The sequence below is a fragment of the Cajanus cajan genome, chromosome 7 (genome assembly GCF_000230855.2).
Source record: "Cajanus cajan strain Asha chromosome 7, NIPB_CcT2T_4, whole genome shotgun sequence".
NCBI classification, from domain to species: Eukaryota; Viridiplantae; Streptophyta; class Magnoliopsida; order Fabales; family Fabaceae; genus Cajanus; species Cajanus cajan.
This window is the reverse complement of record NC_138523.1, coordinates 50,703,268-50,775,356: the sequence shown is the minus strand read 5'-3', so window position 1 is coordinate 50,775,356 and position 72,089 is coordinate 50,703,268. Positions and strand designations below refer to the sequence as shown.

The 72,089-nt window shown below is 30.1% G+C and overlaps 6 protein-coding genes across 8 annotated transcripts; 5 read left to right on the top strand and 1 right to left on the bottom strand.

Annotated features, from left to right (window-relative positions):
* The first annotated feature begins 9,316 nt into the window (after positions 1-9,316).
* On the top strand, positions 9,317-17,215 carry LOC109815987 (serine carboxypeptidase-like 27). Its single transcript, XM_020380831.3, has 9 exons — positions 9,317-10,188; positions 10,289-10,384; positions 10,540-10,632; positions 10,719-10,804; positions 10,908-11,168; positions 11,533-11,660; positions 11,750-11,845; positions 16,533-16,638; positions 16,737-17,215. Exons 1-9 carry the CDS (start codon positions 9,825-9,827, stop codon positions 16,881-16,883), a joined length of 1,377 nt encoding a protein of 458 aa, XP_020236420.1. The 5' UTR covers positions 9,317-9,824; the 3' UTR covers positions 16,884-17,215.
* A 4,115-nt stretch (positions 17,216-21,330) lies between these two features.
* Positions 21,331-23,733, top strand: LOC109794463 (tetraspanin-6). Its single transcript, XM_020353912.3, has 3 exons — positions 21,331-22,040; positions 22,700-23,019; positions 23,527-23,733. The coding sequence occupies exons 1-3, from the start codon at positions 21,549-21,551 to the stop codon at positions 23,564-23,566; spliced, it is 852 nt and encodes a 283-aa protein (XP_020209501.2). The 5' UTR covers positions 21,331-21,548; the 3' UTR covers positions 23,567-23,733.
* Positions 23,734-31,672: 7,939 nt separating this feature from the next.
* Positions 31,673-36,834, top strand: LOC109787665 (MLO-like protein 12). Its single transcript, XM_020346207.3, has 15 exons — positions 31,673-31,905; positions 31,992-32,049; positions 32,148-32,308; positions 32,428-32,544; positions 32,724-32,784; positions 33,867-33,955; positions 34,102-34,176; positions 34,267-34,361; positions 34,441-34,490; positions 34,758-34,798; positions 34,886-35,059; positions 35,169-35,204; positions 35,510-35,583; positions 35,743-35,803; positions 36,116-36,834. Exons 1-15 carry the CDS (start codon positions 31,777-31,779, stop codon positions 36,545-36,547), a joined length of 1,653 nt encoding a protein of 550 aa, XP_020201796.1. The 5' UTR covers positions 31,673-31,776; the 3' UTR covers positions 36,548-36,834.
* Positions 36,835-37,403: 569 nt separating this feature from the next.
* LOC109817827 (uncharacterized) lies at positions 37,404-39,892 on the top strand. 3 transcript variants are annotated; one of them, XM_020383169.3, is made up of 6 exons: positions 37,407-37,711; positions 37,988-38,015; positions 38,772-39,002; positions 39,114-39,177; positions 39,253-39,312; positions 39,550-39,892. In XM_020383169.3, the coding sequence occupies exons 1-6, from the start codon at positions 37,590-37,592 to the stop codon at positions 39,603-39,605; spliced, it is 561 nt and encodes a 186-aa protein (XP_020238758.1). In that variant the 5' UTR covers positions 37,407-37,589; the 3' UTR covers positions 39,606-39,892. The 3 variants fall into 3 exon arrangements, with proteins under 3 accessions (XP_020238754.1, XP_020238765.1, XP_020238758.1); XM_020383165.2 differs by having other exon boundaries at positions 37,404-37,711; positions 39,253-39,892; XM_020383176.3 differs by lacking the exon at positions 39,253-39,312 and having other exon boundaries at positions 37,405-37,711.
* A 1,779-nt stretch (positions 39,893-41,671) lies between these two features.
* ATATH8 (Protein kinase superfamily protein) lies at positions 41,672-51,288 on the bottom strand. Its single transcript, XM_083059996.1, has 16 exons — positions 50,844-51,288; positions 50,594-50,769; positions 49,570-49,735; positions 49,334-49,386; positions 48,766-48,909; positions 48,522-48,626; positions 48,303-48,428; positions 47,903-48,103; positions 47,356-47,462; positions 47,093-47,255; positions 46,896-46,961; positions 44,473-44,566; positions 43,864-43,976; positions 43,346-43,416; positions 42,873-43,023; positions 41,672-42,366 (listed from the first exon to the last, which is right to left on the bottom strand). Exons 1-16 carry the CDS (start codon positions 51,139-51,141, stop codon positions 41,929-41,931), a joined length of 2,472 nt encoding a protein of 823 aa, XP_082916122.1. The 5' UTR covers positions 51,142-51,288; the 3' UTR covers positions 41,672-41,928.
* Positions 51,289-56,784: 5,496 nt separating this feature from the next.
* On the top strand, positions 56,785-60,931 carry LOC109791183 (pentatricopeptide repeat-containing protein At2g03880, mitochondrial). Its single transcript, XM_020350451.3, has 2 exons — positions 56,785-59,936; positions 60,595-60,931. The coding sequence occupies exon 1, from the start codon at positions 56,916-56,918 to the stop codon at positions 59,814-59,816; it is 2,901 nt and encodes a 966-aa protein (XP_020206040.1). The 5' UTR covers positions 56,785-56,915; the 3' UTR covers positions 59,817-59,936; positions 60,595-60,931.
* Positions 60,932-72,089: the final 11,158 nt, after the last annotated feature.

Below are 72,089 nucleotides of genomic sequence, written 5' to 3'. Positions count from 1 at the left end.
AAAAATATTTTTAAAATTGTTAAACATTATTCAATATTAATTGTTAAAATTATTAAATATTATCTAATATTAATTTTTAAAATTAATAAATATTTAAAAATGGATTAGTATTTATTTTTATAAAATTTAATTTAAAAATCTCAACATATAAATATATTTTTAAAATCAATTTTACTATGATGGAATAAAATTATCATATTCAACCTAACAATTTAAAATTTAAGAAATTTGAATTAACTCATCCAAACAAAATATTTTAAGAATAATAGAAATTGAAATCAAAGTAATTCAAATACCAAGAATTTAAAATTCCTTGAATTTGTAAAATTCATCATCCAAACACACTATTACTATTTTAAGTTTCACCAACTTTTTCCCTTCAAATATTAATTAACGTGATGTGATGCGATAAGAATATTACATAAATAATTAAAAGCAAAAACCTTTTATTAAAAGGTCTTATATATATATATATATATAAAGACTTACTAATATACTTTTATTATGATTTTCAACACGCTTTTGGCATAATTTTAACATTTTTTTATTTATTAACTAAAATTGTTAAAAATTTCGTATATATAATTATTATTTTTGTCTTAAATTAGCATAATTAATTATTTGAAATTTTTAATATAAAAAATAAAAGTATTCAAGTTGGATGTAGTCATGTATATATATACATTTTTTTTATTGGAATTGATAGTGATAAAATATCCTTCATGTCTTGTCATATTTCATCCCAACCTCTTTTGTCTCATCTTATTTTATTTATTAAAGTGGGTTAAAAAATCCAATCCATCTCATTTATAAAATATTTAATAAGATGTGTGATTTTTTCAATAGCATGAATTTTTTTTTTCATTTTTTAAAAATAACTTATCTTAAATTTAAATATTTATAATTTTAAAATGTGAAATGATAAATAATTTTATTATTATTTTTTAATTTGAATTAATGAAATAAAATATTAAATAATTTTTAATTTACAATTTGATCTATGCTCTGAGAATTTTAAATTTAACAAATAAATCGTTAAAATTTAATATAGAATATGAGTTATTAAACAGAGTAAGTCTAGGTAGACTTACTTCTAGAGTAAATGAATCTCTCCTTATATATATATATATGTATATATTCTATGATGACGTTTTTTATAAGATGTTATATTGAATTTTTTTTTTACTAGTTTATCCCATATTTTTCTTGTGGTTGAAATTGCAATGATCATGTTTGGTACGATAATATAATAAGATTAGCAAGGTAGTTTGTGTAGTTGGAGGTAGCTAGTTTTACTTGTTATTGGTTACTCTTATGTGGTTAGATTTTGTATAGAGACTAACCAGAGATTATATTTATTTTACTTTTAGTACTATATTTTGTATATGACTTTTATGTACAAGATATTAGTTGCTTACATTGTTATAAACTCTTATTTTGTTGCATTTTGTTTAGTCTTCTACTATATAATAGTTGTTTAATAGTACATATAATGACTTATCGAATGGTTATATGTCTTACATTTTTTTATCCTTTTTCATTCATCCTGTCTCACCTAGTAAAGTAAGTTTAAAAATTCTTCATGCCTTGTTTATTAAATATTTATAAAAATTTAAGATTTTTTTTTACAATGTGAAAAGTCAAGTTTCAATTTAAAAGAATTTGACTTATTTTAAATTTAAATATATTTTAATTTTAAATTATGAAATCATAAATGTATTTAACTATTTTAAAACATATTATGAATAAAAAATTATTATATATATTTTTATTTTATAAATAATATATTTGAATATTTTCTATATATTAATAACAAGTTATTGGAAGTAAAAGTGACAAAATATCTCGATCCAATTTATCATTTCTAATTAGAATTAATTATTGTCCTTCTATAATAGTGAAATATTAGTTAATTATTGACATATTATTTAAGATGTTTATGAATTTTTTTATGTTTTTTTTAAAAAAACTTGACAAATAATATCATAATTTTAATAATTTTAAGATATGTATATTAGTGATTTTTATTTTTATTTTAAAATAAATATAGATAAAATTAACAGGATATAAGATTAAAATAAATTTTAAATAAATTGTAAAATTACATAGTTTAAAGATAACGACGATATAAATGATTTATTTTCTTCCTAATGTGAAATATAGATAATAATATTATAGTTTTAAGTACCATTTTTTAATAATTTCAAATATTTTTAAGTTATAATTTTAAGTACAGTTAATTACATATTGTAATAAATAAAATTAGTATAAAAGTTAAAATTAAAATCAGAATCAGAATCAAAATGAAAATGAAAATCATACTTACACTTTGCATAAGAATCCATAAAATAAAAGTACTAAATTTTTCAAACAATTTATTGTATTTTTAAGAGTATTTCAAGAAATAAATAAAAATAAAAAATAAATTTAATTTAATTTATCCAGAATGTAGTTTTTTGAATCTGTAAAATATGTAATAATACTTTTTTATTGAAATAAATATTATTATATTTATGTTTTTATAAATAAAAAATACTGTGATACAATATAGTCTTAAAACAGTTACATTTTATTATTAATTAATTACTTTTTTAATTAATTATTATTTTTGATTAATTAATAATTCATTTATTTAATTAATTCTACAAATACTATTATATTTATAATTTTATCAATAAAAAATAATATGATAAAATATATTCTTAAAACATTTTTATCTTTTTTATAAATTCTTTCTGGTATTAATTATTTTTTGTACTAATTATTTTGTATTAATTAATTTTTTATTTTATTTTATTATTTATATTTTTGTATTAATTATTTTTTTTGCATAATTTTTTGTATTAATTATTTTTGTATTACTTATTTTTCATATTAATTATTTTCATATTAATTATTTTTTGTATTAATTTATTTTTGTTGTATTAACTATTTTATTATTAATAGTTTTCAATTTTTTTATATTATTTTTCAATTAATTATTTTTATAAATTATTTGTTTATTGAATACTTTAGTATAAATTAGAAAAAGAAAGATGAATGAAAGTAAAAATAAATTGGATTAGATTTGAGCGAGAATATTTTTTTCCTATTGAGCGACACGTGTACCTGCACAATCCTTCTTTTATTATGTGTTGGATTAATTATTTTGCATTAATTACTTTTTTATTAATTATTTTTTGTATTAATTTATTTTGTTGTATTAATTATTTTATTATTAATTAATTTTCAATTAATTTTTCTATTATTTTTTAATTAATTATTTTTTTATATAAATTATTTGTTTACGGAACACTTTAGTATAAATTAGAAAAAGAAAGATGAATGAAAGTAAAAATAAATTGGATTAGGTTTGAGCGAAAATATTTTTTTGCTGATGAGCAACACGTGTACATGCAGAATCCTTCTTTTATTATATGTTGTATGTAACGACCCGGCTAGTCACTACACACAGCACAACACACCAGAAATATCAGGCAGAAAAGAACAAGTATATAAATATAAGATCTAGAATATATGTATATACATGGTCCCAATCCAACTAGAGTTAGAGTGTACAAAAATATAATACATCCAGCACAGTGCTAACAAAGTGGCTAAATACATCAAAAGACTAAACTCCTTCTGCTAACGGCAGACTCTTCTCAGCAAACACTAACCTAACCTTGTCCTGCTCCCACACAACAGGATGATCATTGCAGCCCAAATACATGGAAACAACAAAGGATAAGCTAGTGAAAAGAATTTAACGTACATATATAAAATATGAATGATAAACAACCACAACTATCAGCACATCAACCAGCTCAGCATATCACAACATTCAGCAACAACAGCACCGACATAGCGGCTATAACAGCACCACAATAGTGGCTAATAACAGCACCAACATAGCGACTATAACAACACCACAATAGTGACTAATAACAGCACCAACATAGCGACTATAACAACACCACAATAGTGGCTAATAACAGCATCGACATAGCAACTATAACAGCACCACAATAGTGGCTAATAACAGCACCGACATAGCGACTATAACAGCACCACAATAGTGGCTAATAACAGCACCGACATAGCGGCTATAACAACACATAATTTCAGCACAGCACAACAATATCATCAAATACAGCTTAAATCAACATATAGCACAGCTGAGCTTAACCTTCTTACTCAGCAATTTCAGCAAAGTTTAACAGTTATCAGCATATCAAGACAACCTCATCATACGCGCCTGGCGCACTCATGGTCGCGCCCAGCGTGGCTCAACCAGAAAGCACCAGGGGCCAGCGCGCCCGACGCAGGAGTGCTCGCCCCTGGCGTGACCTAACCAAAGAGCCCAAGGCTCTCACGCGCCCAGCGTGGCCTTACCCGCGCCCAGCGTGGGGAAGGCAGAGATCTACCAAGGTCTCGCGCCTGACGCAATTTGTATTACGCCCAGCGCCCTCTTGGCAGAGACTCCCAGGGAGCCTCCGCGCCCAGCGCGACAATGGTGGCGCCCAACGCAGCACCAGAAAACCCAAAACATGGCACAACTGATATCGCGCCCGGCGCGGTCTAGGTCATGCCCAGCGTGGGCCATCAAGAGGCTCCCATTCTCAAGCTCGCCCGGCGCACTCACCTTTGCGCCCAGCGGGCTTGCCTAAATGGAGCCCCCTGATGGTCACGCGCCCGGTGCGAAGAACAACGCCCAGCGCGAAGCTCAGCAGCAACTTCCCCAAGTTCGAAAAACTTCACCAAATCCTGCAAAACAACTAGAAAATCCAACATGCAATCCATCCAAAGCAGTGACGGATCTATAAATTTTAGATAGTGGGGGCAATACTTATTTATATATTTATAGTATTAAAAATTTTGCATATAACTTTTAAAAGTATAAATATATAATTATAATTATTTTTTACAAGTTTTCTAAGATTACAATTAAGGATGAAAATAAACTAGGACACACTATGTTATATTATAATTTAGTAGATTTGAACCTAATTTTTTTAAAAAAAAATACATGTTCTAAATATGACTTATTTATCTATCATAAACTTTTTTAAAATGTTTAGTTAGAACTACAATCCTAAAAATATACTTTATAATAATTTAATACTAATAAAAACATAAAATTAAATATGTTAAATTGTATAAAAATCAAGTTTAATTTATTTATGATATAAACATGTTTTTAATATCTAATATAATTTTTTAGATAATAATTTATTTTAAATTGTATTTTATAATAAAAATTCTAAATAGAACATAAATCTTTCAATTTTTTCTATTTTAATTTTTTTTAATGAACATATACAATCGTATGATCTTTACCTTTTTTTTTTAATCAATGTATATATAAATAGAAAACACAAAAGGTAAACATATATATTGCAAATTTTATTTTATCAAAAATTAAACTTTTTAAAAAATTATTTCATTATTAAGGAGTATTATTTATTACATATGAGAACTAATCTCCTTTAAAAGTTTAATAAATATCAAATAAATGAACAACTTTTTTAAATTTATATTTTATACATACAATAATTTAAATATATGTTTATTTTATAAAAATATAACTTTTATTTTTAAAAATATAGTTTTTTGGAATATATATATAATGATAGTGGGGGCAAGTGCCCCCACTCTTCACCGCCTACATCCGTCCCTGATCCAAAACACTACATTTTCAACCAAAAACTCAAAAACACCACCTTTTTACACATGCAACAACAAATCAAGAAAAATCCCCAATTTTCTTCAAGAACCCCGAAACCCCGACAACTCAATTTCAACAATCTCAGCTCAAATCATCAATCATCAACAATTAAATGAGTTCCTAGACTCATTTCCAGCCAAAACGCAACAAAACCTAACTTCCCTTATCTCGGTGCAAGAATCCGAGCTTCCGGGAAAGAGACGATCTAGAACGGGGAAGAACAGAGAAGAGCTTGAACAAACGACGAAAGCTTGAGTTGCTACGGAGGAGAAGAAGAAGTCTGATTCACCTACTCAGCAGCAACACCTAAGGTTCCAATGGCAAGAGTGAGGAGAGTGAAGAAAGAAATGAGGAAGAGAGTTGGAGGAGAAAGTGATTCAGCCAAGTGAGTGAGAGTAAAATGGGAAAAGAAGGCAGGGGTCTCACATTGTATTAATTATTTCAGTGTTAATTATTTTTTGTATTAATTAGTTTTTTATTATTTATTTTTGTATTAATTATTTTTCATATTAATTCTTTACTCATAATTATTTTTTATATTAATTAATTTTATCAATTATTCTTTTATTGACACGTGTATCATTAGAATGCTTCTTTTATTAAATGTTATTGATTGATATACATTCTTTTATTATATGTTATAGTTCTTCTGAAAACACTTAGGTAGTGTTTGTTTCCATGGATTTACTGTTCACGAGCAAAGAAAGGCGAAGAAACTTGTTGTTCGTTTCCGGTGATTTGTGACGACGAAAAGGCGAAGAAAAGGGGGGAGAAGCGTGATTCTCGTCCTCGCACAAAAGCGAAGAAAGCAGAAGAAAGCCACGTAGGATTTATAAAAACCCGAAAATGCCCCTTCGCATGCATGCGTAGTGTGCCATGCAGTAGAGGAAGCATATACAAAGGAAACATAATCGATTATGCAAGGTTACATAATCGATTATGCAAGGCCATAATCGATTATGTAGTCTTGCATAATCGATTATGCTTGGCCACATAATCGATTATGCTGTATATATATACACAGCATAATCAGCATAATCGATTATGCTGTGTATATATACACGGCATAATCGATTATGTTATATGTATAACATATAACATAATCGATTATGTTATGTATAACATATAACATAATCGATTGTTATATGTTATACATATAACATAATCGTATATATATATAAAATATTAATATTTAATATATAATATATATATTAAATATTATTATTTTATATATATATATATATATATATGTTAAATATTTAATATATATATATATTTAATATTTAATATTTAATTTATATATATATTTTTTAAATATTTAATATATATATATATATTTAATATTTAATATTTAATTTATATATATAAATTAAATATTAATATTTTTATTTTTTCACTTTTATATATATTAAAGTTTGTTTATTTATATTATACAATTTTTTTATATTAAGAAAATCCTATTATTTAAATATTAATATCAAAAAGTAAAAATATAAAAAAATAATACCTGTTTATAAAATTAAAATAATAATATTTTTTATTTTTATTAATATTAATATTATTTATTATAATTAGCATCATTATTATTTATTATGATTCTTATTATTTTTTTAATATTTATTTTTATTCTTATCATTATTTATTATTTTTTTAAAAATTATACTTATTAATATAATTTTATTGTAATTATTATTATTTATAATAAATAATATTATACTCATTTTAATCTAAGGGTAAAAGTATAAATCATATTTATTTATTAAATTTTTAATTTTTATCTATTATTAAATTTAAAGTAAATATTTAAATTAAATTATTTTTAATATTTTATAATTTTTTAAATTAAAATTTATATATTTATTTTTTAATTATAATAATTATAAACTTTTTTAACTTAAGGGTAAAATAGTAATCTTACACAATTATTAATTAAAAAATTTATTTTTATTTATCACCTCAATCAATTCACTCACAAACTTTCACAAACTTTCTCTACACTTTCCACTCACTTTCCCTTAATCCAAATAACCTCACTTTCCACTCATTTTCCCTTCAAATCTTTCCTTTTCCACTCTCCCTTTTCCATCTTCAAATCCAAACAAAGCCTTATTAATAAGAGTTTGTTTTTTTAACCTACTGAACAATACATTTATGATTTATTACTTGTTAGCTGTTACTATCAAAGTATGTAGTAGTGACGTTATATGAGAGAGATGTGTTCAGTCTAGTCACTCTAGTGACATGTATAATTTTGTATTACTATTAAATACAACCGCTCTTAAAATTTAAATTTCACACCGGTTAAGCTTAAAATTTAGTTGTGTGTCGGTTTAATAATACTACTAATAATAATAAATTTATGTTTCATTGGTCACTAATTTATCTTTCTAAGTTTATTTTTAGAAAAAATTATGCTCATCTTTTCTCATATTTATTTACATGATACACATCTTTTCTTTAAATTTTAAGAATTATTTACCTCTATTGCAGTAACGTGTTAAAATAAAATAAAAATTAATTTATATTCTTTCAATCATATTAATATCTATCTTTTATTTATGAATTATAGATAATACATTGCCTTTTTTGTAAATTTTTTTATTGTTCTATTAATTTTAAAAATAATAATTTAAAATTATTATATTTAAATTCTAACACTTATGATATTTAAAATATAACTTAAAAATTAAAATTGAGTAAAAAGTTAAATTTTATTTAATTATTGACACTTGTATTTATAGTTTTTTATTTTTTAATAATGTATAAATAATATAATTTTATATAAAGAATTATATTTATCACTTAAATAAATAAATAAATAACAGGAGAGGTATACCTTAACGAGATCAGTATAATTTTTTTAATGTATTTAAAAAAATTATTAAATTATTTTAGATCTGGTCATTAGGTTCAAACTTGCATGGCACATCCAGATCAGACCAAGGAGCAGAAGGAATAATTAAGTTAGGCCCACAAAAATTACACTTAGTTTTTCTTCTTCTCAGATTTACCCTTCTTGAACCGATATTTGTAGATATGATCATATGAATATTTACCTGTTTTCGTTCTTGGATCTACTCTCACAATCACACCATTATTTCCCAATAATCAAATCCTATACAGCACGTTCATACACACCATTTACAATTTCCACTTCTTTTGTAAGAATCGATTACTTAAATATGTCTCAATTTTTTTCTTTTCAAAACCATGTTTAACATTAATAAAACCTCAACCCACCAATTACGTCTTGAATTAAGACATATATAACCTTAATGAAAGATATTTTCTGTTAAAAAAAAATTAATACGATAAACATTTTAAATTAATTCTTTTAAAAAATAAACAGTACTTAAAAAAATCAAACAACTTAAAGAGTTCTACTAGACAGAGTATTTATTACATCTATGGAAAATACATTCAGTCGCAAATCGAAACTACCATCAATGGTGACAGTGATAATTTCATAGTCACGTTGAATAAGACAATTTATTCAGCGATGAGTTATTAAAACCTCCTTAAAGAGATGTTACACTTCCCAAAAAAAATAATAAAAAAATAAAAAGCGTGTATCTCAGCCTCAAAGATGGAAACTCCCATGTGCGCATTCAACCTTCGGTCAACTTGTGTTGCAGTGCATAAGCAGTAAACAGAGAGAGCGAAGAAAATTCAAAGCATTGATGATTAAGTTGACGACCGAATGCATGGTGCTAAATTAATTGCTACAACTCATTATTACAATCATTGGAACTCCCTTATAAATACATTGCCAGCTTTATACAATGTGTTTCTCTTTCTCTATCTCTCTCTTTGTTGTTTTCTTCTGTCCTTCAAATGACACCACTATATCTCTCTCTCTTCATCTAAATCTGATTTTGGACCAGTAGATGCTCTTCTGCACCTGGCTTTGGTTGAGTGAACGCCTTCAAATCTTGGCATTGAAGTCTAGATCTTTTCTATCACTGTGTTGGGATTTGTGTTTTGACTTTGACTCTTTGTAGCATTGGTTCTGTCATTATTCTTTTATATGGTTTTGGAGTAAGCATCTAAAAAGGGTAGGCAACCCAGAATTATTTTAGTACCTTTACTCGGTTTATATCTCGGGTTTGACAGAATCATGATGGGTTATTCTCCAAGATTCTGTCTTGTTTTGCTTTTGTCCATTTGTGGGGCGGTTTCTTTGGCTTCCCCCGTTGAGGATCAAAGGAGAGATAGAATCACTCAGCTGCCAGGACAGCCTAAGAATGTGGGGTTTGCTCAGTATTCTGGCTATGTGAATGTGAATGGTGGGAGAGCACTGTTTTACTGGTTGGTTGAGGCACCAGTGAGGCGTGGACCAAGGTCAAGACCATTAGTGTTGTGGCTTAATGGTGGCCCCGGATGTTCCTCTATTGCTTATGGTGCTTCCGAGGAAATTGGCCCTTTTCACATTAGGCCTGATGGCAAGTCACTTTACTTGAATCCTTATGCTTGGAACAATTGTAAGTCAAATTATTCCCATCCCCAATTGTTGTTGCTGTTGTTGAGTTGTTATTTTTTCACACGTTTTTATCTTTATTTGTTTGTTTTGGGGTATTGCAGTGGCAAATATACTATTCCTTGATTCTCCTGCTGGTGTTGGTTTTTCATATGCCAATAAAACAACCGATCTATATACATTTGGTGACCAGAAAACAGGTAATGTTGTTGTAACATTTGTGAGGGTAGTGTACTTTCTGATGCAGGGTTTCCTCTTAATGACAGTTTTGTTTGGTTTAGCCTTAGCAACAATGGTTTGGTTTGTGAATTGCGATTTTGACATGCTTATGAGTATCCGGGATCTGAATTTGCAGCTGAAGATGCATACACTTTTCTTGTTAATTGGTTTGAAAGGTTTCCTCAGTATAAGCATAGAGAATTCTACATTGCTGGAGAAAGTTATGCAGGTGATTCTATGTTTAATATGTTAGTTTTCTTACTAAGGATTTTGGTAGCGGAATCATCGATTGAATTTCCTTGAAATATTTTTCAGGTCACTATGTTCCTCAGTTGGCTCAAATTGTTCACCAGAAAAATAAGGGAATCAAGAATCCGGTTATAAATTTTAAGGGATTTATGGTGAGACTGTAAGATTCATGAAATAGTTGTGAATTTTTTAATCTTTTACTACTACCTTGTTAAAATCATATAATGGATTTGATTTTTCTCTGATTGCTATAAGGTTGGGAATGCTGTTACCGATGATTATCATGATTATGTTGGCACATTTGAATATTGGTGGACCCATGGTTTGGTTTCAGATTCCACTTATAAGATGCTAAAAACTGCCTGCGATTTTGGGTCCTCCCTGCATCCACCAGTGCAATGCATGCAGGCTCTCAAAGTTGCAGTTGATGAGCAGGGAAACATTGATCCATATAGCATCTATACACAGCCTTGTAACAATACAGCATCACTCAGACGCGGTTTGAAGGGTCGCTATGTGAGCTTCTGTTGCCACTTGTTCAATTTACCATGTCTAATTGCAAGCCCTTCCATTGCATTGTAGTTGTCAAACTAGAATAGTGTACTTTCAATTGAAAAATTAGCTTCAATTTCTTTTACTTATATTGCTTCTTGAGAAGTTTCTATCAATATTATCTCCTCAAGAATGTTATTGAAGAGGTTAACAAGCTTCTGAAATCTTCTTGAGGTAAAAGTTCGGAAGGTGAAAATGAATGTGAGAATACTATGGAGTTTTCTGATTACAAAATCAATAGTATTTCCTTGACTGGTATTCATGCATATTTCATTGATTTTTTTTTCTTGGTTTTTCTTTCCCTCTTGTGTTTGGCTTCCAAACTCAGCCATGGATGTCTCGAGCATATGATCCATGTACTGAAAGGTATTCTGATGTGTATTTCAACCGTCCAGAAGTTCAGAAGGCACTTCATGCCAATGTAACTGGGATTCCTTATGCATGGAAGGCATGCAGGTATTATTTTTATGCAATTTTTGAGATGTTTTCTTGAGTCCTATTCTATTATCTATTATAATTTTGATTTAAAATGTTTTTCTCAACAGTGATATTGTCGGGAACTATTGGACTGATTCTCCATTATCTATGCTTCCTATATATCAAGAACTTATTAATGCTAGCCTCCGAATATGGGTTTACAGGTACCTGCATTTTCTTTTTATCTCCCCTTGCTACTATTATTGTGTGAGGTGAAGTGTTTCAGTTATTTGGCTATTCTGATGTTACTAATGGATTTTGCATAGTTAAAAATTAATAGGAAAGCATTCTATTATATATCTTATTGAGTGAAATCTACTTAAAGTTTACAAAGAGATAAATAATATAGGTGCCAGTTCTAGAAAATTTTGGTATGTCTTCTACATATTCGGCTATACTGTTGGCGGTGAATGCTGAGTTTTAAGGACACTACATGAGAGAAAGGTGAGAGTAGGAAAAATTTAGAATGATAAGATGATATGTAGTCACACAAGAAGGGATATAATACAAAATGATTATATATTAAAAAAAAATTGGTATAGCACCGATTAAGGAAAAAATAACAAAAAAAATAAAATTGGTTAAGGTGATTTGGACACATACAAAGAAGGCCACAAGAGATGCTAGTAGCTTTTTAGTCTTGGGAAAAGGTAGATTGGGAGATAAGGACTTTGGAGAAAGTCATTAAAGAAAATCTTATGATAAATAATATTCCTAAAGCTTTGATTTTTAACCCGTTGAAATGTATCGTGTAATTTCTATAGCTAACCTCACTGACGGGGAAAGTGTAACATAATAATAACAACTCAATAAAAAAAAGTAATAACGTGTAGATATTAAATCTCCTTATTTGCAAGAAGCAACAAAGAGTACTAACAAAATAAAGCAAAGATAAATAACACAAATGCACAAGAGACAAAAAAACTTATAACTTGAAAATTTTCTTAAGGTAAGGGTAAATTACAAGTTGTTTGGAGCAAAGAAAAATTCACAATGATTAACAAATGGTACAAGAGAGTCTCCAAAGAATGCATCAAATAGTGCTTATAATTAGTCATAACAAACCAAACACAATTGTTCACAAATGAGAAATAAGAAGATGAAAAATCTAAAAAGAACACTGTTATCATGAAACATGATTCTCCTTCTCCAGACCTTTTTTCGATTATTCAACTGTTGAATACGAAATGTCACATTGTACGAGCTTGTTGTAAAAAATATTAGTCTGATTTAACAGTGAGTGAATCTCCAATTGCAATTTAATAAATGTTATCTGGTGGACATGTGACTTGAGCAATGAAACTTTCTTTTTTCTTTTCCCTCTATATTTTATTGTTGTTTTCTTTGAAAATAAGTCGCTCTCTCTACCCTGATCTGACCCCTTTCCACTTGTTTAAGTGATACATATAAATTTACACAATTTGGGCCTATTTCACATAGGAAGGGAGCTCAAAATCCAACAAATATTCCCGTCACAATTGTGTGGAGATAATCGCCAAACCAATAATTTCATTAGAATCAACAGCTTTTCATTGACTAAAACCTTTTACCACTAATCTAACTTAATACCTTGGAGATGTAAAATTACTTTCATGTTTCACTCTAAGGATCCAGCTATTATCCAAGACTCTTTTATTACCCTTAGGAAACTTCACCAAATAAAAGTGTGATTATCGTGCAAGGATTTCATCTCGTTATTCATAGCATCCAACCACTTTTGTTTGTCTTCACTTTTCATTGCCTCTCCAAAGCACTTAGGTTCTCCTTCATCTGTCATGATCTATACTCATAAAAGAAGTACCATATAGACAAATGTCTTTGCCTAGTAGACCTCCTAACTTGGATTAGTGATGACTCAGGTGTATCACCAAGACTTTCATCCTATGACATCTCATGTTCATCTTCTTCAACATCATCAATAGGAACATTTACCTCATCTCCAAATCGTTGCTCACCAACATAGTCATGTAGTTCACCATTCTGAACATCAGTATTCAGATTATGAATAGGCAATCAATTAGATCAACATTAGGCACACCATTATCTCCCTTGGGTGTAGACCTTTCCACCTTATCTATGTCTTTAATGGTTTGGTCTTCCACAAATTTCACATCATGACTTCTAATAAGCTTCTTCTCAACAAGATCATAAAATTTGTAACCAAACTCATCCTCAACATAGCCAACGAAGATACATTGTCTCATTTTTGCATCCAACTTGGATCTCTTATCCTTTAGAACATGCACAAATGCCTTACAATAAAAAACTCTCAAGTGATCATACTTGACATTCTTGCCAAACCAAATTTTATTTGGCACTTCACTAATCAAAGCAACAACAGGATTGAGATCCTTAACATGCACCTATGTGTATAGTGCTTCACCCCAAAAATCACTGGGTCTTTTGTCTTCAAAGTATAGACCCAAAGTTTCTTGGAACATTCATTAATAAAAGTAACAAAATAAAGTGCACCGCCAAAAGATTTTATCTTCAAAAGACTACAAATATTTGAATGCACAATTCAAGCAACTCAAATTTCCTAGAAGGAGGATGCTTCTTGAAGGATACTCTAATATGCTTACCAACCATGCAATGAAAACATTTCTCCAATTTTGCATTCTTCAATCCCTTAGGTACATCTTTTTTAGCTAAACAATTTAGCTCCTTTTCAATGATATGACCAAGCCTTCAATGCCACAAAGATGCCTCCATATATACAACATTCGCACTATGTTTAGCAACCAATGCTTTTGTCCAGTAAAGCTTATAATTTCTCTCCTCTTTGGCCACGATCAAGTTACCTTTGGTAAGTCTCCATTTTCTAGAACCAAAGTGATTATCATAACCATTATCATCAAGCACCTACACAAAAGTCAAATCAAAATGAACATTTGGAGCATGCTTAACTTCTCTAAGCAACAACTACATTTCCATGTTGGTTTGTAAGCAAACATCACAAACACTAATCATTTTGGACACACCATCATTATCCATCTTCAAAACACCAAAATGCCTAGAGTTTAAGATGTGAAGAACTTCTTCATGCCTGTAACATGTAGTCTAGCACCACTTGCTCTCATTGAATACAAGATTAATTGTATCAAAATAACATAGAATAACACGATTATCACTGGTAGCGGAGGTAACACGATCACTATCATCATGATCTCTCTCTACTTACTCTTATCTTTATTCTCCTTCCACCAATTCCTCTATATATGGCCTAGTTTGTCACAAAAGTGATACTCAACATTCTTGTATCAAAACCTAGACTTACTCCTACTTTTGTGTCTACAATTAGTCAAAACAAACCAAATACAATTGCTTAAAAATGAGAAATAAGAAGATGAAAAATCTAAAAAATAGAGTTGTTACTGCAAAACACATTCCTCTCACTCCATACCACCTTTCAACAATTCAACCGTTGAATACAAAACGCCATGTTGTATGAACTTGCTGTCTAAAAATCAATCTGATCCAACGGTGAACGAATCTCTAGTTGCAATTCAACAAACGCTGTTTGATGGATATGTGACCTGAACAATGAAACTTTCTCTCTTCTCTTATCTTTGTATTTTGTTGTTGTTTTCTCTCAAAACGAGTCACTCTCTCTATCTTGACTTGACTTCTCTCCACTTGGTTAAGTGAACACAATGAACTTACACAATTGGAGCCTATTCTCCATATTGAAAGGAAGTCCAAAATCTAACACTCACTTAATGATAAAGCTTTGTTGTTGTTGTTGCTTCTTGAACGACACTACACAATATCTTAGAGGAAATTATAAAGGAATACGACAGCAATCACAACCAAGTTAGGAATCTAGTGCAAGGGAAAGATGCACCTTATTAAGAAAGAATGGAAAAACTAAGGACCATATAAATGGAAAACCCATGAACTTAAAACCTTGTTATTGTAGTTCTCTACTTATTTCATTGAAGAATAGTCTAGTCCATGATGAACATCTCTCCAATGTTATCCAACAAGGGTTGAGTCGTTTGACTGTTTGCAATATAAAGAGGTTCCTCTAGCATATGGGAACTCGAAAAGGGACAAGACTTGTAGTATTGATATTTGTTATTCAATCAAAATTAAAATCGGTATTTTATCTTGGTAACTTAACAACTGCTTTTATTTCAGTATCTAAAATCAACAATAGTTAATGGTTAAATTCCAATTTCTATTAAAAACAATACTAACAGTACAGTCAGTATTTTGTTTAAGTTCTGTCTTTTGAGACATGTCTAGAATAACAATGATTTTTTTTAGGCCTTTATATATTTTAAAATCTAACTGATTAAAATAATCTTTGAAGTATTTTTTTTTATACTCAAGATTTTATTTTTTTCCTTCACAACAATCCTTTAATAATACAACTACGGATTAGGCATGTCATGTTGTGGGTGAAGTTTTTGAAGATTCTGCTGTGTACGCAATTAGTGATGGCAAGGTAGATTTAACAAGGAGTAGCTGCCTCAGGCTTGTGGAAGATAATTCATGTCAGACAACATGACATACCCGTTAATTTTTCAAAAAACGTGATTTTGTGATACAAATTCTTTATTAGATTTTTTTTCATAGCCTAAACTTTTTAGAAAATAATCTATGCATCAATAGAGTAATTTTTTATTATACTATGGTTCAATCAGAAATCATTATATATAATAAATTTATTGTTTTTTTATCAAACTACTTGAAAGTCTTACATATCATAATATGTGATTACTTGATAATGGTCAGTGTATAATCATTAAAGTCAATTTTTTGTATTGTTTGTTCATTTTTAACCTTACATAAAAATAAAAATATTAAATTCTGCCATATTTTTTTGGTCTGAACCTTTGGCTGCAGTGGGGACACTGATGCTGTGGTTCCAGTGACTGCTACTCGATATTCAATTGACGCCTTGAAGCTACCTACCATCACCAATTGGTACCCTTGGTATGATAATGGCAAGGTTGGTGCTACTTTCACTTTGATATGAGTAAAAAACATGTGATAATTTTTTTCTGTCATGGTATTACATGTTAGCTAAGATTTTGTTCTCGTGTGAAGGTTGGTGGGTGGAGTCAAGTTTATAATGGGTTGACATTGGTTACTGTAAGAGGAGCTGGACATGAGGTTCCTCTTCATAGGCCTCGTCAAGCATTTATTCTTTTTAGGTCATTCTTGGAGAACAAGTCCATGCCATCGTCAACTTAATTAGACATTTGTTCTTTCAAGTACAGGTAGAACCATAAGTACCACAATTCTTGCACCAAGGCTAAGAATAATTGCCATTCATATACACATGGAACAGGCCGAGACAAAATAAGGAATTCAACCCTCATGAGTTCACTCTTGGTTCTCAGCCTGCAAAATTGATAAATTTTCCAATAGTAATTCTTCTATTTCTATTTGTTAATGGAAATGTGATTATTTCATATTTGTATGAAGTTCTATTCTTTATATGGTTTCCATTGTGCAAGACAAATGTCATATCTTGTATATTCAAAGGATCCTGGCTTCCAAGTAATGGAGACTTCTTATATCTATGTATAATAAGATCACTGCTAGTTAATCACTACGGATAAACTTCAACATCAAATCAACAATACTAACTAATTGGGGCATTGCATTCTGAATTAGAAAAAAGAGATTGAAAGCGACATAGTGTGACGAAGCATTCAATGCTGTCAAATGCTTTTGGGTTCAGTAATACATTGGTTTTGCTGTAGTTTAACGGCCAAAGATGCATTTGAACACTGACACATTAAAGAGAAAAAAGAGAGAGAAATATAAATATAATAATATAATGTGATAAAAAGAAAAGTAGAAAAAAATTGTCAGATGGGTGTTTGTGATGTATAAGTGGATCAAAATCTCCTGTCTCTAACTCCTGTCCTCAAACCCAGTCTCTCCAATCACAAAATGTCACATCATTATTTTTAATTTTAATTTTGATTTTTAAAAAATGTAGCCAGTTACGATTTGTTGTTGGAATGTTGGGCAGTTCAACATGACTTTTTTCCATGACCTTCACCACCATCATGCTTTAGTGGAGTGTTGTTGAGTTTGGTGGGGTCATAAAGGGTGAGTTGTAGAATGCAAGAGAAGTCATTCGTTGGGCCACAAATTATCTTCTCAAAGCCACTGCACATCATACACCATTTATGTTCAAGTTACTCTTCTCTTCCTAGTAGTTCCATTTCTTCTGTCATTCTTGTGTTATGTTAAAAGACATATTATTACGGAGGTGTTATTAATGGGTGCGTATTTTTGCAGGTGGGAGATGCAGTGAAGGACCACGCTTGTTAGGAGAGACTTGAGGACATGAACACCCCAAGAAGTGTCTTTAAAGTAGATAAAAACAGGGGTTGAACTGCCCAACATTCCAACAACAAATCATAACCAGTTACATTTTTTAAAAATTAAAATTAAAATTAAAAATAATGATATGACATTTTGTGATTAGAGGGACAAGATTTGAGGAGAGGAGTTGGAGACAGAAGATTTTGATCCTATATAAGTGATGGTGAACGTGTTATATATATATATATATATATATATATATATATATATATTACAGTAAGTGACTTAACTTAGCAATCAACATGCATATTAAGTTCCATTCTTTTGACATATATGAATTTTTAGGAACACCTTATACATTTGAACAACTTTAAAAAGTTAACTATTATAAAAATAAAAAAATTTCATTCCATTATAAGTGTTGTGTTCGAAAAAAAAATAAATTAAAATAAGTATGTCATGTTAATTTTTATATGTAGTACTAGTTATCTTTTTTTTTTCATATATATCCTGGTAATAATTTTTTTAGAAGGTGATTATTATGTTATGTCATTTATAATAAAAAAGATTAATTACAAGATTAATTTTATAAAATTATTATTATTTTTATCTTTTTTTTTTCATTTATGTAAAATAATATAGGACGATATTTATTATATTGTAGATGAATTAATAGATATATGTTCAAAAAGATGATCCAAAATATGGGAGAAGAAAAATCAAGTATGATATTTGATGCTAATTAATTTTGAGTCACTAATAAAAAATATCAACATTCATTTAATTAAGTAACAAAAAAAAATCAAAATTCAAAAACAACGATAAAGAGTGTGAATTGAACAATTGAAATGTTAGCATCATAATGTGCCCTTTAGTTTTCACATATTTGCAAAATGACTATTCTGCAGCAAATACTCACGAATATTTAGCCAATAAAATTTTAGCAAGATGGCAATATTTTTTGCATTCAAGATTCCATGGTAAAGCACAATATATCAAAGACAAGTTGCTTTACTTAAGTATATTTGTCATTCATGACCTTGCTTTCATGAGAAGTTCAAATGTATAAAAAATCATTATATAAAATAAAAAGTATACAACACTTTTTATGCCTAAAAATATTTCAAAGAATAAATATTATATGCAATCACCCGAACATAATGTAATTTTGTTTTTATATTTATTCAATTACAAATTATTATATAGGATAAATATGTTAATTTTTATAATAATTATTTAAATATTTACTCAAAGGATGACTTTTAACCGATGAATGTTTAAAAACTTTTAAATAGATAACGAGTATTTATTAAACACTATAAAGTTGACTTACAGGTTGAAATAAATGCATAAAGATTTCAGTTTAATCTTTAATGTCGTTATTGTAATTTTATTTCAAGTGGTATCAAATTAAAGATTTTTTATCATTAAAATTAACTAGTTAAATTTTTTTATTGGTAGAGATTAGTAATTGAGAAATTTAGTGAATATTTTACATAATAAAATAGTTATAAAGAAAAAACTGTTCTCATTGGGTATTACTTTTATTACATGGGATTGTGGAAACTTTATACAAATCTGAATGGTAAAAATAAATTGTGCACAACTACGAAGATGGCCAATTTGATTACTTTCTAATGCTTTTGGTATGTTTTTTTTTATTTTTTATTTTTCATTTTTTTTACCACAGGTGGAGATGGTTACATGACAGGAAAGAACAGCTTTGTTAATTAACTACCATCCATCCTTTTGTGGGACAATTCAATTAACTAGTATGGGTATAGAAAGCATCAAGGCCTTTGTTTTTACCACTTTTCCTAATTGGTTGCTTTTTTGTTTTTCTATAAAGCATAATTTTGGGTTTTGCTTTATCTCAAATATCACAACGCTTTATTTTGCATGTTTTTTCTCATTAGTGGGTGGTTTTGAATTTTAATACATCAAGTACAATGAATTATATGCAATGGAAACGGGGTTGGATATAATAGAATACGCACCCAAATCCCACTTGCTTTTCTGTTCTCACGCATAAATAACTAAAAAACTCAAAATAATGGAAGGTGGAATAATTGAAGTGTTGTTTTTGGTTATAGGAAAATTGGCATTTTCTCACTAAAAATTATTTACCTTTATAATAAATATAATATATATTATTATATTATTAAAAAAATATAAATATAGACTATAGAGATACATAAAATATGTTATTAAATTTCATTCAAAATTAACATTATAATTATATGTAGTTATATCATATATATATATATACATATATTATATCTATAATAATACTTTTTATATGTCACTGTATGTAACATTTCTTTTAGTATTGAAAAAATAAAATAAAATTTAAAATAAGTGTCATATTAATTTTTCAATATAATACCAATTACTTCTTTCATATATGCCCTTCGTAATAATTTTTAAAAATAATGATTGTTACATCGCTTATAATTAAACAAGATGAATTATAAGATTAATTTTATAAAATTACTATTATCTTTTATCTATTTATTAATTTTTTTTATTTATATAAAATAACATAAGACAACACTTATTATATAATAGACGGAGTAATAGATATAAGTCCATTATATTTAATTTCATACTCACAAAATTCATCATTATAGTCCACTTTCAGAAAGATGATCCAAAAAGTGAGAGAAGAAAAAATGAGTTGATTCATTGATTTGATACTAGTTAATTTTGATTTGATGCTAATTAATTTTGATTCACTAATAAAAAAATATTATCAGTCATTTAATTAAGTAACCAAAAATAAAAATTCAAAAACAACATAAGGTGTGTGAATTGAACAATTGAAATGCTAACATCACAATGTGCGCTGCTTTAGTTTTCACATATTTACAGGATATTTTGCCAATAAATTTTTAGCAAGATGACAATATTTTTTGCATTCAAAATTCCATGGTAAAGCACAATATATCAACAAGACAAAGTGCTTTACTAAAGTATATTTGTCATTGACGAATTAAAGTTTGGTGGAACTTCTTCTAAGAAAAATAATTAGGCTACCTAGTGGAGCCGAATAGACAAATGGTATAAAAATAAGACAGGATAAGAAAGACAGAGCATCCCACGTACTGTATCATTATTCTATAACACCCCTCTAAGAATACCCCAAATCCGGTTCATGATCTTGCTTCACTAAGAAGTCCAAATGGGGTCCATATCTCAAAAGCATTAGCATCATTTGCAGTTACCAAAAACACCATCACTTGTTCTAAATTCTTTACTTGCCTTGCCCAAATTCTCATGGAATTGATGCTTCTATATAAATTAGTTACATGGATAAATATGTCAATTGGTTCACTAGTATATAAGAAGGGCAAACTCGTTAGTCAATAACAAACAATAACTTCCTTAATAACTAAGAAGGACACTCGCATTTCATTTGCTCAATTTCACACCCTCCAACAAAAGTTTGAGTTGGAAGCACATCATAAACAAAGCAAAAACTGAGTGCCTCTCTCCCTTTTTAAGTGGAAAGAAAGCTGAAGACACTACAAGAAGAAACCAATAGAGAAGAAACTAGAGAGAGTGAGAGTGAGAGATATGTATAGGTTCAGCAACACAGTGATCGGGTTCTTGAACTTGTTCACACTTTTAGCATCAATACCTATAATTGGAGCAGGACTATGGATGGCAAGGAGCAGCACAACATGTGAAAATTTTCTCCAAACCCCTCTTTTGGTTATAGGATTCGTTGTGCTTGTGGTGTCATTAGCAGGCTTCATTGGTGCATGCTTTCATGTGGCATGTGCACTATGGTTGTACTTGGTGGTCATGTTGTTCCTCATAGCAGCACTCATGGGTTTGACCATATTTGGTTTTGGTGTGACTAGCCAGGGTGGTGGTGTGGAAGTGCCTGGCAGGGTTTATAAGGAGTATCATCTTCAAGATTACTCACCATGGTTGAAGAAGAGAATTCAGGATCCTCGCTATTGGAACACCATTAGGAGCTGTATTTTGGGGTCTAAAACTTGTGCCAAGCTTGCCTCTTGGACCCCTCTTGATTATATGCAGAGGGATATGTCTCCAATACAGGTTAGTAAAATAATTATGTAGCTTCTTTGCCTTTTGGTTTTGTTTAGGATTTCCAATTTTGGTATACTCTCGTTGGCTTCCCATGTGTGCAAAATAAAATTCCTAATGACTAGAAATCATGAGCTAATGAACTGAAAAACTAAACTTGAAATAGATGGTTTCATTATGTAGTGGGCTAATGATGACCTTTTTATTTTCCTTAGTTCCTTTGGGTTGTTAGTTATTACTGGTACTAATTTCAAATGGTAGCGAAATATAAATTTTCATTTTACAATTTTGACTATTAAAATGAAGATTATCTTCATTTATATATTTTATCTTAATCATATTTTTAATTGATGTAAAACTTTGATTTTTTTTAATATATTTTTTATATTCAATATTATTAAACTTAATTGCGAGAATAAAATTGATGAATGACTATTTTTATAGATTTAGAATAGACTTTAATACTCGATTAGAATATAAGATTAAAACCAATTTATAAGATGAATTTACTTTATTTAATCTTATTTTTAGTTGACACGAAACTTAAGTTTTTTTTAATATCATTCCATTGCTATTATTAATTTTCAAAGTCTTGCTGCAACAAATAACCAAAAGAAACCTTTTTCTTTTGTGGTGATTGTTGAGTTATGGTTGTATTTTGGGTTATGCAGTCTGGATGTTGTAAGCCACCAACTGCATGCACTTATAACGTGGCAACAATGATGATGAGCCAAGACCCTGATTGCTACAGGTGGAATAATTCTCCCAATTTGCTCTGCTATGAGTGTGATTCTTGCAAAGCTGGTGTGCTTGAAGACATGAGAAGGAACTGGCACAAGCTCTCAGTTCTCACCGTCACCATGCTTGTTCTTCTCATAGGGATTTATTCCATTGGATGTTGTGCTTTCAGAAACACAAGAAGAGCTGAAACTGATTATCCCTATGGTGAAAACCGGATGACCAAAGTCCGACCCAGATGGGATTACCATTGGTGAGTCCTAAATTATCCACAAAATTTGAGTCATGTTAACAGTTCATTTCCCTTCCAATAGTGAAATCACATAAAGGAAACATAAATCACGTCCTTCAATTTTGGAAATCCAAAGTTCTTTTTGGCTGAAAATTTATTAGTCTAATAAGTATAACTTTCTTTTCATGGCCAAAAATATTTCAAAGAATAAATATTATATGCAATCATCTAAACATAATGTAAAGTAATTTTATTTCAAGTGGTGTCAAATTAAAGTTTTTTTTACCATTAAAACTGATTAGTTAAATTTTTTATCGGTAGAGATTAGTGGTTGAGAAAGTCAGTGAATATTTTGCATCATAAGATAGTTTAATAAAAAAAAACTTTTCTCATTGGGTATTACATGGGATTGTGGAAACTTTATACAAAACTGAATGGTGAAAATAAATTGTGCACATGACAACTACGAAGATGGGCAATTTGCCTACTTTCTAATGCTTTTGCTATGCTTTTTATTTTTTACCACAGGTGGAGATGGTTACATGACAGGAAAGAACAGCTTTATTAACTACCATCCATCCATAGTGGGACAATTCAATTCACTAGTATGGGTAGGGAAAGCATCAAGGCCTTTGTTTCTGCCACCTTTCCTAATTGGCTGCATTTTTGTTTTTGTATAAAGCATATAATTTTGGCTTTTGCTTTATCTTAAATATCACAACACTTTATTTTGCATGCCTTTTCTCATTAGTGGGTGGTTTTGAATTTTAATAATCAAGCACACTGAATTATATGCAACGGGAACGGGGTTGGATAGAATAGAATACGCACCCTAATCCCACTTGCTTTTCTTTCTTATGCATAAATGACTAAAAAGTATAAATAATGGAAGATGGAATAATCGAATAAGTACTAAGGTAAGGTAGCATTTTGTGACATGTTTGGTCGAGATGGAACGTCTATTTTCCATCTTATGTTCGCTGCATCTTAGAACAGAACTAAACTGGGAAAAAAGAACTTAGAAATTATAGGGCCTTATATTAGGCCCAATGAATAGAGGGTATCAATTACAGGGCTTGACTCATGTGACTTAATGACATTTTAATAATAAAACTTATATTTTATTTTTGTTTTCGTGTTTTAATTCATGTATCATGCAAATTAAGTCCTTTATTTCAAAATTTCATTCAATAATTAACAGGAATATAAAATAAGTTTAAAGAAATATATATTTTTTCTTTTCATTTTTACTCCAAGCAGGATGGCATCATCCGTCAAGTATGTCCTCTCTACTACAGGAAATTTTCAGTAAGATAGAGATACTCACAAGAATTTTAAATGGTTTTTAAAAAAATTTGACACTCAACCTCACTTTGTATGTACATCCCTCCTATTGAAAATTTTTGGTATTAAACAAGGTAGATACTCTAAATTGTTACCTTGTTGCTGTCTTTTTCTAGGTGTCAGAAAATATCTTCTCCATTTATTTCATTATTATAACGAATTTGGGAAAATAAATTATGCTCTCTATTACATGTGTATTATTTCCATTTCATTTATTTATCTAAAATCATTGTTATGGAGAGGATTTTGACCTTTGTAGGTACCCCATGAGTATAAAAAGGACAAAAAATAATGTGAAAACTTAAGACCCGATTACTTTTAGGATTTTTTTTTAATTTATTTTGTAAATAAAATTATTTCTATAAATATATTTTTGTGTACAATAATAACAAAAAAATTAGAATATAAAATTTTGTACATATTTCTTAAATTTCCATCGTGTAAACTTTAACGCTTCTTTGTAGATTCCGAGACATAGACCTAGTATAAGCAACAAGTCCTCTGTTCCAGGAGGTGTGTGTGTTGGAGAGTGGTTTTTATTAGAAATCATAGATGAAATTGAAATGAAGCTTAATCCAAACATTTTTTTTATATATTTAATTAGAACTCATCTCATTTTATTTGCGTTCTTGTTATCGTTTTAAAGAAAATTTAAAAGTGTATAATCTTTATTATTCTCTTTTAAATTTTAAAAAATATATACACACTAGAAATTAATATAATCTTTACATTGCTATAGATAATTAGTTTTTTTTTTGTAGTGTTATGGATAATTAATGAAAAGAAAAAAGAAAAATCTCCGTTAGATATTTGTAATTTGACGTAGATGGACATAATTGATAATCTGTCTTCTTTAGTACCAACAAACTGTTCATTTACGGTAGGGGTGAGCATTAAACCGACACCCGAACCGAACCCGAAAAATCCGAAAAAAAATATTGCTTTTGGGTGGGTTCGGGCGAGTCTTATGGGTAAATCGGGTTAAAATTTTGATTTTATACGGGTTATATTGGGCGGGTTCGGTTTTGAATTTTTAAACCCGCTAAAAACCGAACCCAACCGAAAATGAGATAAGTTTAAATTTTTATTACTTTTGTATAACTAAACAACAATTGTCCAAATTTAAAAGTCTTTATTTCAAGTATAATATAGCCATCAATTTGTAACTTATTTTTTTCCTTTTTCTCATAACTTAGATATTTATTTTGTCTTCTCCTTCCTCATTCAACTTCTCATCTCAACACACTAGTCCATTTTTAGAGTTATATTTTTGCTTCTTTCTTTGTCTTTCTTTTCCATCTTCTTATCTCCATTTTGAGTACATTTTGTGTGACTGTGATTTCTTATGGTTTTGTAATCTAACTTTATATTTCTTTTCCATGTAACAACTATGAATTTTGTTATCTTTTATTTTTGCTTCTTTAGTTTGTAAATGTTTCAACTACGAATCTATTTACACCATCTATTGTCACCTTCATTCTATTTTTATACACTATTTTAAAAATATTTTTTATCGTTTTAAGCTTCATCTTCGTTAAGATAAATTAGTCTACAAAAAAATTCAAACCCGATTATACCCACCCGCTTAAATCCGAATCTGTTTCAACCCGAACCGCTTCAAATCGAAAGCTCAGTCGGTCGGATATGGGTCACATTTTTTCAAAGCCGGTTTACAACGGGTTGAACATTTTTCACCCGAACTCGACCAAACCCACCCTTCCTCACCCCTAATTTACGGGGACAAAAAGTAACAAATTATTAAAAGCATTCCTTAAATAGTCATGGTCCACAATCGGCTATTAATTACATTTAAGTGCTGTTCATGAATTTAGTTTCTTAATGTAAAGATGTATTTTAAAGTATAAAATAAACTTAAAAAATTGTTGATTAAAAAATAATAATTAAAAATTATGATAAATTAAATATACGTATAATAAAATCTAAAATTAATTATAATATTTATCGTTGATTTCTTAACATAAAAATGAAATAATTTTTTTTATAAAAAAGTTTTGAAAATTTTTATTGTACTTTTTCTTTTTTATTCTATAATAAATACATATTAGTTATAAAAATATAAATTAATTAAAATTTAAATATATCTAATAAAACTAATTAATATTATCTCAAACTTAAAAAATGACACATAAACAGGAATAACAATATGTATGTTTTGTGTGAAGAAAAGTTCTGAAGTGGGCACACAGAACAAGTTGATGAAGTCAGAATTGAATTCAAGAGTTGTCAACAAATTGCAGTGCAGATAACTCGCAACTTGTGAGTTGTTAAGAAGTATCTATCCAAGTAGGAAGAGGAAGGGTTCAGAAATTTGTCCTCAACTCCAACTTGGTCTTCAACCAAGAAATTAATGCGATCCTATCTGGCAGTTCTTTGGTGGATAAATACTGCTATATCCCAAAGTCATTGAAGTGCCCACAATATATGGATGCAGCTATTATAGGGTCATTCAGTTATGGAAAACTGAAAATTTTGATTAGGTTTATACAACCTACGAAAGAGACTTAGGAAAATGCTCATTATACTGTCTTTATCCCTTCAAACTTGGTGCAAAATCCATTTTCAATCTTACTAAAATTCAAATTTTGCATTTTGATTAATCAAATAATTAGTAATTATAGAAACCAATCTACTAATTCATATGCTATTGCATGTTTTTAACTTGCTATTATTAACTCATGGTTTACTATTAAAACATTCCTTTTCACTTTCTAAAGTCTCTCATATTTAATGTTTAACAATGTTGTATTCCATCTTTTTCATTTTAATTGTCAATTTTGTAGTAGAGTTTTATTTATATTTATTTATCTGTTTTCTAAAGTCTCCCATATGCAATATTTATCCAATATTGTACTCCATCTGTTTCATTTTAATTGTCAATTTTTTTAATAGAGTTTTGTTTGTATTTATTTATCTTTTTAAAATTCAAGACAATATTTATTATTAATTTTTTGTCAATTGTATCTGTACTTTTTTTTAATCTAATTTTAAATTAATTTATACATTTATAATTAATATGTATTTATTATAGAGTAAAAATGAAAAGGAATATATATAAAAAGCATCATTAAAATTATTTTATGAAAATAAAAATATATTATATTTCTTAGTTTATAATAAAAAATTTAAACGGCTACTAAAAAGATATGAAAAAAAAAACAGCTATACTAAACCTTCATTATGAGATATTCACTCATTCCATCACACTTTCTGCATAAAAAACCTATCACGGACATGCCATCAATCTTAAAAAACTATCATTTCAGGATTAAAAATATCAAATAAAAAATTCCAAATTTCTAAATAATCACTCTCAATATCATAATTTGAAATCAAATTAGATATAAAGTCATGTTCATTTACTAACAAAATTAGACGGAACAAACAATGGAGAAATACCTAAAATGAAATTGGACACATGAGCCGTCAACCACATTGACTTTGTAAGCTAAGATAAGTAACCAACGATAACCTCGTATCTAAGAAAATAATATGTCCAAATTAGCAATTCTTTTTAATACCAAAAGACCTTTATATTATTTGTAAAAATATAACATAATCTTATTGAATATTACACTAACAATCAATTGAAATACCTAAAAAATAATTTAAAAATTGATTTCTTAATTAATTTATTAAATTTTATTCATAAAATAAATGAATTGAACTTAATATAAAAAAAATGAGCTTAATAAATAAAAAAGTTAAAATTGAATTGCACATAACTCGACTCGTTTGATTTGTAAATCAACTCGATATATAAAAATATAATTTATATAATTATTTTTTAAAAATTTTAATTTATTAAAATTTGAAACAACATTGAAAACTTAGTAAGTCAATAGTAATAATAATAATAAAAACAAAATAGATATTTTAGGGTTTCATCATTATGAACTAATTTTCTATTATTTTATATGAGATAGGGTAAATAGACTTTAGTTGTAATTACATTTCCTTAAATCATATCTCGTGATGTGTAAAGTTAATAAATAAGTTATTTTCATCTTTTAAAAGAAGAAGTTGTTATTGTACTTCTTAAAGATAGAAAAATTTCACTATATTATCTTGTATGGACTAGTAAAAAATTCAAAAAAGTCAATTTAATTACTAAATGAATAATCTAGATTATATTTATACAATAAAAAGTAAGACAAAATTATAAGATTATAATAATGTTATACAAATATTAAAAAAATTAACAAATAATAGAATTGAAAAACTAATTCATTCCATAAAATTTCAAAAATTTAAGCCAAAAAGATAAAAATATGTTTAAAAAATATTAAAATTAAGTTATTTAAGTATATAATGATACTATTACAAAAAAAGCTATATCATATAAAATGAAAATAAAACAACTAAATAATTTAGAAAGAAAATGAAAGATAAAATATCCAAGAAAATATAGTAATTATTAAAAATAATAATAATATTATATAGATAAATTATTAAAAATAATAAATTTGGAATGAAATTGATAATTCCGATTATATCGGTATTAAGAAGGATATCATAGAATTTTCATTAAAAACAATTATTTTATCTAAAATATATCAATAATATAAAAATATGAAATACATAAAATTAAAAAAATAATTTTAATTTATGTTATTCGAATTAACAAACTAAATAAAGCTGTTAGTGATTCTGAAATGAATTAAGTTTAAATTAAAAAAATATATTAACTTGAGTGAATTAAATATTATCAAGTTAAATCGAATATAACTGAATTAACTTCAATGCATTTCAGCTCATTTTCAATCCTAAATTATAAAATTGAATTTAGATAGTGTTTAAAAAAAGTGTCCATATTTCATTATAAAATACACTATTTTATTGCAAAACAATATATATATATATATATAATATTATATTATTTTTCTAATTAGGTTTTTAGTTGCTGTCATGTCAAAAACTTTATAAGTAGCAGACTTTATATTACTTTATCGGATACGGTATTACCATTCCCATTTCCCACAAACGAGGATTCTAGATATCCTTCAATTTTTTATTCCACAGGTTCACGTGTTATCAGATGCAATATTTTAAAATTGAGTAGTTTTTTTTTTTCTTGAGGAAAGATGGAGTATAGTTATTCGTAATGGAAGTAAAAGAATATAAGAAAAATTAATTTAATATATTATTATTTTCCAAAACATAAATTTATAGAAAAATATATTTAATATATTCCAATTCGCATTTTATATCTTTTAATACTATAAATTTTCATGTATTCTATTGCTTTTTTGTTGGGCATGTATATTATTGACTTATGACGCGGCCACAAAAGACTTTAACATGGAACAAATTCCGAAAAGACTTGTTCCAATTTACTACAAATTAGTATCAAAGATATGTATGCATGATTGGTTCCTATGTATACTATTCCAATAATTAACAACGTAATAATTTTCAACAAGATAAAGACCTAAGCCTAAAACTATAAGTTAGAAAAGAAAACTTGCGGTGTCAATGTAACGGTGTTACGTATAATGGAAACACAATACAACTAGCTTTTTGTGGACCCCCCAAAAAATTGTTGCCTCGTGAAAATTTTCATGGAACAATTCTTGGTTATATTTTGTTTTGGTGGTTTACATATAATTTTTTCTTTTCAAATTTTATAAGAAAATGTTTTGTTTAATGAAAGACCAAGATATGCTCCCATTACGATAACCTTTTTATATTTAGAACAATTTTTTTTTTTTTTTTTATCTCCGATACTGTTGCTTATTTTTCCTTCAAATTGGGCTCATTTTTACTAGAAAAAAACTGTTGCTTATAGAAGTAATTCTATCACAATTCTGTAATTTTTTTAATCACAATTATTTATTTTTCATATTATATCTATTAGACGAGAGAGTTAAATATTAAAGAATATTCTACTCAATTGATAGTGAATAATTCATATTAGATTGGTGAATTTTTTCACTTATTACTTCTAAATGGACATCTAATCACTCAGTAATAGGTAATAAATAAATTATATAAGTAAATTTGAGATTATATAATAACCTAAAATCTTAAGACATTATATCAATAATATTTCTCATTTATATTATTTAATATGTTGAACTTTTTTCTACTTAAACTCCAATAATATTATCACGGTCTTAAATGTGGGGGAAAAAATCTTAAATATGCAACAAAGTGTTAAAACACTACTTTATATTCGTAGAAGACATTTTCAATGAAGATCTAAAGAAACAAATTTTCATAAATTAACGTTTTGTTTCAAAACTTTAACTTAATTGTGCCGAAATTTGATCCAAACATAAATGAACTTGTGTAGCAGCTTTCATAGTAGAGTGTACATTGCAGTAAAAAAAGATTAAAAAGAAGAAGAAGAAGTAGTGTATATATTCAGTATCAGTATGAATGCTGGAGTGGGACTATGCGTAATAATAAGATTTCTGAGTGCGTGTCTCATCCAGTTTATATACTACTTACTCCTTGGAGAAAAGAAATGTGCATCTCTAGTTTTTTTTTATATAAAATAAATAAAAGGAGAAAGGAATGATGAAAGTTAAATATATTTTCGTCTATATAACATGTATTATTATTCTTTATCCGGAGACAATTTTATTTAAATCAGATATAATCATTATAGGATGATAAAAATTTTCTTTTAAATATTTAATATAATTTTATTTTTTGATCTCAAACTCAAAATCATTAATTAAATTGGAGTGGATAGTTAATTTTATGCTACTTGTTTAATAAAAATTAGGAGAAAGAGAGGTAATATGTTTCTTTTACGATCTTTAACAAAAATTAATTATTTAATATTTATAATGATAAATATTTTATACTAATTCAATGATTTAAAAAAAAAAATATATGTATCAAATTAAAGCTTACACTTTCCTTGCACAATTTGCTGGCATTCTGTCACATGATTTTATTTTGTTGCTTGACCCCCGTTACGGTTAGATTATGGTAGTGAAGTGAGTAGAATGTAGTATGAGGACTTTTAGTTTTTCTCATCTATCTATAACATTAATAAAAGATTTTTTTTTTGGTGTTTATATTTTTTTATTCATTTATTTTTAATTAATTAATTTACTTTTTTTTTTCTTTTTAATTTTTGTTTAACTACTTCATTATTATGAAGTAAATCACACATTTTTTTTTTAATTTTATGTTATTTCTTCGTTTATTTATGACTGACTACTAATAAATAGAGTTTAAACGAGATTAAACTTCTTCCTACTTTGTTTGACCGGTTACTGGTTGAACATGTCCAAGTCTTCAACACGCTCTTCTCTTGCATGCTATCTCTTCTGTATGTATATAAACCATAGTATATATATTATATAATTAAGCAATTCCACAACACTATCATCACCAACACTCTCCAGAAAAATATACGTCTCTAGCTAGCAGTTAACATAATCACAAGAAATAAAAAAGATGGGTGATAAAGTCCAAGTTCTTCAGAAGAAGTTGGATCAAACTCCAACGTGGGCTGTTGCAGTTGTATGCCTTGTCATGCTTGCTATTTCAATCTTCATTGAACATGCTATTGAATCACTTGGAAAGGTAAACCTCACATATATGAAGTTACAACAAGAAATCAAATTGAAGCATATTATACATATTCCTGATCTCATGTTTTGGTGCTGCAGTTGTTAAAAAAGAAACACAAAAAGGCTCTTCATGAAGCGCTGGAAAAGGTTAAAGGAGGTAGGTGCTTCAATTATTTCACTTGATCTTCTTATAATGATGAGTCTAATTGAATGAAAACTAAGCTATATATATATATACATATTGTTGGTGTTTAGAGCTTATGCTGCTTGGATTCATATCCTTGCTCCTAGTGGTGTTTGAAGATCGTATTTCTGATATCTGCATCTCAAAAGAAGCTGCATCCTCATGGCATCCTTGTGGTCCCGATGATAAGCATAAAGATCCAAAAGGATATTATGACAAATGCGCTGAAAAGGCAAGCACTAAATTACCTTATTCCCTCATTTTTTTATAATTTACTTTCATTGCATTAGATATTACCAACAATTAAAGCCTACATGTTTTCCTTCAATTTTATTTTTTGATATTTTGCAGGGTAAAGTTGCTTTTGTGTCTGAATATGGGATTCACCAGCTCCATATATTCATCTTTGTGCTTGCTATTTTTCATATCCTACAGTGCATCATAACACTCACTTTGGGTAGAACTAAGGTATACTCTCCTCTTCTCACTTTCATTCCTCATTATTAACTTAATTTGCCTCCTTTAAACACATCGAGTTAGTAGTCCTACAATATAAAATGATATTAGTCTCTATCTCGATACATCAGAGATATTTGTGCATAAAAAAAATGCTCTATTAAAACCATTTTTTTTGTTGTTGTATGCAGATGTCAATATGGAGGATGTGGGAAGACGAATCAAAGAGTCTTGAACATCAGTTCTACCATGGTAATTAACACATGCACTATCATATAGTTAAATCTGAAACAGTTCAATGACAATTAACAAAGTTAACCGTGACATTTATTGTGAAAGCTAGCTACAAGGTAAAACACGTCACGGCATAAATAAAATATCGGCTTAAATCTTAATGCGTCGAGGTTGACTTCTGTACGTATTAGATAAGACTTCAAGAGTGATATTTTGGTGCAACGTCGGCAAAAATTTATGATCTACACCAACCATGAGTGTAAATACAACTTTTTTTCTTCTTTTTCTCTTCTAAGTGCTCATTGTTTTAGATTTAAATTTAATAAAATTGATTTCCAACTATTAAACTTGATTGAAATTAATTTAAATAAAAGATTATATTAAAATATATGTCCCATGCATTATAAATTGAATGCTGTTGTAATAAATAAAAAATAAGGTATTACTAATCTTTTGTGACAATCAATTCTCGTTTATGATATATATGTTCAAGTCTTGTCCTTATCCCTATCTTCATTGACATTAAGTAAGTGATGCTTATTTAATGTCTAAAGGGACAAATATATATATAAAAAATTTTGTTACATATATTCCTATATATATAAAGTTACCTATAAATATATTCTTCATAATTTATAAAAATACTAAATAAAAAATAAATGTAATTAATATCTTGGAAGCATGAAAACATAAATACTTTTTCTTTCTTTAGAGTATTAATAAAAAAATGTTTGTAAAAAGATTTCAAAATATTCAAATATTAAATTTGAACATAGCTAGCCTTGTTATGTTCAAATTTAATATACCTGATTAATCTCTGTCGTTCGTTTATCTTTCATGTATATAATTAACACTTTTTTCTACTTGTTAGCATGTCTCATTAGATTAAATCTCTTTCGGATATACGCATTTGACTACTTTAGTGGGACAAAAAACGTTTAAAATTGTTATCCTTTTATGCCATAGTACTTTTTGTCATATATTCATAGAGCACTTTCACATTTTTTTGTGTCACACACCTCTCAGATGTATATGGAATAAACCTTTTAATCTTTGGGCATTTATATGGGCACATCTGAATATCTGATGGTGCATTGCAGATCCTGAGAGGTTCAGGTTTGCTAGGGATACAACATTTGGACGAAGGCACTTGAGCTCATGGAGTCGATCACCAATTTCCTTATGGATAGTGAGTACACAAATATCATACATGCATGAATGCATTAATAAATTTCTTACACTGTACTATTGTTCATAAAATTACATTGTTTCAAGCACATGGGTTGTTATTTGTGTCACAAATCTAATGAGGCCTTTGTGTTCTACTCCAATCAGGTTAGCTTCTTCAGACAATTCTATGGGTCAGTTAATAAAGTTGATTATATGGCGTTACGGCATGGATTCATCGTGGTAAGTTTGTATTCACAAAATATGTTATAGCTAGTTCGATATTTTTTGTTCTAAAGAATATCCTAATTAAACTAAGCTATGTAATTTTAGGCACATCTGACTCCAGCAAGTGAGGCAAAATTTGATTTCCAGAACTATATCAAGAGAACACTTGAAGAGGATTTTGTAGTTGTGGTGGGCATAAGGTAAGAAATAAGAATATGATCACTTCCTTTCTATCACTAACCAATATCTAAGCTTAACCATGCATTTTGGTACTTGCAGTCCAATCATGTGGTTCTTTGCGGTGCTAATCCTGCTCACAAATACTCATGGTAAGTCAAATTCAAATTTTGAATATGACATATGAAATCATTCATAATTGGTGTTACTATGGTTAAAGTTGAATTATATCAGACTAAAACAAGATAAAATCAAGATAGTTTTGGTCGTGAATTATTTCGACCATTTTCATGCACAGTTGTGTTAAATTGGAATGCCTAGGTGCACGTACAACTTAACTGTTTATTAGACTATAGACATTACATGCTCTTATATTCTTGTTTATTTCATTAATGATAATTTTTGTTCAACATGGACAGGGTGGTATGCTTATTTCTGGCTTCCATTTATCCCATTAATTGTAAGGACAAACCACACATTCTGCTTATGTTGTCGGTCTACATTTCCTTCTATTAAATTATCATTAAGTTTAATTTAAATATTACAGATAATCTTGTTGGTGGGAACAAAGCTACAAATGATCATAACAGATATGGCACTAAGGATTCAAGATAGGGGGGAAGTGGTAAAGGGTGCACCTCTGGTTGAGCCAGGAGATGAATTGTTCTGGTTCAATCGTCCCCGCCTCGTCCTCTCTTTGATTCAACTTGTTCTCTTTCAGGTAGGTTTTATGCTTTATTTTCCTATGATTCAACCAATTGTCAAATTGATGTGTTCTGCATTCCAATTCTTGTGCTATGAAAATAATTATGTTTGGCTCTATGCTGCAGAATGCATTTCAACTAGCGTTTTTTGCTTGGAGCACAGTAAGTATTCTATCTTGATCAACTTTCCTAAAAATTTTGCTTCAGTGGATCATGTTGTTTAGCAATACAATATTGAAGTTACAGCGGTGCTTAGACCATGCTTACTTGTTGAATCTGTGCCATGAAAAAATTGTTTGCAATAGAATGAAAATCTATCGGTACTAGGAAGTAGGAACCAATTAAGAGCAAACTTTCCTGAACCTCAAATTGTTTGAGCAAACAATAATAATTTTGATTAATATATACAACACTTCAATTACCTTAAAAAGCCTTACTCTAACTTGGTATCATTTTTCTTCTTACAGTATGACAATGGGTTAAAAATAAACTCTTGCTTCCACAGAACTACTGCAGATATTGTCATTAGACTTACAATGGGGTAAGTTCACTTCATTTACCAAAACTGCATGTGACATACCAATACAAGAAACAATCATTAGTACATGTGACTAGCATTTTGGAGATATTCCAACACAGTCTAGTTTGTTGGAGTTATATACATATACGAAAACTAATAAGAAAGTGACAAATTTTGCAGGGTTCTCACACAAGTTCTATGCAGCTACGTCACTTTACCTCTTTATGCTCTAGTCACACAGGTCAGATACAGGAATATTATATTCACTTCATTTACCAATACAATAAAAGATCACACTTGCATGTATGCGGCTCTTGTTGTTGTTGTTGTTTTTTTTTTAATTAAAATTAAAATTTTACTTTGATAATATATATAACAACATTATTATGCATAACAACTTAAATATCAACGATATTATTAAAAAAATACTCTATTTCAGACTAGAGAACAATACTAATAGTATCTATGATATTATAAGGATGTTTTGTTTTATAATAAATGTTTCAAGAAGAGTAGTGACTGATTTAATTTTGTTTTGGTTGGTATTATGTAGATGGGTTCAACCATGAAACCAACAATTTTCAATGACAACGTAGCAGCAGCACTAAAGAAGTGGCATCACACCGCTAGAAAGCATATAAAACACAAGGATTCGAGTCATTCTGCAGCCAACACACCATTCTCAAGCAGGCCAGGAACTCCAACACATGGCATGTCTCCAGTTCACCTGCTTCACAAACACCCTAGACACAGTGATAGTCCTCTAACTTCTCCAAGGGCACCTCATTACCATAATGAACAATGGGATGTTGAAGGGTCACCTTCCCCAAGTCATCATGCAAGAAATCATGAAGACACCATGCAGCCTCCAACAGCAGAATTGACTCCTATTGGACTCCAACCTATTAGGACTCAACATGAAATCAACATTGCTTTGTCTGAATTTTCATTTGGGAGGGGACACCACACTAATAATAGTAACTAGATGAGCATTAGAATTTGAAACATTTCCTTGTTTATAGCTTCAATACATATCCAACACTTCTATGTTGTAAATTAACGAGAAGCAATGCATTTGAAGATCGGAATGAAAGTGATGTAATTTTGTTGGGACAACATGACTTGTTACATCTATGGTCGATCAAATTCATACAATTGTTTGAGGTGATCAACCCATGTAATGTAAAAGGAAAAAAAAAAAAAAAGAAAACATACAGCAAAATTCCTTCATATGTATTTTTTAATCAAATACTTAGTCTTAATTTATTTGGAGCTTTTCCTCTCCTCTAAGAGAGAAGTTGAGAGTTACATATATAATTACATTTACTTAATTTTTATCACAAAATTAATTAACAGCAACAATTATAATTTTTATTAAGTATTTTTTTTTTTTACTTTCATATCACCTTTTGAAAATATTAAAACATTAGAGCTAATCTATATGCATCGTTAATGTAATTTTTTTTATGCACTCAACAAATCAGCAATCATTTTAAATATAATTTTTAAGCCAGTAATTAGTTTAAGCCTACTTTCTAAAATTATTATAAAAATGAACAATTTTATGGTACGCGATAATTTATGATTAAATCGAACTGTAAAATCTCTTTATACTATGATTACATTTAAATTAACTTTACCACAAATAAAACATCACTTTAATTCTTCTTTGGGTGTTAAATTTTTAATTCTCCCAAACCACCATTCCACCACTGAGCTGGCATTAAAAAATGTATCCAAATAACAGCATCTAAAAAGGATATATCAAATTACATCACATGCATAAATAATGATTTACTTTAAAAGTATGAAAAGCTTCTATAATAATTAGTTTTATTTAAGATTTTGATTGGCTGAGAGTGTAGGAATTAAAGTGAAAATGGAAAAGATAATGAAACAGTTAGAACGAAGCAGCAGTGGCAACACCGGAATCTGCTAACTCATCTATTATTCTTTCTCTCTCTGCTTTCTTCTCCATCCTTCATCATTAAATCTCAACCGTTCATCAGATTGCATCATCGCCACTCATGGAGGTCCGTTCCAACCCCGCCGCCGATAACTCCTCCGACCACCGTCGACCGTCCGCCCTTTCGTCCAAGCAGCCACCTCCTTCTCCTCACCCCGTCGACACCTCCGCCGTTTCACAGAGGCGAACATCTCTCTCTCAATTCACTACTTCCTCAGATTCAATTTTTATAAAAATTGAACCTTTTCTTACCCATGTCGAAATGAAAAGAAAAACTAATTTTTTTTTCTCGATTTTCGATACTTATTTGCATGATCAGATTTTGATTTCTTCATGGCAAGCGAATTTGAGTTCAGAAATTTTGATCCTAAATTTGATATGGTTGAATTTAAAGTTTCCATATTGGGTTTTTCCTTGGAATTGCTTTTGATGGTTTTTTTTTTCTTCATGTAATTGCAGACTCCAGAAGGAATTAATGGCTCTCATGGTATATCTCTTTTTGCTGTAATTATGATCGTTGTTGTTCTTTATTGTTATGGACCTTTTCTCTTGAACTCCCCTACATCTCTTAATACTTTTGTAGAATCAATTCTGATTTAGAAAGTTGAATTCTTAAGGAACATCTAGAAAATCATGATCCTTTTCATTTTTTCTTTTTTGGTCCAGGGTAGGGGTTGGTATTTTCTTTTTAAAACTGCATATGCAATTGCATTGGTTCTCTGATTGCCTAGTGCGAACTTATGTTGCATGTGTAAATTATTTAAAATTGAATGCTAATTTTATTCCTTTAAGGATGACACCTTCTAAGAAATGAAAATATTGAGGTTTGGTAATTTTAGTTTTTTGGTTGTCCAATGTATTGATATTTTCAGAACCATCTAAAGTATTGCTGCTCTGTTGAGTAAAATGTTATATGATTACTGTAAAAAATATTGGTTTGACTATGGACATCCTCTATCGAACAATTATATTTTATGAATCAATGAAAGTGTGGTGGTTTTATTTTGAAGAATTGGACAATTTTATTTTATGAAACATGTTTGATTTATCCATGTAGTTTTCTAAATTAGCATCTATATTAGGGTGGTAAATAATTAATATTATTCTGTTGGGATATCATATATTTTGAAGAAACTACGGTGTTACAGATGCTTTCTTTTTAGTCATGTTATAATTTGTTATCTTGTTCTAACAATCACTAACTCACTAACACTCCAACTGTTGATAATGACTTTTCCTGCAGATGAGTGGAGTGGATCTAGGAGTATCGGCTTTTCCTGATGGTGAAAGTATTTTTACATGGATTGGTACAATTGAAGGTGGAAAAGGAACTTTGTATGAGGGTTTATCTTATAAACTCTCATTACGATTTCCCCTGGACTATCCTTTTAAGCCTCCCCAAGTAAAGTTTGAGACAATGTGCTTTCATCCAAATGTTGATCAGTTTGGCAACATTTGTCTGGACATCCTTCAGGTATTCATGAACTTAGAGAACAAAAGAGAATGTATTGTATCCAAATTTACCATTATCTTTGTTTTGGTGGCTCTTGGAGCTAATAACTGTCCCACTTTTGTGTTTCTACAGGACAAGTGGTCTTCAGCTTATGATTGCAGAACTATTCTTCTGTCTATTCAAAGTTTATTGGAAGGTCTGTGCTTGATATCTTTTTGGTTTTACATTCATCTTTGCATGGTTGTCTGAGCAATTTACTTTTGAATAATAGAGCCTAATCTGGAGAGTCCTCTAAACAGCTATGCTGCAGCACTTTGGAATGATAAGGAAGGTTTGGAAATACATGGCAACATTGTTTTCTGTTATATTAACTCTGCCTATTATTTGTTGGTACCATCTCAAGTTTTTTCATTTGATCTCTACCTCCATTACTACATTCCTAGAGAGTTTTTGGATTTGTCTTAACTTTTCACCTTTTTTATTCAATAGTGTAATGCTCTTGTAGAGTTCTGTATATTTTTGTTGAATGCATATTTTAACTGGGGCATGCATGGAATATGTCATCCAGATTACAGGAGAATGGTCCACAAACAGTTTTTTGCTGGAGAAGCTCTTGAAAGCTGATTCATACAATCCAAAGTGAGATCAATTAGTTTCCGCATCATAGTGATAAAAGTTTGCCTCAAGTAAAAATCTGCATCTTATAAATTTCATTTTTTATTTGCTTGATATTGTAACATGAAACTACGAGAGTTCTGAAGTCCTTTAATATCTTTCTGTAGAAAAGTAGTACAAAAATTATTGCAAGAAAGTAAAATGATGCAATGTCATCTTTGTGATATTTCCCCTCGGATGTACAATGCTTACAACTGTATATTGATGTCACGTAATATCTTTCACTTTGAAGCTGACGCTTGGATTCTCTTTGGATTTTTTACTACCCGGACATCCTAATTTTCTAAGTGCTTCAAAATTTATTAATAAGTTTTGTAATTATGACATAAATTTAAACTTTAGTTATCATCTCGTTTGTTGGTAAGAAATTGACATATTTTGATATTTAGAATAATCACTTAAAAGTGAGTTCACAAGTGAATTGCCCCATTTTGCATTGAGATTTGAGGGGTTTAACCAACTTATCATGTTTGTTGGATTCTTTCAATCTTCTATTAACACTTTAACTGTGTTTTTTAGACTCACTACGATAATTTAGTCTCCAGTTATCAGTTTAGGAATATTCCTGGTTTAGGAATTAACTTTTTCTATTAACAGAGGTAACAGGACACGTATACCAAACAGTATTTTGACATTTTTCATAAGAGTCTTCGTAGAAACACAGGTAGCAGGATTACAGGAAATAGACAGAACCATCCTTCTTTTCGGAATTGGTTCACCTTCACCTTCAGGAAATCAAGAGTGCACTGATTTAACACTGGGGAAAAAAAAAAAAAAGAAGAAAAAACTAAGGAAATGCAATTTTTTTTGGTTCGTCCCTGGAGTATCCACCGCCGACAGCAGTGACTAATCTCCTCGCTACGTTGGAGGCACCTCAAAAGGTGGGATAGCTGACCCCAAGATTTAACGCGGCTGCATATACAAGGCAGGATTCGAACCCCTGACCTTGCTTAAGCGTGGATCAACCCCTACCGTTGAACCACACGCTTGGGGTTAAGGAAATGCAATTTGATCTTCTTGCTATGATTCTGATATTAGTTCTTTAAGGACATTGATTGAATTGTATTTAATACATATTACTACCTTTAACATTTTCTATAAGAAATAAATTACTAATAACTAATTCATCAAAATTAATAAAAATAATTCAATTAATAATATTGTAAATATAAATTTTTGTTTTATAAAATACTCATAAAATTAAATAATTTAAGTGATAATTATATTTAATAGCATTATTTATAATTCAGGAAATAGTTTTTTTTCCCACCAATAAGTGTGATTAATATTGTTAGTAGTCAATGCACACAACACATTCATTTGCATGAAAAATGGATTAATATCTCATTAGTATATTTTATAATAAATTAAGAATATAAAAAAATTAGTAATTAATATATCTAAAATGTGTCTATTTTCTTATAATTAAGATAAAAACACCTATTTGCTTCTTATATAAATGACTAAAGGTAGTAACACATACTGAATGTTCAATCAATTACTCCATCTTTTGTGTTTTGTTTTGAGAGTTTTAGTTTGTTTCAAATTGTCATTTGAAGAAAAACATTAAGAAAACGTTACTTTTAATCTTAATTTATTAATATCCCATCGAATAAAAAATTATTCATCATAATAATCAATGCAATAACTTTCTTTTTATTTGAGCACAATCTTAAATTACAGATAAAACATTCAATCTTTCAAAAATTTATCGCAAAAATTTGCTTTTAGAAATAAATAAACTTAGTTACCAAATACAATTTTCCATTTTACCAGGAAAAAAAGGCAACTTTTACCAGTAGCTTTTAAAAATAACATTAACAACAACACTTAATGAACAGGTAGATACATTCGATGCGTCTCACTTCTCACACAATCATCATTAATTCGACAACTATTCACTTTGGATATAACTAAACAAGTGCATGTAATTATCTACTGGACACTGATTAGGAATCAAATGGAAATAACTAGAATAAGTAGCCATAACTAAGTAGTGCTGACTGGTGCAAAGATTAGTAACCAAAAGACATTTTCATTCATTGAAAATTTTGTAACACTGTACATGAAACTGTACATACTGACGGGGCATCTAGATATAGATAACAGCATCAGTCCCAGCGAACATACATATATAAACTGTAACTAAAACAAATTGCAATCCTATGCCTATATATATTTTTGTGTCATCCATAGAATTTTTTTTTTATAAAATTGTTGGATAATACTCTGCTCTCTTTCTGTTGAGAAAATTGGATGATTTAAGAAAATTTCATGCACTGACTGCGTATCTCTTAGGAGCGTCAAATATTTGGCCCAAGTAAGCTTCAGAAAGAGACACAACAAGCCGGTGGCAAGCCAATGTTGAAGCTGTAACAATTATTAGGAGGGAAGCCCAGGAGAACCGCAGCATCAATATTTTATCCCTACTTGCAGATTTTAGAACCTTAAAGAATATCACCCGAAGTCTCCGGTCTCTAAAGATGGAATCGTAATCATAAGTAGACAAGGATGATCTAGGGGATAGACCTGATTCTTTGTTGCTTGGTCCATTAGCCAATATCACCCTGGAATACTGAGTAACTGTAATTCCTTGTCCAAATAATTTAATCATCCATTGGTACAGTATGTCAACTATGATCTTGCAGACTTCTTGGCGAAAAACCTTTCCCTCCTTCGAGACCATTGCTTTGATTAACGAAGCTCCATCCTGTTAATTCCATGAAAAGTTTCATTCATTAAATAACTATTTCAGGCTTTCAGCCATCCAAGGAAAATCTTCAAGCACAAGCATATTCCATTTTCCCTGCCCACTAATAATATACTGTAGTAAGCAAACACTAAAACTAATAACGCAAGATTCAGTATAATAAACACAGTCATAGTAAAATATTTTATTTGGTACAATGAAAAGGTTTTGTCAATGAATCTACCAGAAGCTTAGGCAACCTGGAGAGCTGTGTACAATGCAATAAACTGGAACTACTTTAATCCATTTACACATCAAAAAATCAAAGGGTGCCTACAAGAGAATTTGGAAACCCCGTTCACACAAAATAAGCAATTAATCATTTACAACCACACAAGGAAAATAAACTAACCATATATCTATTTCTAGTTATGAAAAAGCAGTCAAACATAACAAACAGCCAATATATGTAAACAGAATCTTGAAGAACATAAAAGAAGCACGATAGACAGCTTAAAGGAACTCACAGCAGTCATGAGAAGTCTTCTGATAGCAACACCGTCTTTGGATGGTAAAAGTCTCAAAACTAAAAATGCAACATCGATTGCATCAGTGGCTTTATTTGATACATGATCAAAGGAAGTCTCACTATTTGGTGCTACTAGTTGCAAGGCTTTCCTGACAAGATATCAAAAGTATGAGACGCTACATCCACAGCAGTAAAAAAAATAACAATATATCAAGTAACAATAGATTAACTAAAACATGCCAGCCTAAGGCATATGTCTCTCATGAAGATCAGCTTGAGTGCAGGACAAGGTGTTTTAGATTTTAGAGCTTTCACGATAAAATAACAAATTCATAAAAATGGCACTGTAAATTTTATAGTGTATTTTGGTGCAATACAAATTTGATTCTGTGTATATAATATATAGTAGATTAAAAGAAACAGAGCCTGTTCCCCAGAGAACATATTCCCTGACATGTCATTTTGACATACCTAGTTGCCCCTACCCTCAAGAACAGGGAAAGCCTTTGCCACTGGAATTCCTTCCTACGGTTTAGAAGCACCTTAACACAAGAAAACAGTTAAAAAAAAAAGAAGAAAGAAAATAATGTTTTATACTTAAGATAGCAATGCAAGTTTAATGATCAAGTAATCTTGATAGTCATCGAGAACACATTTGTAACGGTTAAATCCATCAGTACCATAAAGATGATGTCTAGTAGTTCACGTAGATGAATGTGCAAAACTATGATGATTGGGTTGACAAGACATGCTAAAAAATTCATGTGTGCAAAAGTTTGAACAGGATTCATATATAAAAAGTATTACTAAATTTCTTCTCTTTTGTTTTCAAAAAAGATAAGTGCTCAGGATATATTCTCTACGTTTTTTATGTCAGCAAACACACAAGGAGATTTTTTTAAAAAAACAAAAAACCACATGAAGAGATGTTTCTTGTTACAGTCCTTCATAATATTGGCACAAAACTTATGTTCAAAGGCTTATAATACCGAATGCAATATATTCCTTGTGGCAGCTGAGTTTTCTGTGAGAAGCTTCCGAACAACATAAGGATATGCAGCTTCAAAAGTCTTGAAATTCGTATCAGCAGCTATAGCCAAACCTGATATTGTTTTAAAGCAAAATACAAGTTAAAGATAATGTAAAGAGAATAATAGAAATTCATTATGATTAGAAATATAGTATGGAACCATCGGTGTGTATCTACATAATGGCTTAAGCTTTCGGAAATGTTGGGTCACCACATGGTATCAGAGTCTCTGAGACCAATTGGTTTAGAGTTTGATCCTTGTTGCCCCAATCTTTCTAATAAAAAGTTGAATTTTAGCACAAGGTAGGTGAAAATGTGCATTATCCACACTTCAGGCCCGAAAGGCTCTTGCGTGAGAGAGAGTGGGGTAGAAGTATAGTATAAGTATATTCATGTGTCTCCACCTAACAACTTAAGCTTTTGGGATTGTTCGTTCAAGTCAAATACAAATATTTCAAATTACTACATGTTGATGCATATATAATGAATAGAAACAAAACTTCTTACTATGACAATAAATGACAAACCAAGAAGAAATCTACATGTTCATGTGGTATTGAAAGTTTACCTTCCAAAGAAGCTAGGGATCGCAAGACAAGTGTATAATATGGTGGCATACGGAAATGATGCTTGAGCGCTACACTCCAAATCTTTCCCAGAACCTTAAGGAAAATTCATTGAAAAATCAGTAACTTGGGAATTTTACAAAAGAAAAATAATAAATAAATAATTATTAACACATTTTCAACTAGATAGCCACTACTAATTTGCCTGGGTAAAAAACTTAGACACATACTGAACTTACATGAATATGCAGTAAGAAGTGCTACATATTAATTTCCCATAGCAATATTTAATAATAACAACCAGATGAGTATTACTAAGACCATTTTGTAATTCTAACAGAGCAGGAAAGGAAATCAGGCATAAACCATAGGGTATCGTTTGTTATTTTTATTTGTTAAATCCCAACTTACGAAACAAAAACTTAGGGCTCAAATTTTTAATCAAACACATTCAAACTGTAGTTTAAATTATTCCACTAGTTTGAAAAAAAAATATACAAATTTTAAACATTATCAAACAATATATTATAAACACCCTCTATAATATGCATGCATTCCAATGGAGCCTGAATGTATTCATATCTTAGGTGGAATTATAACTCTTGCTACTCAATATAAAGAAATCGAAGCAGTTAATCTGATTATGTACCATGAAAGAGATATTTATTTAGAGAACTAAAATTTAGGAAATCCTAGTGAACATATCCAATTTGGAAACAATTAACCAATATCACAGAGAAAGGGTTAACAAATAATCATAAAATTGCTTCAAATAATAATAATAATAACCACATTATTTCACTAACCATTATTAACAAAACTTGCTTAATTAGTTTCTTGATTTGTAATATGTTTACTGAGTACTTTCTTTCTATTATTTAATGCATTCAAGAAAAATGGAAAGTACTCAGTAAACATATTAATGGTTAATGCTCACAAGAGTTTATCCTTGTCAGTGTCTATCAGTAACTTGCATGCATTGCACATTTTTCTAACTTAATGGTGAGTCCTTGCACCAGTCAAAATCTATATGAAGCACGAAAGAAGCTTTTACTAAAAAACAGTTTGCACTGGTAGGGATGGCAATTCTTCCAGATTTCTAGATATCTGGTCATTAAGAACCTTAAGAGAACCACACCACAAAAGTTAGCCATTGTAATTAGAGAACCTAAAGTTCTATAACCCCCACACTCTGGTGGAGCCATAAATTTGGCTTGGAGGGGCCAAGATTTTTTTTTATTTTTTTTTTAACACTTATATGTAAATATTCTAACATCATAAATAGTTTATTATCATTTATACTTTTTTTTTTTCTCTTTCTATCACATTATATATCAATCCCACATATATTTCTCTCTTTTTCTTTTCCTAAGTGTAAACTAACATGATAATTTTCATCTATCAATATATAATATTTTTTTAAAAATAAATTTTAGGGGTGCCAAAAAAAAAAAAATTTAAAGTAATTTTGATACATTTTTAAAAAATGGGGGTGACCATGGCCCCTCCAGGTCCCCCCTTCCCTCCGCCCCTGCCCACACTAGAATCCACTACTTCCTTTGTGGAACTCAAGCCCCACACTTTGCAATTGAATCATAACATCCCACCACGCTCTCCAATCCCAACATCCTTGTGGACTGGCTATGCACTAGCCCTTTGACTAGTCCCCAGAAAATACCACAATGCCAGTGTCACCAACTGTGCTGCTTGGGAGAACCATACCACACAAGCTAGCATTGTAGTTGTAGAGCACAAAGTCTTATAAACCCCACACTAGAATCCCATACTTTCAGTGTGGAACTCAAGTCTCATACCTTGCAATTGTATCATAACATTGGTACTATCTGACCAGAGAAACTATAAAATATCTGAAAATTTTATGTAATAGTCAACTTTTTATATTAAAAGCTCATTATCAGTTTGATTATGGTTGGTTTAAGTTTTACCTTTGGCATATCTGATACTGGCTATATATGTATTTGTAAAAAAGAATACCATTATATTGATTGTACACAGATTTATATGACTTGAATTTCACATAAGATCATTTCTGTTGAAATAAGTTGCATGAGAAGATAATCAGCTATCAAATTATCATTATTCACGAGAGAACATCAATAATTGTAGGTATACCTATACCCACTAATCCATTGTATACATATACGTATTATGTATTGTGGTTGGTTTCTGATACTGCACATACTTTGGATATTGCTCATAGTCGTTTCAGTTTAGAAGTGTAATTTTCTTTTCAGTTATGGTTAGTTTAAGATAGTGGAGGATGCATTCTATTTTAGTTAAGATTAGTCCAAAAGTAGTAAGGAATCCTATTATTTACATATTCCTTGACACTCATAGACAGTGGATTGCACAGTCAACTGACACAAATAATTTAATTACTACGCTTCTTAAAGATGACTCTCACCCTGCTGAACTTCACATCAGGAATTCCTTCTCTCAATTCTACTTTGCCCAAGGCTTGTTCCAGTTCCTGAAAATTTAATATAGATTTAGAAGGCCATTGTGTGAAGTGTGAACACAAAAATGCTGGTTCTCATTTGGTTCAAATATGCAATTGGCAAGATGATTTAATCCTGAGATACAGTATAACAAGTATTATACCAGGGTAACAAGTCGGATATTTGTCCCTGGCCTCACAACATCCATATCAATCAGAGCACGGACAAGGGATGCCCAGTCACCATTTACTATATGAATTATTGAAGCCAGCATAGCAAACTGATGCCTTTTTTCCATTTGACATAGCAAACCAAAATCAAGAAACCTATCACACATATGAAGTAAAAAAAATATTCTTTTAGATTTTTTGTGGTGAAGGAAAACCATAATTTATTCAGAATGGATAGGGAAGGAAAAAGAAATACCCTATTTGTCCTGAGGAAGTGTAACGCAAGTTACCGGGATGTGGATCAGCATGTAATAAGCCTGTTTCAAGAAGTTGCACCAATGTTGCTTCAACGCCTTTGTTGACCTGAATTAATCAATATGTAATAGAAATTAAAATTAATTGAATATGACAATTTCAATATAGTGCAAGACTCAAGAGTCTCAGACATTAAAAAAAGCAAGGCTAAATTTAGTAGCATCAGTCATTCTTAGTTGATGAAAAAAATTCATTTGAGTAATAATAGTCAAATAAGCTAATGGAGGATTCATGAAGAAATTTTACTACTACATAAATCCAGAGACTTATTATTTTGTTATTGAAACTATAAAGTATCTGAAGGCCAAAAGTTTCCTTTTAACTCGTACCTTCTTGTAATTCTATTAGAAAAAAAAATTGATTATCTTCAATAATCCAATTGGTTTGTACCGAATCTCAATAGTAAGGACATTATTAAACATCCAAGATACAATAATTTTGCAAAATGTGAAGAAAAAAAATGGATAATTGCTTTTTTGTTTAAATACCAGATCAAGAAGACGCCTTTTTGCATCTAATTTCTGCCTTTCTGAATATTCAGAGACATTTCCAACAGAGTTTCCAGCTGACACAGAGAGCAAATCAGTTGGACTTTCACCAACCATCCACTCCATGGTAAGAACTCTCTTTCGAGTTAAATGCGGAAATACTTTTGGCACATGCATGAAAGTAAAGGAAGAGTGAACTTCCTGCATTTAGCAATAACAAGTCAATTCAAAGAACAAAACATTACTGCTGTTTTGTGATTTTTGTCAGAAACCAATTCAACCTAGGTTCACATTAAAAAATAGAATGTAATAAAAGATTTCATCAATGCTCTAAATTTCCAGTCACAGAATTCGTCAATATGTAAACATAATAAAACTCAATTGATATGTTATTTATTACCAGAAACTTGTTAGCATTTGCAGCCTCTAAAGTATAATCCAATTCACCAACAAAACCTTTTCCTAGTTCATCAGCATATAGGCGAGGGTCACTCTTTCTCTTGGCAATCTTTTGCACCAGCCCCAGCTGAAATGGATAATATAAATAATCATTTTAGAATGAATGCAGGATAGAGTAATACAAGTAAAATGTCACTAGAGATCAATAGTCAATACAAACCCCAAGGCGAAGGATGTAGATATCCCGCACCACCACATGATGCAAATTAGGACGCTGGACTTTTACAGCAACATTATTACCATCAGTAGTGCGGGCAAAGTAAACCTAGAAAATACAAAAAATAAATGAGCAAGACATACAATCAGACCAACACTTTCAAATAAAAGCAGCCAGCCACATGCATCCAACTCACAGCAATAATACTTGATTATAAATGGCATTCCGGTGTCATAGCAAAAAGTACCTGACCAAATGATGCAGCAGCTATAGGTTCCTCAGAAATGTAACTGAAGAATGATTCCAGAGGACAACCAAATTCTTCCTCCATAATCTTCATAGCAACTGTCCTGGGAAAAGGAGGGATTTGATCATGCAATTCTGACAATGCCTGCAAGAAGAACATAATTAAAATATATAGAAACATATTGCCAATCCAATCATTCAAAATGTTAGTAGCATTACAATTGTGATAGACAGACACAATGGAATTCGAAGACTTCCAATGAAATTCTATAGTTTGCCGAATACTTTGCCAGAATTTTCATCTAAACAAACAGGCATAGAAGGCACATAAATTTTTTTTTTAAAAAAAAAGACCTTTTTGATGCAAATAAACGTTGCTGCTAAAACACATATTTTGAAGTGTGGTCACCAATAAATTTGACATATTATAGAGCCACATATTATCATCAAATAACAAGATGGTATTGCTTCCCATAACCAATATTTAGCCCTATTTTTCCAAATTCACCAAGGGAAAGAAATGTGTGACAGTAAAGAAATGGCAATACAGACACAGTTTTCAATCTAACCTTGGACATCTCAACACCAATGATATCTGGCCTTGTGGAAAGGGACTGCCCAACTGCATCAGCAATCAAATGAATGTAACAAGGATAATAATAATCTTGTGACTGCATAAGAGAAATGAAAGCCCCAACAGAAAAAATTTAAAGCAATATGAATTACAAAAATCATATAAAGCATGATATGAAAAGATGATAATTTAACAATCATATTAAGATATCAAATAGATCAAACTCCTCACCTTTTATAAAGGTAGGGCCAAGACTAAGCAATGTTTCCTTTAACACCATCCCAAAATTATACTTAGATGATGTATCATCCACATCCTCTTCAGGAATTAGCTGTAGCAATTTTCTAAGCCCTGAAGTTCGAATACTGATCATAGCTGTGGTGAAAGAGAAAAGTACCTTCCAGAAGGAAATATAACTCAATAAGGATACACTTTAAGTAAGAGTGAAGAATGTATCTGGATAACAATTCAAACTCATTGGAATATATGTGTCTATTTAGGAGGAATTAGTTTACACCAAAGTGAGTTAAACACTTACAATAACTCTTGCACCATTTAATAATTTTTTATTGGATATATCAAAAAACCCACCAATGTATTAAAAGTTTCTATCATATTGATCATATCTGCAAAATTTTAGATTAATCCAAACATTCATGCACAACAAAATTAACATAATTAACATAATATATACATTTAAAATTATAAAAATAAGAACTATTTGATAACCTCTTTATTGTTGTCCAACTTTTACAAGATTTGACACATAATTTAATATATAATTACAAGTTAACAGTTAGATCAGTAAAAATCACATTTCCATAAAGATATTGATGGTGCAAGTATGAATGTAATTCACACCAGTGTAAATTGATATGTGTGTGTACTACTGTAAAATTCATTGACGACACTTAACCCCAAAAGCTAGCCCATGGGAGAAGGATTGTCAAAGTCATTATAAGGGTTAAGTTGTCTATATAGCCAACCACCTCACACCCAAAACTAGATATTTGGATTTTGAAACTTGTAGGATTGGCCAACTCCTTGTCTGTATACGAATTCAGATAAAAAAAAAACTAAAAGTCAAGGACGGAATCCTAGTTATTACCTAATTCTGACGAAACAGAAAATAAAGGAAGAAGTATTGCTTGCATAAGACAATTGGACCTACAATCCTTCATAAGCCTTGTGCTCAATGGTTTGTGAAAGATAATGGAAGATAGAATGAGTGCATGTTTCTATTAAAAAAAAGTACCTCGAGAACACGAAGGGCGACGACATGAGGCCTAACACTGAAATACTGAGCAACATCCTGAGGATCATAAGCTTCAGGGAGTGGCTTCGACCAAACCTTCGACGAATAATAGAAGTAAGCAACATATGCTTCCAAGGCCTTGAGATCGGACACGAGCAAATCCACTCCAGATAGCCCTGCAGCACAACGAAGAGGAATTAACCCTAATTAATTGAGTGCAATAGCAAAATTGAGATGGAATTGGGGATACCTGGGTACCAAGGTTGAGGCCAAGAGGGAGAAGGAAGAGGAGGAGCGAGAGGGTCCTCGAGATGGCGGAGCCAAACGACGTCGTCGATTTTCTTGGCAACTTGGGGAATGCGGAAGGTGTGGTTGGCCCACTCAACGCCGTTGTGGATTCCTCTCTTGAGGAATTCGACGTCCTTGCGAACCACCTGAGCGAAGTGGCTCAAGTCTCCCCATGCTCGCTTCTGCTTCTTGCTCTGCCGGCGCCCCGACATGGCGCGCACGGTGAGGGAGGGTGGCGGTGGCGCTAGCAGCGTCGCCATGGGCGGAGTGAGTTAAACGGGGGCGTTGAAGTTGAAGACGTGAGTGTGCATTTGTGTGAAGGGGAGAGCGTGGCAAGTGTGTGTGTGTGGTTGTGTGGTAAAGTTGGGATACGATGACGATTATGATCACAAGTCACAAGTCACAAGTAAGTAACATACACTCTGGACTAACTGACAAATCGAAGGCGTTTAATACCTCCTTCGCCTAAAATCAACTACCTCCCTCCCTTTTTATCACCTCTTTTATTTTAAGGCCCGAAAAGAACTTCGTGTTTTGATGTTTTTTTTTTTTTTTTTTTAAATACACACATGTTAATAGTAGTAATGTGCAATTTTAAAGATAAAATTTTTATGTAAAAGAACTTTTCAAGTGATTCATGCAATTCTTATAAAAAGTTAAAATTGTTATATATATATATATATATTTAAACAAGAAATCAATTTTATATATAAGTATAGATGAATGTTATCTAACATTTTTTTTTAATATTTTAACAGCAAAATTTATTATAAATTACAAATTTTGAGTGAATTTCAATATTAAATTAAAAGAAACGTGTGAAATAATTTTCAAAAAATAAAATAATATACAATTAGTTTGAGAATATCATATAACAAGAGTTAAATCTCATACAAATAGTAATATGTAAGGAGGAGAAAACTAGCGAGTCTTATACATACATGCATGCATATATATATATATATAATACATACATGTAAGTTAATACTATACGCAAAAGCCCTAAGTCATCAGTCGAACATTTATACAAGATCTTAATATATTGGGGTAGGCACAACAAAATTAAGCAACCACCAGTATGACTCGCTACTAACTGCACAAGTCATCCAACTAATTTTTTCTTACTTTCATGAGGAATTATGATCATCACAGTCTTAACTACAAGGAAAACACAAGATAAGCTTGTGAAAATAATTTAACATATAAGCACAATGTCAACATCAATTACAAAACTTATAACATTTCATTGTACAACTTCATTTGTTCATTGGTTACAACATACACAACTTACAACATAATACAATAAAATCAACTTCATTTTAGCAAAATTTTAAACATGAATAATAATAAACAATTGAATGCGTCATCAGGCATATGAATTACAAATACCTCCTGCAACTGAGGTAAACAATATAAGTAGCTAACCTCTACCAAATCACAACCACAAATACAAACTAAAATAACGATTGAAACCATGGTTAAAAACAACAATTAACATAAAGCTAGAAACAACAACTAACACAAACTAGATTGAATTTTTAGATTTTACCACTTAAACTACGATGTCTAGTACTATTGTCAATGTAAAATAATTTGAGTATGAGTCTACTATGACATTAGTCTATAATACTAAATCACCTATGAAATTAGTTCACCAATACGAAGTTATAGACTAAGTCTTCAACTTGGTATTTTACTTAATTTGTTGTTTTATACATGTATGACTCAACTTTACCCACATACAAATATCACATAAAACTTAAAGGGGACAACTGAAAATAACTTACTCATTCATAAGCAAACTTACCTACTGAAAGGTTTTAATCGGGCTCTCAGAACATCGCAACATATATTCATATAATTGGATATTCAAATTTCACAAACAACTCTACTCCCTATTTTTTATGTATCGTAACTAAGACATGTATCTAATCTACATGCTTATAACTTATCAACTTAACAAATATAGTAGCATACAACTTTATCAACCTTCAACACATCAACTTATAACTTAAAAACATAAATATATTATCATACATCATTCATCTTATCATTGAACATCATAACATCACAAATCATGTATGAACCTGCAACAAATAGTTTCATCATCATATCTCATCATACACATAACTTATTCATCATCATTTAATTACAAAAAGGCTAAAAACCTATTTTGGTCCCTTATAATAATTGTTTGTTTCAATTTAGTCCCACTTTTATTTTTGGTCTCAATTTGGTCCCTAATAAATTAATTGGTTGCAATGTCGGGCTTTCGTCCAAATTATTTAAACGGAGTTAACTGTTGGTCACGTGGATGCCACGTGGATGTCACGTAGATGCATAGGTAGATGCCAAATTTCATTAATGCATCTGGAACCAGAACGACCCGTTCTGGTTCCAGAATGCCAAACACAAACGGTCGATGATTATAGTTAACGGTTGTGAATTGTGCAAGGAAAAAGACCCAAGGTACAAAGCATTTCAAACACTTGATTTGGTAATATTGTCAATGGGGATTGATAACTTCAATTGCTAAACATTTGGGTTATACAGTGTATCATTAAGGACAATGCAGTGTATCACTAACGGTAGCAAGTTTTATTTCATTATTGGTCAAACTAGAGTGAATCACTTATTACCAAATTGATACTATACAGTCAATGATGAAACGACATGGTATTTTCCCTTGAAGTCATTGACCGGTCATTGATTGATGTACCCCAACAACAACAACCTGTTCTTGAGGAGGTACAACCTAAAATAAAAGAAGAGGATACACAAGACCAACATTTCACCACACAACCACATGTACAGGTAGATAATGTTGATATCCTATCAGCCATTCAGTGTTATATGGTGGATAAGATGTATTATTGATACCTTCAGCGTTATCTAGATGATTTCCCTTCTCAGTAATTTCTTTGAACTTTTTTAGTATATGTTATGTTATGTTATGAATTTTTGTTTTCAGTCTCTGAACCATATTTCTGTCTTTGAATTTATGATATGTTTTGAATTTTTATTTTCAATTTTTGAATCACATTGTGGCATTTTGTTGAACATATGTATGTGGTTGACGTTTTGGAATGGCCTGTTCTGAATCCAGAATGACCCGTTCTAAAACCAGAATGGCCCATTCTGGTTTCAGAACGGCCTGTTCTGCTATACTCGTGGTGTGTTAATTTTGTATATGGAACGACCCATTCCAAATTCAAAATTAACACACAACATGTGCAACCAGAACGGGCCGTTCTGGCTCCAGATGCATTAATGAAATTTGGCATCTACCTATGCATCTACGTGGCATTCACGTGGTCAACAGTTAACTCCGTTTAAATAATTTGGACGGAAGTCCGACATTGCAACCAATTAATTTATTAGGGACCAAATTGAGACCAAAAAAAAAAGTGAGACTAAATTGAAACAAACAATTATTATAAAGGACCAAAATAGATTTTTAACCTTACAAAAACTCTTAAACATCACAGTGTTCACTTTTACAACTTGGGTTTGGCACAACTTAAGGGTTGTCTACCGCCACTAAGGCAAATGACTCCCTGTCTCTCTCATGTTTGACGCTATCCAACTCGAATCCAACGTGGGTTAGGCAAGGACCCCTGGGATCTCACATTTGGCATGGTAGTAGCCCACACTCAACCTCACGTCAATCCAAGTCAATTCTCTTTCTTCAAGTCCATGCCATTCAAACCACATCTAACACTATTTCAGTCTGAAATAATTCTCTCTCCTCACATTCGACGCCACTAATCATGTGTTTGGTGTAAGTAAGACAAAGTGTTTTTGGTTGAACCATACCTGCTAGCACCATAAAGGCAAGTTGCAAAACTAAAAATTCAACCAAAACACTTGAAATTTCCACGCATAACATGCAACCAACAACACAACATGTATACATCATATATAGTCCAAAAATAGCTTAAAACACCACATACAACTATAATCAATCAAGAATCAACATCTTCACTTATGCGCCCCTTTAAAACTTCAAAACCTACACAATTCATCAATGCCATCACTCAATTCCTTATAATAAGCAACACCAATGGATTCAAACAATCACATTATCAACATGCAATCCATGAAATCAACACAATCTTCCCTTACTTCTCGAAGAATTGAATCAGTAAGAGGATAGAAGAGGAAGAAAATGACTTCGTACGACCCTGACTCAAAATCTTCAACTACCCAAGCTCAGATTTCATGTTCAACAATTATGGATCAACTACAAAAGGGTAAAGATTAGAGTTTTCAATACAAATAGAAGGAGAAGAAGATTTGTTTTAGAGAATCTTTCTTTAACCTCTCTCTAGAGTTTTATGAAAACTTGAGTTATGAGCTCACTTCTAAAAAAAATCTTGTGTACTTTTTTTTGAGTTGGTCAAACTTATCTCTAGTTCAACTGCCTAGAAACCAACTTGACTATTAGAATTCCTTAACTCTTGAGATCTTAACAACACTACTAACAACAATACATATGTAATAAAAAAATTAGAATACAAAATCAACAATGTTACATAGAGAATTTCATTGTTTATCTTCTTTTAATATCACAAATTCACAATCTTACTTTGCTCAAATGCGAGGCTTTATTTTATTGAGTCTATCTAGTGTAATTCACTAAAATTATGATGAAGATATAATATTATAGAACTTTTTATTTTCACATACCACATGTTAATTGCATATTTATAATTATAAATTAAAATTCAACATTAAATTATTTATCAAATATTAAATGATAAAATTAAAAAATTACTTAAAGAAGAATGTTGTTGATATGCTCTCTCTTACAATATTTTTTTAGAATTTTTTATTATTAATTAAAATTTATTAAAAATCATAAATTTTGTGAATCATGCATCTAAATTATGAAAGTCATTAAATGAGATGTGACAACGAGGAGAGATAAGATGGGGATGAGAAAGTATGTGACAACTTTGTTTGTGACACAAAAGTAGAAAAACATATTCATCGTAGTTAGAGTTTGTCAAGAGAGAAAGTAATAAAGAAGGGTAAAACAAGAAAAAAAAATGAAGAAATAAAAATAAAATTCTCACATTTTTTTTTATCCACGAATATAATTCATATATTGTCTAAAAGCTGACATATAAACATTAATATATATTTTTATAAAATCTCAACCTTTCATTTCAAAGTTAACTCATCCTATAGTAAAAAAAATTATGATAAGTTCTCCCAACTTAACCTCTCAAAATTGATTTTAAAGATTTTCAACATAAACCATTCATTTAAATAAATAAGTCATGTTTACAAACCAAACTTAAACTTTAAATTTTTAATTTAACTTGAAATATTTACACATTTATATATAATAATCAAAACTAAAATTAATTTATATACAATGAAAAGTTGTCCACATAGACATGACCTAATATTCTTCTTTCACAAAAAAATACCAATTAAATGTTACTTTAAACATAGTTAACTCCGCTAAAGTAAATAACTTATTAATATATGGGTCTCGCTTTATATTGTCCTTAGTTAAGAAATTAATATCTCGGAATTTATTATTGAAAATTAATTAAAGTTAGTTATTATGTTTGTAATAAAAAATTATTTAACTCCTTAACTATTATTCTTAGTACACGGTTAACATTTTCCTTAATATAATAGCACACGTTTATATTCATTTATAATGTAAATCCAAAGTAATATTAACATGTCATCCCTGTCTCATCCATTTATTTGAAATTTTTACACGTTGATTAAAGATTATAATAAATATATTACTTTTTATACAGTTTTATCAAAATAATCTACTATATCAATAAATTACATTACTTTTAATTATATTTATTAAATAATTTATAAATGAGTAGAGTATATTAAAAAGTGAGAATATTTGAGATATTTTTCAAATATTAAAACCGTAAGAACAAATGTCAATGATTAGACTAGCCCGATCTTGAAAACACTTCCAAATACGGCATGACGGCTTTTGGATGATAGCGTGGCAAACTCAAATTTTTTAATTCGAAATTGGCTTAATGCGATGCTCTGTCTCTGCTCCAATTTTCATGGAATGCTCGATTGGGTATTCCCCAATGTTCAATCCACCCACTTCTCATTTACTCTTCATGCCCATCTCCCAAGTTCAAATCTTTCCTCCAAATTCTGCCACCCCGCAACCACTTCAACTCATGAAAGGCCATGGACGATGCCCCAAAGAGTTTCTAGTGGTAGAACGCATGGCTCAGTGCCTCAAAGGGGGAACATTGAGGAGGAACCTGTGTTATTGAAGGTGAATAGCAGGCACATGCTTAAACATTATTCTTCCTTGTTGGGTGATTGTACTTTGAGAGAGGCTTTGAATGACGGCAAGGCCATTCATGGACACCAGTTAAAAAATGGGGTTGAGCCAGATTCTCATTTTTGGGCTTCGCTGATTAATTTTTATGCAAAATGTGGCTACCCCTCTTATGGACGCCGGGTGCTTGATGAAGTGCCTGAACAAGATGTTGTCTCCTGGACTGCGTTGATTCAAGGTCTTGTGGCTCAGGGTGATGGCCGGGAAGGCATTCATTTGTTTTGTGAGATGAGAAAGGCGGGGATAAGGCCGAATGAATTCACAGTGGCTACTTGTTTGAAAGCTTGTTCTATGTGCTTAGATGTGAGTTTAGGGAAACAGGTTCAGGCAGAGGCGGTTAAGGTTGGTTTGTTATCTGACGTCTTTGTTGGGTCTGCACTGGTTAATCTGTATGCTAAATGTGGGGAAATGGACCTCGCTTGTAAGGTGTTCTTTGACATGCCCGAGCAGAATGAAGTGTTGTGGAATGTTTTGATTAATGGGCATGCTCAACTGGGTGATGGAAAAGCAGTCTTTAGATTGTTTTGCCAAATGTTAAAATCAGAAATACAGTTCAGTAAATTTACCTTGTCCAGTGTCCTCAAGGGATGTGCAAAGTCGGGGGATTTAAGGGATGGCCGCCTAGTGCATTGTTTGGCAATCAAAAGTGGTTGTGAATTAGATAAGTTCTTGGTTTCCAGTCTTATAGAGCTGTACTCCAAGTGTGATTTGGTAGGTGATGCACTCAAACTTTTTTTTAGGATCACGCATCATGATGTAGTTTCCTGGAGTACAATGATTGCTTGCCTTGATCAGCAAGGGCATAGCCAAGAAGCAGCAAAGCTATTTTTCTTGATGAGACATACAGGTGTTGAACCAAACCAATTTACCTTCACAAGTGTTGTTAGTACCGCCACTGAATTGGGGGACTTGCATTATGGAAAATGTATCCATGCCTGTATTTTTAAATATGGGTTTGAATCTAATACCTCGGTAAGTAACGTACTTATCAGGATGTACATGAAATGTGGTTATGTGCATGATGGTGCTCGTGTATTTGAGGCGATGACAGGACGAGATCTTGTTTCTTGGAATACTCTATTGTCTGGATTTCATGATTACGATTCCTGTGAAATGGGACCTAGGACTTTCTATCAAATGCTTGTGGAAGGTTTCAGGCCCAATATGTATACATTTATCAGTGTTTTGAGGTCTTGTTCTAGCCTCTTGGACATAGATTTTGGGAGGCAAGTTCATGCTCAAGTTTTGAAAAATAATCTTGATGGCAATGACTATGTTGGGACAGCCCTTGTGGACATGTATGCCAAATGTAGGTGTATGGAAGAATCATTTGTAGCTTTTTCTGGTTTGGTCAGTCAAGATGTCTTTACATGGACAGTAATGATAACCGGTCATACCCAAACTGACCAAGCAGAGAAGGCCATTGAATTCTTCAATTTAATGCGGCAAGAAGGAATAAAGCCCAACGAATTCACTGTTGCTGGCTGTTTAGGTGGTTGTTCCCAAATAACTGCAACTGAGAGTGGAATGCAGCTTCACTCGATGGCAATTAAGAGTGGACTTCTGCCTGATATATATGTATCCAGTGCACTCGTTGATATGTATGCAAAATGTGGTTGCATAGAAGATGCTGAGGCTATTTTCAAGGGGATGGTTAAACGTGATACAGTCCTGTGGAATACTATGATATGTGGATTCTCTCTGCATGGCCAGGGTGATAAGGCTCTAGAGACCTTTCAGGCAATGAAAGATGAGGGCACCTTACCAGACGAGGTTACTTTTATAGGTGTCCTTTCTGCATGTAGCCACATGGGTCTAATTGAAGAAGGGAAACAACACTTCAACACCATGAGCAATGTTTATGGCATAACTCCAAGAGGTGAGCATTATGCTTGTATGGTTGACATTCTCAGTCGTGCCGGAAGATTTGGGGAGGTTGAAAGCTTTGTTGAAGAGATGAAACTAACATCCAATGCCTTGATCTGGGAGACTGTTTTGGGTGCATGTGCAAAGCATGGGAATGTTAAATTTGGTGAAAGGGCTGCTGAAGAGCTCTTTAAGCTTAAACATGAGACAGATTCAACATACATATTACTTTCTAATATTTTTGCTAGCAAAGGTAGGTGGGAAGATGTAAAAAAGGTAAGGGCCCTGATGTCTAGCCAGGGTGTGAAAAAGGAACCTGGATGTAGCTGGGTAGAAATTAGCAATAAAGTACATGTCTTTGTGTCAGGTGGTGTACATCCAAACATCCAGGAAATTCATTTGAAACTGGAGGAGCTTGGTCAAAAACTTAGATTGGTGGGTTATGTCCCACAAATTGAACATGTGCTTCATAATGTTCCAGAAAAAGAGAAAAAAGGACATCTTAATCATCATAGTGAGAAGTTGGCTCTTGCTTTTGCCCTTATAAGCAAAAGCCATATGAAAAGAATCAAGATTTTTAAAAACCTTCGCATTTGTTGTGATTGCCATAATTTTATGAAGCTTGTCTCAGACATCACAAATCAAGAAATAGTCCTTCGTGACATTAAGCGGTACCACCATTTCAAGGGTGGATCTTGTTCCTGTCAGGACTATTGGTGATTTGGCTCTGCAAACAAGTCCACTAGACTAATATTCAAGTAGTTCCCTGCTTCGTAAAGAACTGTGTGGGCACTTCCATTTCGTTTGTGTTGTTGAGGAGAGATATATAACTCTGAGAAGGTACTGACTGTTGGGATTATCTTACATATTACATGTTTGTATTTAAGAACTTCCCAACTTCAATCCCCATTGCTTTCAGGGACACAACAGGCACACAAGCATTACTCAGTCATTTTAAACTTATATAAATGGAGAAAATCAGAAAAATTTTAAGCACTATAATTTATAACGTGTTAATTAGCCTATTTCAATGCTCAGGTCTGACATATCTTATGTGACTTGTAAAATTTAATAAATGGTTTTAGATTGAACTTCCTTTAGAGATATGATGGAATCGAGTAATACAAGATGGGACTAAGGGATTCTGCTGGCTTAGTGGAAGTAAAACTTAAAATCATGCTTAGAAATAATTGGTCAGAAAAATTCCTCATCTGTGATAAATATTTAGTAATGGATGCTGATTCAAGTTAATAAAGGTGGTTTTCTAAGCTTGCTATTATTTTTTTGTTATTTTTTTTACTTCATATTTTAATATCACCTGCCTTACTACTATCCTATAATCAAGCAGAATGAATAAGTTTCATCCATGACCTTTACTTTTTACTGGTACCAATAAGTTTGAACATCCTGCCTGACCTGCAAATGAGTATGTTTCGCAATGCATAGAACTGTAGCTGTTAAATGTATGTGACGTTAACTTTTTGTATCTATTCGACAGAATGATCTTGTTCATGGGGCCTGGACATTTTGCTTGATTATGGAGCACTGGTAATCTCCCTACTCATACTTTATAGATATATATATATTCCTATGTACCTTGCGTAGAAAGCTTTCTGATTACACCGTAAATAGTTCACAGTGGTGTTTCACCTTGTTTATTGCCAATACACAAAATGGGTTGACAATAAAGTGAATAAACAAGGTGATAGACTTAAATACGAAAAAGGGAAAATTTTCATCCAAAAGTGGCAAATTTTCTTAATACCACTAATGTGTTGCGATCACAAACGTATGTAATTAATTTCACTTGAGTGTCCCTGGGGTCCATATTTTCTCATATGGAACATTAAGTTAAAACTATGGTGACATAATGAAAGCAAGAAATTATAGGCAACTCACTAAATAAGTTCAAGAACTTGCGAACAATCTTCAGGATAACCGGTGATTTCTCTGCAACCCCCTTGAGGACAAACAAAGATACCTGCAGTTAATCAATTGAATAATTTCAGTTGAGGAGAGACATTTACTTTATGCATTATGTGAAAAATTCCTAAGGCAAGGTACTTGCATGAAGTTCCTAACAGACTTGGTTGACCATAATTGGCTGTGAGGCCCCTCCATAGAATAGAGCAAGGGTGATACTACCTTTCTTAATTGGCTATGGCTTTCATTGAGTGGTTGATGAATGCATCATAAACAAGCCCTGCTTCTAAGTTCACCAAATCTTCTTCTCCTTTCTTAATTGACTCCATGCAATCTTGGGCCGTGTCTCTTCGGACACTAAAGACATTTCAATTAAATTATCTTCTAAAATAAACAGTAACAAGAGTAAAACAAATATTTAATAATAAAATATGAATTAAACAATATAAATTAAAATTAAATAACAATTAAATGTTATCAAAATAAAAAATGCTAAAAAACCACGTTTAGCCTATTAATTGGTTAAAGACAGTGACAAAGAACGACTCATGCCGCCGTCATTCATCACCGGAGCACTGGCGGAGCTCTCATCTCCACCACCTCCCGCCAAAATTGGTGCTGGAGACTCGTCGTGTCACAACCACCGTCTGCAGCCACAGGCGGAATCTCCGGTGGTGACAGAGGAGGCTCGAAGTCGTGATCAGCACCAGAGCTGGGTGCTGGCAGTGGCTGCAAAAAAGCTTTAAAAAAAAGTGGAAACACGAAGAGACCATGAGAACTTAGAATTTTGTGATGGCGTTGAGAAGATGAGAATTAAGCATGTGATGTATACATTGAATGAAGGGTGATGAGAGAAGGAAGAAGAGAAGAAATGTTGGGATCTGCATATGCAATTCGGGGAAGAAAGTGTGAAGATTATACTATGAATGAAAGAAGGATGTTGCAACACAAGGAACAGTAATATGAACATGCAAGTGCTGTGGTTGTCACCTGCATCTGCATGCATGTTACTCTTAACTTGTGATAAATATTTCCGTTGAAGTTTGACTCCTTATTTATATAGTAAATGTTTTAGACAAAACTATACTCTATTTTTATAACAGAGCTTAAAATTATTTTTTTTTTTCTTTTCTTGCTAAATTTTTTTATTTCGTTTTCTAAACAAATAATATTTGCAGATGAGGACATGAAATATAATGATGATTTTTTTTTTAAAAGAATTGTACGTATACGAGAAAATAGATTATGCATTTACTAATTTAACTCAGTTAAGAAAACTCGTGAGTCGTGACCGAAGTTTATGCCCTTTGCTTAGAATTGGCTCATTGCCCAAAGTTTACACAACGTTTTTATTATTTGGGTTGGGCCCACTACAAGTTTTCACTTTTCACATGTGAGGATTCTATTTTCACCTCTTTTTTTTTTTTTTTTTTTTCTCTCCTCTCTCTCCCACTTGCATTTAATTTTAGAAATTAATTTTCAGAAATATTAAAATTTTAAGAATTAATTGTTAAAATACATTCCAGAAATTAATTTATATTTTTTTTTGAAAAATTATAGAATGAAAGATGCAAAAAAAAGGATTATAAATAAGAATCTCCATTTTAAAGAAGCTCACACTATAATGGGTTGGCATTTTGGGTTGGTCCTTTTCTATGGATAACTGGCCTGTGGGCTGTAGCTGTATTTACTATAATGTTCTGAGGTTTCAGTCTGGATTTTCACCTCTTTTTTTTTTTTTTTTTTTTTTTTCTCTCCTCTCTCTCCCACTTGCATTTAATTTTAGAAATTAATTTTCAGAAATATTAAAATTTTAAGAATTAATTGTTAAAATACATTCCAGAAATTAATTTATATTTTTTTTTGAAAAATTATAGAATGAAAGATGCAAAAAAAAGGATTATAAATAAGAATCTCCATTTTAAAGAAGCTCACACTATAATGGGTTGGCATTTTGGGTTGGTCCTTTTCTATGGATAACTGGCCTGTGGGCTGTAGCTGTATTTACTATAATGTTCTGAGGTTTCAGTCTGGATTTTGAATTAGAATTGTAAACAACCAAAATAAATAATAAAGAATTAGGATGGTAGCCCCCAAATTATGAAAAAAAAAATTAGAAATCGTTTGTTCTTTTTGGAATGAAAAGAACACTCTTGACTAAGGCATATATATAATCATTTAGAAGTTGTTGGCACTAACAAAAAGAATAGTCCTGATTAAGTTGCATAGATGATCTTTTAAATCTTTTTCTTTTCGTAAGAGAAACAATTTATAGATGCTGTGAGTTCTAGAAATGATGAGCAGTTACGGATTTTTAATTCCCATTGTGTGTATTGGGAAAACCCACATTCCATGAGCAACATATTTGAAGACATGCCCTTGGATTCTGGTAACAGCTACATAAATTATAACTAAAACCATGGTGGAAGTGGGACCTTAATGGGATTCAAGAGAACAAATAATACCTAAAGAAACATTGAAGAAATTAATAATTGTTATTGGAAGAATACTTCATGTATGCTTTCAAAAAAGTTTGTACAATAGATCGAGTTTTCTCTGATTCTATTTACTGGAGTAATATTTAATCAGTTAGTAGTACATTATGTCAAAATGGATATGCCATAATGCGAATAAAATCTGAATCAAGAACATTCAAAGTAACATTTAAGGTGAATAATCCAAATAATGCGAATAACATTCGAAGTAATCTATCCACTCGAAGGACAAAAATATATTAATAAGATTTAATGTGTACCGAGAGTTTGTCCAACTTAAGGAAGTTGATCTCTTTTGAATTTTATCTAAGTGAATAGAATATTTTTCATATATGACCAATACCCAAACTTTTAATTAATTGATAGGGTGTGTTTTAAATTTTTTTAAATTAAATAATGATAAGAATATAATCAAATTATTCATATTTTAATATATATTTTTTTAAAAAATATATTACATTTATTTTGATTTATATGGATGATGTATCTATTATTTTTTTATTAAAGTATTAAATTACACACACACGCACACACACATATATATAAGGAGAAATTCACTTATTAAATTTACCTAAACTTATTTTAATTAATAAATTATGTTTCACATCAATTTTTAACGATCTAATTGTTAAACTAAAAGTTATTAATGCATAAATCAAGTTCACAAAATTTTATAAAATTTAAAAATTATTTGATATTTTATTTCATTAATTCAAATTGATGAATAATCATAAGTACATTTTATATTTTGAATTAATGAAACAAAATATCAAATAATTTTTAAATTTTTTAAAATTTAATACATATCTATATATTAAATTTTTTTAATTTAGTGGTTGAATGATTAAAATTTGATATAGAACATGAATTATTGAATGAAGTAAATATATGTAAACTTACTCTTAGAGAATATATATATATATATATATATATATATATATATATATATATATGCATAATATTGATTAGGAAATATCCAATTTATTATTTATTTTTATTTACTAATATAATTTTATAAATATTAATAATTTATACCAAAATAAAGTTATCCAGCTAAGAATTTGTATGTTTTTCCGCCCATTTTTCACTCCCAAAAAAAATTACAAATAGGATGAAAGATAAATGTTTCACGGATAATATAATATTAAAAATAAAATGTTTTAAATTTTAAATTTTAATTCAATCACCAGTGTTATGACTAACTATTAATTTTAAGTTACTTATTTAACTAGTTAACGATCCCTCAAAAAATTTAGTCAAAATACACAAATGTGGGAGAAATATTCTAAATGAGTAACACCTGAAGCTAGATAAATGTAATTAGTCGATAAAGCTCACTACATAATAATGATTATATTATATTCACACATTCTCATTTCTTCAGATATCTATGTCACGTTCTCTCTTTAGTTTCTCCTCCTTCTTTGTTTTGATAATAATGATTGAAGAATAATGGGAAAAATGAGAACATGAAAAAGAATGCTGTAAAGATGAAATGCAAAGAAAGGTTAATGGCTATGGGCTATGGCCCCCCATCTGATGTATATGGCAGGGCAGCATATGCCCTTGGCCACATATATCACAATGCAAACAAAAATCATATCTCTTTTCTCTGAACACAATTGACTACACTCAACTCAATACAAATTTTAAGGTGCATTTTCCCAACATTTCTTTCCATTCATGCACAATTCCTCAATTTACGTTAATGGTTCTGATGTTCTTTACGGTATTTCAATTTTTTTTATAATAATCATATTAACTGTATAAAGTATTTACTGATGATTAATTTTCTCTTTAAGGGGCTGTGTTTCAATACGCCATGCCTTATAATACTATATTACTTCATTTTTTTAATTTATAATAATGAGAAATTATTTGTAATTTTTTTATAAATTGTTTTTTAATTTAAGCCATGGATCTAAACGTCAATTTTATTTTATTTTAATTGAAATTTTGAATTAAAATGCTAATTTTATTTATTTATTTTTAAATTGAAGTGAAACTATTTTGATATCTTATAAATCTCATATTACTTATAAATTAAGGTAAAAGGTAATTTATAAACACTTTCACTTTTTAACTTATCGAGATATATTTTTAAAGACAAAAAGGTAATAGTCTAATGTATGTCAAAATAGACAATGCGTCGGATATAATGATTTTAATGATGTCAATGAACTTACAGTCAGAATATTGATGCTAGAAGGAGGGCATAAGTCACTCTTACCCCCCTCAGGTCTCGAATAAGAGACTTTGTTCCGGTATTGCTTAAAAGTCTCACATCACTTAAAAATTGAGATTGGGATAGTTTATAAACACCTTTTTCCTTAAGCCCCCAAGGCACTTTTTGACAAAATCAAGATGGTTTGACAAGTGACAAAATAGATAATATCTTAGACGTGATAATTCTAACTATGTCTACAAGTTTATGATCGGAACATTGATGCTAGAAGGAGGGCCTAGGCTACTCTTATCCCTTATTCTTGTTTGGTAGCTTGTTTCAATATGTCTAAAAGTCACACATCCTTAAAAACCAAGGCTAAAGATAGTTTATGAATATTCTCTCTCCTTAACCTATTAAGACATTTTTTTATAAATAAAATCGTGACAATAACCCGACAAGTGCTAAATAGAAAATATCTTAAATATAGTGACCCTAATAACATCAGTAAATTTAAGATTAAAATAATAACTATTTTAATAAGTTATAAATTTTCACATTATTTAAAAGTGAGACCATATCAATGATAATTTCTAAAAATAAGTAAAAATTATAATAAATTATATAAATATGTTATTTCATTATGGTTTATTAAAACATATAATATCGTTAGTATGTTATGGAAGGACATATTTAACTTTCTATTTTGAAATGACAAAGAATGACAAAAGTTTATTAAATGACACTACATAGTACAAGTAATATGCAGTTTCAGTGTTACAAAGTAGAAGAGATTGAAAAAAAAATCTAAAATATGCAACCATAATCAAGCAAATAGCTAGGAGCTATATGAAAGTAAATTAGTATTTAATTTAGAAGTTGTGAATGTTTAAATAAATTTCTAGTTGTTTTATTAGCTACTATGAGTGGAAGTATAATATTAGTATAAGTATGAAATTTAGTGTTATATAAACAAACATGAACAGAGTGGAGTGTAAATTATTCAAACGCATCTTTCATTAAACTTTAAATGTGATCATAAAGTACTGTGAATATACATTGATGTTCTACATGATATTAATAAAGTACGTTTTATACTAATCTAATTCTAGGCGCCCTTCACCTCAAAAAAAAAGTTCTAGGCGCCCTATATTATAAAGTTGTATTCAATTCCCATCTTTTTGAATGAGAACTTTTGGGAGCTATATTATTAAATTTGAGCATTTTAAGAGTGAATCACAAGAATCGGTCCCGTGAAATTGAGATAATATGATTGCAACTTTAAATTTTGTCGTCGTATTTTTTTATTGTTGAAAAAAATAGTACTTTAAAAGTATTCTCGTATAAGAGTATTTATAAGAATTATTGTCACTCTCATGACATATGTCTTATCCTAGCTAATCTTATACATCGAAAATCTGACTTTATTTATTTATTTATTTTATTATTTCTTCAATACATTTCTTAATTTTATTTGATTAAAAATCCATTCCTAAAAAAATTGTCAATCATTTCAAATCACTTTTCCTTGTATTCTTAATTTTTTTAATCATTTATGTCTTTCAGTAAATAAGTTATGGTTAATTAAAAATAACGTTATATTATATAATAATTATCATAAATATAAAAATATATAATTGATATATAAAAATGTTTGTTTATTATAAACTGAAGTTACATAAGACCTATACATTATACATGTCAGAATGTTGGTTATTATAAAAGAAAATTGTTTGGAGTCGTCGCAGGCCTTACAGGAGTAAAATGTAATATATATATATATATATATATATATATATATATATATATATATATATATATATATATATATATATATAATAGTTTGCCAATGACAAGTTTTAATTATTGTTTTTTTTAACAATAATTATGTGAATGGTACTTGAGTTGTGTTGTAGGACTATGAGAATTGAATAATTATTAGGAGTTTGGTCTGTTCAGGGGATCTTTGCCAAGAAATCTAGTTTGACCTTGAGACATAAAGTTTTGTTTAGAATTGCATCTCATAAATTTATTTTCTTCGGGCCTTAGTGAAATTCTAGAGAAAGGAACTTTGGAGGATTCTGATTTCTTCATCTTCTTCTTCTAGATTCCCAACCTAGTGAGATTGTAGTTGGTGTTTGATTCGAAGTTGGTAGCTTAGAATTTGTTCCTAGTGAGTCATGGGGAGTGGTTTCGATAGAGCACAATGTTCTTTTTTCTTGTTCCTTTTTTTCACCTTCAGATAGCTTGAAGATGTCGAGGTAAGGGAAGTTAAGAATGATTTATTTAGTGGATTGTTGTGTTTCATGTTATTAATTAATATCAAAATGTAGTTATATGAAAAGGATTTTAAAATGTTTGGTGGATTTTTGATGTTTTGAACTATGAAGGTGAACTTGGTGATTTGATCTCATACGTGGTTACATGTGTGTTTTTAGTGTGGATTTGTGTTACTTATGGTGCATATATATTTTTTGGTATATAAAATGTATGCTTTGACTAAATTTTAGGTCTTGGAGAGAAATTTTCATGATTTGCAAGTGCAGATTTTGATGTCGCGTCAAGTGTGTCTTCATGGTGTCGAACATGCCTTCAAATGAGGATCTCTATTTTGCTTACACCAAGTGCATGATTGATGGTGTCGTGCATGAGAAGAGAGACTTGTCTCAAGTTGAAGTGGCATTGAGTGTGGTTTGAATAACATTGAACATGAGGTGAGAAAATTGCGTCTGCCTAGATTGGAACCAAAAGCCAAAGGAATGGCATTGGGCATGAGGAGAATGAAAAGCCTCAAGTGGCTTAAGGCCAAACATATGGGAAATTATCACTCCAAGCGTAGGGTCTCACAGGCCTCCACCTTATCCATGTTAGGCGTGAGTTGTATGGCATTGAGCGTGGACGAGGCAAAGGATTCACTGTCTCGATGGTGTTGGATGCGAAGTAAGTTGCATCAGGAGTGTGTAATTTTATACGAGGTTGATATTTCGTGATTTAGATGGTTAACATGAGTAGAGAATGTTAGTCTATTGCATATTATATATATGATGAATAATGATGGTGAGCATTGGTATGCTATAATTGTATAGTTAAAATTGGTGATGAATATTAATATGTATGTATGATTGATATATTATTCTTGTGTGGTTGAACTATTGATAGACATTGGTATGCTATTCTCAAGTGAGTTGATAGGCATTGGTATATTATTCTTGAATAAGTTTTTAGCATTGGTATGTTGTACTTAATTCATGAAATGTTGAGCATTGGTATTGTTATGTATGATGGTGTAATTTGATCTCCATATGCATTGACTTGGGATAGTGTATATAGATGATGTATGTTGAGGTGTTGATATTGAAAATGTTGTAGGCATTAAAGCATGATGATTGGCTTAGGACTAGAGGAGAAGGTGTTGTTTTAAAAGTTGAAGGTCTCATATAGGGAATCTTATTGTGACGCTCTAAGAGGCTAGTTGTTGAAAACCCTCTTTGAATAGGTGCGAAACTTTTGAAGTGCATTTTGTTGAGTCTCCTTTATGTCCTCAATCAATGTGGAGTAAAGTATAAAGTCGAGGGTTGTAACTCTTAACTAATTACTAGAGAGATTGTGTGGTTTCTTAAAAATAGTTAATGAACTAATTTCATAAGTGACTCAGTAATGTATGTTAAGGTTGTTGTACGCCTATACCAAGTTATACTAGTCTTGATGATGAAACCAAACTTTTCTAGTGTAAATGACAACACCCAAGAAATTAGAGGTAGGGATTAGTATTTTATTTTAGTTGTCGATCTAGTCGATGCATTAAGCATGAAAATGATCAAGTTGATTTGATTGGATTAAGTCAGTTAGATTGCTCAAATGTGTTAGGAGATTTCTATAAGTGAATGTGTGACAACTCATTAGATGTGTTGTTTGCATATGATGTGGTGTGAGTTGATAATATTCATATGCATGGTGTGAATACCTTAATGTATGGTATGCTTGTGGTGAATGTTTCACTAACTTGGGTATTTAACTTTCAAACATGTTGATTGTTGTACATTGTATGTTGTAAATCATGTGCTGTGTTTTTTGTTGGTTTACATATTGGAAAGTAGTATAGATGTTCTTTTTTATACTTGTATGTTTTTGAAATCTAGTTTATCCTTATGTATTTTTCATGTGAATTGAACTGTGATAATCATGATTTTTATGGAAGTAGAACAAAGTTAGCTAGAGTGGGCTTTTGGAGCTACAATGGGACCATGTTGTTGGTGATGCAGTTGATGACTACTTTTATTGGTTTGTATAAATATTGTTTGACCGACAACTTAGGATTTATAATATGTTTATGTTGGATGATTATACATATATTGTATATGCTTGTAGAGTTGTTTTTATTATTTGTACACTTAAATTATATACATGTTATATTATGTATATTTAGATATTATGAGTATATAGTTTTAAGTATATTAATCATTCCACTGCTTGCAATAAATGATTCATAAGTGTGATGATTAAGACAGTTTGTTATATAAATTATTTTATAAATTCAATGAAATAATTATTTTTCATTGTATCTAAATTAATTAAAATATGATATGTGATTACAAAATATTATTTTATATATATATATATTACATTTATAAATATTAAATAAATTTTTAACTCGCTGTGGCATGTAGTGTGAACATATATGAGAATGCATAGAATTAAATTTTTTTGTTTTTTTTTCAATAAAATAATAAACACCAACTAAAACTCAAATTGTAAAGAATAATTTTTGTACTATAAATTAAAATGTTTAAATTAAATAGCGAAACATTCCACTTTCTCAATTAGAAACAATCTTATAAAATAGTATAAATTATTTAACAAAATTATATATTTTAAAATATATACTTATTATAAATTATAATAGCTATAATTATATATGAAAAAATATTTATCTGTTACAATACATATATGCTAAGTCAAGGTTAAAAGCTAAAATACTATTTTTTTAAAAAGTATATATAACATGTATAATAATGAATCCAATGAAGATTGTGATGCACTTTTTTGAAAAAATTGTTAAAATTATATATTATTCATTTAATGTACATTTTTAATGAATTTTATATCTCGTTATTATGAAATATATGTTTATATTTTAAAGCTTCTTTATAATTTATAGTCCTAATTATGTATTTCTATACATGTTTTTACTATAAATTTAATTATAAAACTTTTATTGCTAAAGGTGAGTATGGATGAATATGATGAGGTGAGTACAAATAATAATTTTTTATTACTCGCTTTATTTAGTGTAAACATCCATTTAATACGTATATGTGAAATTTTTATATATTCATGACTATTCATTTGAAAAATTGTAAAATTTTAAATAAAAAGTAAGAAATAAAATAAAGTTAAAATTAAATAATTTTAAAACATATATTTATATTAAAAAATAATTTATATCATATATTTATAATAAAATAAATAATTATAATACATATATTTTATGTAAAAATAAATTAAATTAAACTAATTGATATATAATTAAGAGTATTTTTAATATTTTTAAAATATAAATATTTTATTATCTATGTTCGTCTCTTTATTAAGTAAGTATCTATTTAATTATCTACTTAAAATTTATAATTTTTTTTAATTCCTAAAGGTGAGTAACTGATAAGTTAAAACAAGTTTATCTTGTATTTATATGATTCAAAAATTTGATTGAATTCTAAACTCGACTTGATATAAACTTAAAATATGAGACAAGTCAATTTATTCTTTTAACATAATATATTAATAATAATGTTATGTACAGTTAAATTGAAATAATAGAAATATAAACTTTAAATTAAAATATAGTTTATGATACATATTTTAAAATAAACAATACCATTATAAATATATCATATTATACACAAAGTATATTATTTATTTAAAAAAAAGTTTTTATTATTGACACACTGTTATTTGAAAATATTTTATAATTTTTGAAATTTAAGACAGATTCAGATAATTCAAAATATAACCTGAGTTCGTCTAAAATTACATGAGAATAATTTTTAAAACTCGAACCCCTTCAAAGTAAGAGGGTTGAGTTTTGCCTGGCTTACTTACCTTTGGTAGATTTAAGTGGAGCCTTGTGCAGTTATGTGATGATTATGGTTAATGTTGTATCAAGCACAATCTCCATAATTAAGAATCTTTATCATGATCTTTCTTTTTTCCTTTGCTTCGACATTTGAGATTTTGAATGGATTGAATTATAGTTGCTCCCACCACATGCACAATTTTCCTTTCTTCTTCTTTCAACTTCTGTCATCTCAATTCTCAAAACTTTATTTCCAACCAACCCGTGGAACTTATCCATTTGTAACTTGTAAGTTGTAACCACATCATCCATTTTTATATCATATATAATGATGACTA

What these genes read in the sequence shown, in the direction of transcription:
- LOC109815987 (XM_020380831.3), top strand. Translation starts at nt 9,825, where the DNA reads ATGATGGGTTATTCTCCAAGATTCTGTCTTGTTTTGCTTTTGTCCATT. An exon ending in TCCTTATGCTTGGAACAATT is followed by an intron (nt 10,189 to 10,288) that starts GTAAGTCAAATT and finishes GGGGTATTGCAG; the next exon opens with TGGCAAATATACTATTCCTT. An exon ending in CTCCGAATATGGGTTTACAG is followed by an intron (nt 11,846 to 16,532) that starts GTACCTGCATTT and finishes CTTTGGCTGCAG; the next exon opens with TGGGGACACTGATGCTGTGG.
- LOC109794463 (XM_020353912.3), top strand. Translation starts at nt 21,549, where the DNA reads ATGTATAGGTTCAGCAACACAGTGATCGGGTTCTTGAACTTGTTCACA. An exon ending in GGGATATGTCTCCAATACAG is followed by an intron (nt 22,041 to 22,699) that starts GTTAGTAAAATA and finishes TGGGTTATGCAG; the next exon opens with TCTGGATGTTGTAAGCCACC. An exon ending in CCCAGATGGGATTACCATTG is followed by an intron (nt 23,020 to 23,526) that starts GTGAGTCCTAAA and finishes TTTTTACCACAG; the next exon opens with GTGGAGATGGTTACATGACA.
- LOC109787665 (XM_020346207.3), top strand. Translation starts at nt 31,777, where the DNA reads ATGGGTGATAAAGTCCAAGTTCTTCAGAAGAAGTTGGATCAAACTCCA. An exon ending in GCTGGAAAAGGTTAAAGGAG is followed by an intron (nt 32,050 to 32,147) that starts GTAGGTGCTTCA and finishes GTTGGTGTTTAG; the next exon opens with AGCTTATGCTGCTTGGATTC. An exon ending in ATGACAAATGCGCTGAAAAG is followed by an intron (nt 32,309 to 32,427) that starts GCAAGCACTAAA and finishes GATATTTTGCAG; the next exon opens with GGTAAAGTTGCTTTTGTGTC.
- LOC109817827 (XM_020383165.2), top strand. Translation starts at nt 37,590, where the DNA reads ATGGAGGTCCGTTCCAACCCCGCCGCCGATAACTCCTCCGACCACCGT. An exon ending in ACCTCCGCCGTTTCACAGAG is followed by an intron (nt 37,712 to 37,987) that starts GCGAACATCTCT and finishes ATGTAATTGCAG; the next exon opens with ACTCCAGAAGGAATTAATGG. An exon ending in TTTGTCTGGACATCCTTCAG is followed by an intron (nt 39,003 to 39,113) that starts GTATTCATGAAC and finishes GTGTTTCTACAG; the next exon opens with GACAAGTGGTCTTCAGCTTA.
- ATATH8 (XM_083059996.1), bottom strand. Translation starts at nt 51,141, where the DNA reads ATGGCGACGCTGCTAGCGCCACCGCCACCCTCCCTCACCGTGCGCGCC. An exon ending in TCTACATCCTTCGCCTTGGG is followed by an intron (nt 48,429 to 48,521) that starts GTTTGTATTGAC and finishes TATCCATTTCAG; the next exon opens with CTGGGGCTGGTGCAAAAGAT. An exon ending in CAAATGCTAACAAGTTTCTG is followed by an intron (nt 48,104 to 48,302) that starts GTAATAAATAAC and finishes TGCTAAATGCAG; the next exon opens with GAAGTTCACTCTTCCTTTAC.
- LOC109791183 (XM_020350451.3), top strand. Translation starts at nt 56,916, where the DNA reads ATGCTCTGTCTCTGCTCCAATTTTCATGGAATGCTCGATTGGGTATTC.